General features: G+C 39.6%; 2 protein-coding genes and 1 pseudogene across 2 annotated transcripts; all 3 read right to left on the reverse strand.

Moving 5' to 3' along the window:
- Window positions 1–30766: 30766 nt before the first annotated feature.
- On the reverse strand, window positions 30767–31075 carry LOC147439988 (uncharacterized). Its single transcript, XM_086484537.1, has one exon. It carries the CDS (start codon window positions 31073–31075, stop codon window positions 30767–30769), a length of 309 nt encoding a protein of 102 aa, XP_086340663.1.
- A 4841-nt stretch (window positions 31076–35916) lies between these two features.
- On the reverse strand, window positions 35917–37629 carry LOC147439989 (uncharacterized; annotated as a pseudogene).
- A 2928-nt stretch (window positions 37630–40557) lies between these two features.
- On the reverse strand, window positions 40558–44457 carry LOC147439990 (uncharacterized). The gene is made up of 2 exons (XM_086484094.1): window positions 43853–44457; window positions 40558–40561 (listed from the first exon to the last, which is right to left on the reverse strand). The coding sequence occupies exons 1-2, from the start codon at window positions 44455–44457 to the stop codon at window positions 40558–40560; spliced, it is 609 nt and encodes a 202-aa protein (XP_086340220.1).
- Window positions 44458–72089: the final 27632 nt, after the last annotated feature.

Here is a 72089-nt window from a genome sequence, read left to right on the forward strand (position 1 = left end):
TGTAAATTTGCGACGCTCATAGCGACGCCGGCTGGGGTAAAAAAATAACCGAGCGCGCCCAAAAACTCAAATCTCAGATCTGAGTTTTTCGGCGCCCTCAAGCAAGGAGCAGGTAACGCTCTCCCTCACTCTCTCTCTCTCTCTCTCTCTCTCTCTCTCTCTCTCTCTCTCTCTCTCTCTCTCTCTCTCTCTCTTTTTCTTCTCCACACACACACACGAGGAGAGGAAGGCGAGCCAGGTATGCTCCTTCCCTCTCCTCATTCTCATGTTCCCTTCCCCTCTTTCTCTCTCCCTCTCTCTCTCTCTCACACACACACATACACACACACACATAGTGTTTTTGAGAGAGAGAGAGAGAGAGAGAGAGTACAAACAAAAACAAAAACGCACACACACATACATAAACAAAGAATGCACACACACATTGAGAGAGAAAAAGAGAGAGAGAGCATGCATAAACAAAAAACGCACGCATTGAAAGAGGAAAAGAGAGAGAGAACATGCATAAACAAAAAACGCACACATTGAGAGAGGAAAAGAGAGAGAAAACATGCATACGATCCAAAAAAACGCACACACATTGAGAGAGAAAGAGAGAGAAACTAATTTAACGTCGTAGGAAACTAATTAAAATTAAAAGACCTAAAGATCTAGCCGACGAGGAGTTGAACTCAAGACCTATTATTCAAGAGGGAAATGGCATAATCAATCTATCATACTTGGCATGGGTGATAGAAAGGTTATACCATTTATCTCTTTTTATTGGCACACACATCCACACACGCGCACACACACAAGAAGAAGAGAGTTATAACGTCGTAGGAAACTATCTTAAAAGACGTTAAAGATTAGGTTATATGTAGACTTACATTAAATTAGATTTAGGTTTATTTTTAACTAGATTTACGTTTATTTAAGCTAGATTTAGATTTACGTTATATTAGATTAGATTTAGGTCTCCATAGACTGCGATGCCTGCATGAAGCGGGTGAAGAAAGCCCTCAATGGAATATAGGGTATTGCTGCCTTCACTCATGGTGGGCTCCATCGATCCAAAAGTACTGGTGAAATGTCTTCAGAAGATAGGGAAGAAGGTGGATCTTCAGGGCAGCAAGAGTCACTACATCCCCGACACAATGACCATCTAGACAACCTCTAGTCATTAGACTTACGTTAAATTAGATTTATCTTTATTTTTAGTTAGATTTACGTTTATTTAGATTTACTCTTATTTACGTTAGATCGAGTCCACGCAAGAATTACTTACGGTTTAGGGTTTAGAGTTAGACGAACAGTGAAAAGATCTACTGTGAAAAGATGTTAAGATGAAGTGAAGTGCTACAGCTAGAGAAGAGGCAAAGGGGTTTTGTCCACTACATGCAGTATCATGTAGACGTGGGTGTGTAGATTTCTTGTACCCACAAATATAGGTATTGACCAATAAAGACGAGATTATAACCCGGTGGTTCTGATCTCCGTGCACCTCTAGACCGAGGTGTGCGGGGATTGGACATGACTAGAGAATGTGAGGTAAAGAGAGAGAGAGAGAGAGAGAGAGAGAGAGAGAGAGAGAGAGAGAGAGAGATAAGACGAAGAATGCCAATAGAATATTAAATTTGTTGTCCAGGTTATAAGTTTTTTATCCTCATTATGAGTAGCGACGAGGATGTGGGACCGTCCAACCGAAACACCTATCTCTCAACGAGGGTCTTATGTCCTTGTAATCAATGCAAGCATGCTGTGCGACGGACAAGACGTGTTTCTTTGCAGCACGTTCGCGAATTTGGCGAGTTCGATCCATCTATTATAGATCGAGTTGTTGCCAATTATAACTCGTCGGACTCTGACGCTGGCCAACAAGCAGCAATCTTGCAACCCAATAGACGTGTTCGCAGGCGCTTTGGTCAAGCAGCATATGTGAGGCCACAAGATGTAGCCTCTGACAACTCGGGGGATGATCATGCAGAGCACATTCCCAACGAGGCAATGTTTGAGCCCGAGATTGATGAAATGATCGAGACGATCATGGATTCAGAAAGGCTTATCTATGATGATATGAAAAGTGAAGCCGATACGCCATTGTATAATGGAGCACGTATGTCTAGATTGAAAGCACTCCTGGTTCTTCTCAACATGGAGGCAAAGTTTGGATGGAGTGACACTAGCGTCACAGCGCTTTTCAGGTGATCTATTACAATTAGTTTACTTTAATAGAACTCTAAATGTATAATGATCTGATAGATTTTTACACGACTGTATCATATTTTTATGTTGTGTAGATTGCTGAAAGAGCACATACTACCAGCTGACAATGTGATGCCAGATTCCCGAGATGAAGCAAGAAAGATTTTGCGAAACTTGGGGATGGATTACAATTCTATCCACGCTTGTCCTAATGACTGCATTCTTTTCAGAGGGGAATACATAGACATGGAGAAGTGTCCGAAATGTGATTCCGAAAGATATCGAGTAGATCTCCACGGGACAAAAATTCCACAAAAGGTTTTGCGACATTTCTCTCTGCTTCCTCGCATCAAGCATTTCTTCGAATGTAAGTCCATGGCCGCCCTAGCATCATGGCATGAGGAGAATAAATCTTCGGATGGTGTGCTACGAATTCCTGCAGATTGCGTAGCGTGGAAACATATAGATGGAACATGGTCGGATTTTGCCAGGGAAGCTCGAAATTTGCGCTTTGGCCTGGCTATGGATGGCGTAAATCCATTTGGTCAAAGATCAACATCTTACAGTGTATGGCCCGTTGTCATCGTCAACTACAACATTCCCCCGTGGTTGACTACGAAGAAGGGGCACCTATGGCTAAGCTTGATTGTGCCAGGCGATATAAAGTGGGTAATATGGATGTGTATCTTCGTCCACTATTGGAAGAGCTACAACAATTGTGGATTGGCATAGAGGTGGTGGATATGAGCCGACACACAGGACGACGGAATGCTTTGATCAGAGGCATTCTAATGTGGACCATGCATGACTATCCCGGGCTAACAGAATGCTCAGGTGATCTATTGACACTCCTCACTCAGACACTGTAAATCTTGTTTTTTCCCATAGTTGATCTATTATCATGTGTATACATGCAGGGCTTCAAACAAGCGGATACAGAGCATGTGTCACATGTGGACCTAGACTGAATGCACGTAGGGCACCCTCACTGAAGAAGCAAATCTACGAAGGTCATCAAGCGTATCTTCCAGAGAATCATGTGTTACGCGACGGCTTTTTGGGAAGAGAGCCACCAAGGATGTCTGCACAAGCATGGTTAGAGCAGAAGGAGATGTGCGATGACGGATTGCCTCCAGGGATGAAGAGACTATCTCTATGGTACGAGTTACCATACTGGCCCCGACTCATGATCAATCACTTGCTCTATCCAATGCACATATTCAAGAATGTGGGTAATCTACTATGGGACCATTTGACCGGCAAGAAAGATACTTTGGGAGCCAGAGTTGACCTAAGAAATGTGGATCGTATGGAGCAATATTGGCCGCAAACAGCGTCTGATGGATCGATAAAACTCCCTAAAGCACCATGGATTTTCACAGGAGCCCAAGAACGCAAAGTAAAAGAGACCATTCGATCTTTGCGGACCCCCACTGGCGTAATGCACTCACTCCGAACGTGTTTTACTAAAGAAGGAAAGCTTACCGGTTTGAAGTCACACGATTGGCATAAAATGTGTCAGGTACGTTCATAGTGGACTTTAATATCATTGCATAAAATGTGGACTTTAATATCATTGCTGCACATACTTTACAGTTTATTTTACCGGTTGCCATTGAGGGATGTTTGTCTCTCGACATCCGTAACACAATCTACAAACTTGCAAAGCTGGTGCAATGGATCTCACAAAAGGAGATCAACGTAGACTCCATACCATTCGCCAAACTAAATGCTGCGGAGCTTGTGTGCATGTTTGAGAAACATTTTCCTACTACAATGCTAACCATTCAGGTGCATCTTCTTGTTCACATAGTTGATGAGGTGGAAATAGCTGGCACAGTTCATTCCAGATGGATGTTCTTCTTAGAGCATTTCATGAAAACGCTTAAGGGATATGTGCGTCAAAAGGCACGTCCAGAGGGTAGCATGGCAGAAGGTTGGTTGGTATTAGAGTCCCTAGTGTACATTGGAGAGTGGCTAGACGGATTTGATAAATCCCGGGACACGCTATGGCGAACCATAGATGATGAGCGCATATCTGGGATTGTCATGTGCAATCTCGGTGTTGAGAAGAAGATGACGGAAGATCTAGAGGCTAAAATCAACCGATTTTGCATGCTTCACAATCCAGTGATGCAAAAGTGGATTTCACAATATGAGGATGCAAAGCAAGAGCGACAAAGGGCACAAATCGAGTGGAGACGGGGAAGACGACCACCGATGCACTATCCAGCGGTTCTGGAGAGCCTACCAACCTTCATGAGCTTAAGATGGTTGCACAACCAATTGAAAAGCGCACAACAATGCGGTGACGAAGTGAGTGAAGAAGAGTGGGAGTACTCTCGGGGTTGCGCGACCAAGGTAAGTTTGCAATGTACGACTAGCAAGTGACTTTATTTATAAACGTTTGAACAGCCACTCATAGTCTTTGTTCGTTGTAGTATAAGTCATACACAGCAGCATGGTGTAAAGGTCAACATTTTAGAGTGGAACGAATCGACAAAAAGCGTTTTACTCAAGATTGTGGAATCATGGCAAAATTTGAATAGTCTAGTCGACGACGTTCCTCTAATGCAGATCCTGTGGTGGCGGAACTCACTTACTTCGGCACGCTGCAAGAGATTTTGAGGATCGATTACAGAGGATTTTTTGTCGACTTGTTCGACGTGCAATGGTTCAAGATAATCATGGAGGGTCGCAACGCTACTGTGCGTAGAGGAGAGTCTGGTTTTCTTGAGGTGGATTCTACTAAGAAATGGACTGACCTAAGAGACACTTTCGTACTACCCGAGCATTGTGAACAAGTAAGTATGTAAATAGTTAACATCCCCCTTTTACAAGTTATGTGCTTGAAAGCTCTCATGTAAGTTATGTGGCTCTGGCAGGTAATATTTCACCGCAGTTCCTTTTGCCAATCAATTCTTTATGCCTATGATGTTGTATAATTGTCATTATTACATTTGCCAATCAATTCATTTTGCTTATGATGTGTACAATTGTCAATTTTGCAAACAATGCGTCTTGTGGGTGACTATTTTGGGTCTATTATCTACCTTTGCACTTTTTTAAAAAAGTGAATCAAGTACAATATGGTTGATGGGTGGCAAGGCATTCAATGCCCTGTCACCAAAAAAAAAATCTCTCGGGCGTCGCTATAAGCGTCGCTATTTATGGCTCTGTAGCGTCGCTATAAGCGTCGCTATAGTCTTCTGTGTAAACGTCGCTATAGGCGTCGCTATATGCGTCGCTATATAGCGACGCATATAGCGACGCTTATAGCGACGTCTATAGCGACGCTCGTAGCGACGGTTTTAGCGACGCCGGGGGTTATAAAAACCCAGTGTATTTCCATCGCTAACAGTGTCACAAGAGCACACAACCTCTTGTAGTGCAGTGATACTCGAGTTTGTACCCAAGAAGTAGTACAACTAAACCACTCTCAGTTTCTCAGCCCAGCGTAGTTTCTTTAAATCCGTGGTAAGACATCCCAACTTCCAAGCATTGATGTAATAGGTCCCTCCTTCATTGCTCCATTCGCGCTCCCAGCCTTTCTCTATCCGAGTCGAATGAGGAGTGTGAGCCTTCATTAGTAGCTCCATCACGCTCCGTCGGAAAAAATAGTTTGGAGAACGACAAGCACTCTCATAAATAAGCTCAAAGACTTGGAACTTGCGATATTACACCATAGGATCTTCCTCAATTATCGACGCATAAGCCTTAGATTTGCTTTTTTTTTTAATTTTATATATGTATTTTTCTTTTCTTTTCTTTTTGAATTTTCAGACAGTACGAAATTTTTCAAAACTAACCCAGGCTCTAAAACCTAGGCTTTGATACCACTTGTGAGATCCCCAACCCGCCAATACCAAGATCGAGAAGGGATCCTTGACAGGTCTCTAGGTCTGATAAAAACCAGAGTCTCTAAACAAGAAAAATCCAAGGAATAGACCTTTATCATTGACAATGGCTTGGGTCTATAGCCTTAGAAGCAGACCTAGTCCTGTCTCGCAGTGGAAACGGGACAACGTATTAAAATTCTGAAAAACTATTTCAGCCTTATAACTGTCACAATTGGGCTAAGGTATCCTCAACCAACGATTTTTTCCCCCTAACAAATGTGAGGGCACAGCCGCTGGTGGACTCCTCTTCCAAGTGAAGAAGTTTTCTAAACTTTTTAGTGCGCAGGGATGGATAGTTACTTGACTAATCAGGTCCACCCATCCTTGATTGACAACCTTAATCAATCCCCACTTACCACCCCGCACTCACACTTGATTCAATTATTTTCTAGTTACTATCACATTGTTTTAACACTTAAAATAATGATTGTAAAGGAAAAAGAGCGAGCGATGCTTACCATGATATGGAGCAAGATTAAAAGGGAGAGATTAAAAAGAGCAGGACGGGAAAAACGACACAAAGATGTAAACACTAAACGCATTTCGCTATATTAAGCTCACCCCGCTACAACATGGAATCCTCTTCTACCCCCACTCTCCTCCAAAGTAATCCCACGCCCTCTTCGACGGCCTCTCCCTTCCTCTCGCCATCTAGCTCTACCACTATCCTTGCCACCACAAGCTCTACTTTTCCATCCTCTTCCATTGTTCCTTCCGTCATCGGCTCCCCCTCCCCTACTAGCACCTTTACCTTTCCCTCACCTTTCTCCTCTTCGACAACTCCTATTATCCTCCCGGGTTTTGTTTTGGCTTCCGCCCTCACCAATCCCTTTTTGCTTGTAGCCAAACCTCGCACCACCACCCCCTTTCCCTCTTTGAAGAAAGCACTCTTTAGCCCGGAAGATCTTCAAGGACTCACCGCCAACCTTCCTTTGGAAGAATTCGATTTTTCCCCTCCCTCATCCAAATTTTCCTTTGGCGTTGGAGCGCCTACCGGCCGTAACTCTCAAAAAGGAGTGCTCCCCAACCCTCCCCTCGTTGCCCCTTTCTCTTTTGGTACCCTTGCCTCCTCGTTGTCTACTTCCTCCTCCCCTTTGTTCTCCTCCACCTCTTCCCTTAGCCCTATCCCCTCCACTTTCCCCACTTCCCCCCTTCCCAACCTTCCCGCCATTGCAATGCCTCAAGAGTTCAATAAAATTGTGTCGGGGTCCCTTGAAGAATTTAAAACCATCAATTTTAAACTTTCCAAAGCAAAATCTCACCTTCTCCATCTCCAAAATCTCCGTGCAAGTAATAAAGCCCCTAATAGTCTTTGCATGAAACCACCTCGCCTCACCCTAGAAGATTCTAGTGCTCAAGCTCTTCTTAACGCTAAGTTCGTCAACCTTAATATCCAATAACAACTTGATTTTACGGATGTGTACATTCAAGCTCAAACCCTTCTTGTTGAAAACCTCCAAAAAATCTTTGACTTCTTTCATGATCTTGTAGAAGAACGCTTGGATGATCTTGTAAAAAAGCTCGCACCCATATCTTTCCCTCGAATTCAACCCGTAGCTTGGACCAACCAACTAGTCATGTGGAGAAATTCTTGTCTCTTAGAGCTAGACTCTTTTGTTCAAAACTCCATCCTTCAAACACATTTAGCTTCTTCCCTAGAATCGGTGGCGCATGGTGCTAGAAAAAGGTCCCAAGAAACCCTCTTTGCCGAAGCAATGGCCCTACCCAAAGAAGACACCATGGGTGAGCTCGTGCATCATGAAGTAACCTCTCAAATGATCAAACTCTTCTCCCAAAAAGCACCTTTGTCTATGTATAAAACCCCTCCCTCCAAAAAGCCTTTTGTTTGTAATAATCCTCTTTCCAAACCTACCTCTCATTTTGCTAAAACTAAAGCCTCCTTTTTAAAATACCCCCGTCAACCCTTCAAAAAACCTTTCGCTTCTTCCTCTACCTTCCCCTCCCTTTCTCCCCCTTTGCTTGGTAAACCACAACACCCCCCCTCTTTGGGTCCTCCTCCCTCTATCCCACCCTTGCTCATTTCCCCTCAATACCCCCTTCACGCCTCTCCGTTCCCTTTGCAAAACTCTCCCTCTCTTTTACCTTCCCCTAAACCTCCCCATCCCCTCTCTAACCTTCCCAAAAAACCAAGACTTTCAAAAAACTTGCAATGGAGAAGGAAGTAAGTGTAGAGCACCCTACTCAATGGGTCCATTTGCTCTTCTCAAAACCACCCCTCTTTCCCCTTTTTTGGACCCCTCCTCCCTTTTCCCCACCCCTTTCCCCACCTTTCTTACACACCCCTCCCTTCTCTCCGCCTTACTTACTTGCCCCTCCCTCTTCTTTCCCTTATGATATGACTAAAAGAAGGTTCAAATATTGGCTCCCTCTTACTAACCCCTCTCTTTTTAAGGTGTTAGTTTTAGGTAAACAATCTGTTTATGCCTTGGATAATAAGGTCACAAACCTTGCTTGTAACAATCTTGCTAATCGTCCTCTCTCTCACTCGAAAAAGAAGCTCTTAGGTTTAGGCCTGAAATATATTCCCCCCCCCCCCCCCCCCTTCTCCTCCTTCCCTCTCCTCCCTCTTACACTCCCTTTCTTGCTTAGAAAGAAGCTACCAACTCAAGCTCTTCTTTAAGGTAACTTCTCCTTCTTTACCATTCTCCCTCCCAAACTCTTCTTGGTACCCCCCTTCTCCCTCTCTCAATCTTAATCTTAAAAATGTTTTCCTCCCTCTCTTTTATCACCTTTGCACCCTTTGGCATGCTTCTTCTTCTCATGCGACCTTCACCCCCCCTGCCTTTTTAAAAAGAGCTCTCCTCTCTTTTAAAAATGATCCTTCCATCATCATCAAACCAGCCGACAAGAATCTAGGGCTCGTTATCTTATCCAAGTCTTGGTATTTAGAAGAAGCCTCTAGACATCTCTCAGATTCCTCTACTTACACCCCCGTCTCCTCAGTCCCTTTTTCTTTTATTTTCTCCCTCCTCTCCTCTATTCTCTCCCAATGCTCTCTCCTTCCTACCAAAGAAAGGAATTTCATCTTAGCTTCTCGTTCTTTCGAACCCAAGCCTTGCCCCCTTTTTCTTCTCCCCAAAATCCATAAACCCTCTTTGGTAGGACGCCCCATATGCTCTTACAAAGGTTATACTTTAGAACATGCCTCTCAATGGCTTCACTTTCAGATCCTCCCTATTCTCCTCGCAAAAAAACAACACCTTAAAGACTCTCTTTCCTTAATTAAAGATCTATCCTCTCTAGTCCTTCCCTCTAAGATTCTTCTCTTCACCTTTGATGTTGAATCTTTATACCCAAGCATTCCTATTCAACAAGGACTGCTCGCCCTTTCAAACTCTATCCAATACCATTTTTCTTCCCCCTTAATCAATCTCATCCTCTCTCTAGCCTCTCTTGTCCTTAACCACCACTACATCTCCTTCCAAGGTAAATGTTGGCACCAAATCAAAGGTACCTCTATGGGCTCCAACTTTGCGGTGGTCTATGCCTGCCTTTTTCTATCTAACTTAGAAGATAGTATTAACCTTCCCTCCCATCCCTCACTCCTCTACTTCAAAAGATTCATCGATGATGCCTTTGGCATTTGGCATGGTTCCCTTCCTAGCCTCAATAATATCCTTGAGATTTATGGCTCTCCTCTCCAAGAGCATATCAAAATTTCTTCTCACATCTCTTCCGTGGAAGCTTCTATCCTTGACATTCATTTCTTCAAAGGACCCTCCTTTTCTCATTCGGGAATTCTGGACTCTCATTGTTTCCAAAAAAAACTCAACGCATACAATTACCTTCCATGGAAATCTTGACACCCTACCCACCAAAAAATCTCCTTTATCTTTTCTGAGCTTAAAAGATATGTTGTCAGAGAAACCTCTTTAGAAGGCTTCCTTACCATCCGCTCCCTTTTCTTCCATAGGCTTAGGGCAAGAGGCTATCCCCATTCTCTCCTTCGATCCTGCTTTTATGTTGTCTCTTTCAACGATAGAGCTTCTCTCCTTTCTTACATACCTCAATCTAAAGCTGCCCCCTTGGTGGTAAAAAATCATTTTACACCCTTTACCCGCAATCTGGATCCATCACACACCATAATCAAAACCCTCGCTCATCGCATCCATACCACTCCCAACCTTTCTCACCTACCTAAGCCCTTGGTTTGTTGGCTTAATTCACCCAATGTCGAACAGCTTTTAGCCTTGCCTTAACTTCGGCTTCCCCTTCTCCTTCTCCCCCCTCTCTCCCCCCTCCCCCACCAAGCCCGCATCGTTTGGTGCTACCCCTCCTCCCTACAGTTCCTCCACTTTGGATTTCACCCACCTCCAATTTTGGGTACTAACGTATAGCGCATTTTTGTTTCCTTTTTTGTCTCTTTTTGTACTTGGGCAACCCTTTTTTGGCCTTACTTACACCCACCTTATGGCTAGTACTAGACTTTAGTTTCACCCTCTTTTGAGTGCTAATGATAATTTATTATCTTTGTACCTTGTCCCTTCCCTCACTTTAAACTCTCTTTTGGCACACTCAAGCAGGTTTACTCCCCTCTTCCACTTTTGGTACCAATAAACCCCCCTTATTTTACTTCCCTTTAAACCCTTTAGTTGTGCCAAGCTTCTCTCTTAATCTCCCCATTGTACCTCTCTTAACTTCCCCTTGTACCTCTTTGATAGGGGACTTCCCTCCAAAATCCTATTTATAACCCTCCACTTTTTGAAGAGATGTAACACTACTGATGAGCTTAATATAGCGAAACGCGTTTAGTGTTTGCATCTTTGTGTCGTTTTTCCCGTCCCGCTCTTTTAAATCTCTCCCTTTTAATCTTGCTTCATATCATGGTATGCATCGCTCGCTCTTTTTCCTTTACAATAATTAGGGTAAATTAATTAACTTAGCTTGACATAATTATCACGGGTTCCTTGACATGTATTTAACCTCTGATAAATAACTCAAAGCAATTGAATCAATTTACTAATTTTTTCCTTTTAATTTGTCCTAAAAACAGAGTAATTTTGCTAAAGTAATTAGGTAAATTAATTATCTAAGCTTCACATAATTATCACAGGTTTCCTAACATGTACTTAACCTCTGATAAATAACTCAAAGCAATTGGAATCAATTTACTAATTTCCCCCTTTTAATTTGTCCACAAAATAGAGTAATTCTGTTAAAGTAATTAAGTAAATTAATTATCTGAACTTGACATAATTATCATAGGTTTCTTAACATGTAGTTAACCTCTAATAAATAACTCAACAGATTTTGATTGAATTTATTAATTTCCCTTTTTTAATTTATCATAAAAATAGAGTATTTTGCTAACATAATTAGATAAATTAATTATCTAAGCTTGAGATAATTATCATGGGTTTTCTAACATGTAATTAACCTCTGCTAAATAACTCAAAGCCATTGGAATCAATTTACTATTTTTCCCCTTTTAATTTGTCCTAAGAACATAGTAATTCTGCTAAAGTAATTAGGTATATTAATTTTTTGAGCTTCACATAATTATCACAGGCTTTCTAACATGTAGTTAACCTCTAATCAATAACTCAAACAAATTCTAATCCATTTGTTAATTTTTCCTATTTAATTTGTCATAAACACAGTGTAATTCTGCTAAAGTAATTAGGTAAATTAATTATCTAAGCTTGACATAATTATCACGAGTTTTCTAACATGTAATCAACCTCTGATAAATGACTCAAATCATTTTGAAGCATTTTACTAATTTCCCCCATTTAATTTCTCCTTAAAACAGAGTAATTTTGCTAAAGTAATTAGGTAAATTAGATATCTGAGCTTGACATAATTATCATAGGTTTCTTAACATCTATTAACCTTTGATAAATAACTCAAACCAATTTGAAACCATTTGCTAATTTTCCCTATTTAATTTGTCCTAAAAACATAGTATTGTTGTTAAAGTAATTAAATAAGTTAATTATCCGAGCTTGACATAATTATCACGGCTTTCCTAACATGTAATTAACCTCCGATAAATAACTCAAAGCAATTGGAATCAATCTACTAATTTCTCCCATTTAATTTGTCCTAAAAATAGAGTAAATTTGCTAAAGTAATTAGGTAATTTAAGTATCTAAGCTGGAAATAATTATCACAAATTTCCTAATATGTAATTAATATCCGATAAATAACTCAAAATATTTTGAATCAATTTGATTATTTTTCCCTTTAGTTTTCTCTAAAAAATAGTGTAATTCTGGCTAATTAATTATGAAAATTATTCAAAAAATTATAAGACAATTTTCCTAACTTAATGACTGTGTAATGCAGCTCTGATAATTATCTCAACTTAATCTTAACTTAATTAATATATTTTCCATTAATTTATGGTTAATTTGGATAAATTCAGTCCTAATATGATAGGATAATTAATTAGCTTAATATTCCCAAGCTTAATTGCAACAATCAGGAGAGAGGATTTATGAGTATACATAGACCTAATCTTTAATTTATTAAGAAAATAAATTAATCTACTTTGCTTATTAAGAAGGATTAGGCTAATTACCGTTTAAGTTAATCAACTAGAGCTTAATCTCTAGTGATTTCTGCATAGCGATCTCTCTAGATGAGAGAGAGTGTGCCAAGGCTTCGAGTCTGTCCAAATTGTGAAGCAAGGGTCATATTTATAGGTTTGTGGACACTCACAGGCTAGAAAATGGCAATAACTTGCATCCCAAGCAGCCCTACAGGTCAAAAAACGTCCCCTGCTGCTAAATCTAGTCTAGGAAAGTTCATCATTACCCCACACAGCCCCTCTCAGCTTTCAGAATCGATTTTTACTATTTTGACCGATTTTTAATGATGAAAATGGGAAATATCAGTAATTTCTAGAACCTTATGATAAGAAAGTCTTTGTTGATAATAATTATTGAAACCATCCAATTTTACTTAACTAATTGAATTCCTAGTGTAACCTTTCAGAGCCATAACTTTTCCAGATTTTATCGGAACTCTGTTCTGAAAATTTCTAGCCCGAGATTTGTTGTGCTTGAGATTTCAAAAATACCAATATTTGCCACGGTCGGACAATTCTACATTGCTTTTTCAATAATCCTATCAGTTTGATAAAGCTTTATACAATCTTTAAGGTTTCAGAAACTGGAAACCTTACAATCACCCCAACTTAAGAATTTGAGATGCCCTCATCTCAACCGACATTGGGAAAATCGTTGAGAAGAGAAATTCATCCTCCCAAGTGGCATCTTCGGTGGGATAATCTTTCCACTTTACCAAATGTTACTGATTACTCTAAAAGTTCTTTCTTGTTTCTGGTTGGAGTTACTTGCTAGCCCATTTTTCCTCAAGAAACTTTTAGTGTTGAGCCCACCTTAAAAACCTTTACAACCCAATTATATCATCTCAAAAACCAGGTTAAATCAATTCCATAAAAGATCCATATATCCACCTTGTCAACATGAACGCGCTCGGTCTCACTGACCATTCAAAGCAATCAGCGTTCGACAAGTATCATGTAATTCAGCTTTGCCAATCTGAACGCGCTCGGCGTGTTCTTGCCATTCTGAGCAATCTACGTTCGGCACAAGCTTCCATCATTGCACCAGAGGTACGCCCTCTGTGCTCTAACCTGGTTGACCAACAATATCTAAAGGGTTTTACGAAGTATCATACCAAGAGTTCTTTTTGGCTTCCTATTAGTCTCGTACATTAATACTTTCATATCTAGGTCATTTTTAGAGGAAGGCTATCGTGTGCACAAGGAATGTGAGTTGGTTGCTTAATAATTATCTCAATCTCAAGATTCAATTTCTTTTTATACTATTGAGAACCTCAGTCTCATTTGCTATATCAACCCTTGATTTCTTGATTAAATACCAACTTAACTTAAGAGTCCTTAAATAATTTTGGAAAAGAAACTCGTGTATACCCTTATATAAGTAATTCAAAGTTTTACATTATCGACTTATAGTGGTTTACAAAACTACCTATTGTTGTTGAGTTCTAGGATTACTAACTGTAGCCAAGCAAGTGGCTCTTTCGTCTTCCTCATTCATTAAGGTTGGTTTTCTCATGATCGTATAGGCTCTGGCTCCTTGCTCTTCCTCTACCTCGTCCTCCATTTTTACCTCCTCTTAGATTATCTCCTTGATTTTGAGGAATGGCTCTAGCAGTAATTCGAGGGTTTGTTCTTCTGGACAGTTATTTCTATAGCGCCCCATTTGATTGCATCCATAGCACCTAACGTTTGGGAACGTTTGTTCTAAGTTCACTGGTGCAGCTACTCCACGTTGTTGATATCCTTGGTTGGAATTTTCCCTGGCTCTTTCCCTAAAGATACTAAATCCATTATAGTTCCTTGTAGAGTTTGTTCCTTCAGCTAAAAGAGGCTTAGCCCTGAGAAGGGCATCCTGTATTGATGTATGCCTCATGGCTTTGATCCATACCTCTGCATCTCATTCCATGTTGACCCCTTTACCTTTGATGTTCGGGGTCTGCGCTTGTTTGACAAGCACGGTATAAAGAACAGAACCAGATATCTACATGATTTCGTAAGATCGATGGACTAACAATTTAAAGACTTATGACACGGCTAAGATTTAACTTCAGAATAGGCACAAGATCAAGATATTTAATTCAAAAGACTTGGTTCTTTATTTATAAGGTGAATATTTACAAGGATAGCCTTACAAAAGAGCCTTAGGTATCTCATCCTAACTTGTTGTAATTTTTTGCGGCCTTTAAAGAATCCGCATGGTTGGCTGATTTGGAATATGGTGATACAAACGATGGGTGTTTGTAGTCAGATTTCTACAATCTTCTAACTAATTGGTATAATAGTTCTTATACTCATTGGAAATCAGAAAGTAAATTACAAGGTCCAAATTCTTAGGGGTATTCTGAGAAAAAGTTCTGATTCTTTGATATGGAATTATCTCCACCACTTTATCCCATACCCATTCGTTCAAGGGTTTCCCCGTGCCTCCTGGATAAGTGGAAACAGTGATACTCGAGTTTGTACCCAAGAAGTAGTACAACTGAACCACTCACAGTTTCTCAGCCCAGCGTAGTTTCTTTAAATCCGTGGTAAGACATCCCAACTTCCAAGCATTGATGTAATAGGTCCCTCCTTCATTGCTCCATTCGAGCTCCTAGCCTTTCTCTATCCGAGTCAAATGGGGAGTGTGAGCCTTCATTAGTAGCTCCATCACGCTCTGTCGGAAAAAATAGTTTGGAGAATGACAAGCACTCTCATAAATAAGCTCAAAGACTTGGAACTTGCGATATTACACCACAGGATCTTCCTCAATTATCGACGCATAAGCCTTAGATTAGCTTATTTTTTTAATTTTATATATGTATTTTTTTTTCTTTTCTTTTTAAATTTTCAGACAGTACAAAATTTTTCAAAACTAACCCAGGCTCTGAAACCTAGGCTCTGATACCACTTGTGAGATCCCCAACCCGCCAATACCAAGATCGAGATGGGATCCTTGACAGGTCTCTAGGTCTTATAAAAATCAGAGTCTCTAAACAAGAAAAATCCAAGGAATAGACCTTTACCATTGACAATGGCTTGGGTCTATAGCCTTAGAAGCAGACCTAGTTCTGTCTCGTAGCAGAAACAGGACAACGTATTAAAAGTCCGAAAAACTATTTCGGCCCTATAATTGCCACAATTTGGCTAAGGTATCCTCAACCAACACTTTTTTTCCCCTAACAAATGTGAGGGCACAGCCGCTGGTGGACTCCTCTTCCAAGTGAAGAAGTTTTCTAAACGTTTTAGTGCGCAAGGATGGATAGTTACCTGACTAATCAGGTCCACCCGTCCTTGATTGACAACCATAATCAATCCCCACTTACCACCCCGCACTCACACATGATTCAATTATTTTCTAGTTACTATCACATTGTTTTTAACACTTAAAATAATGATTTCTTTTAACTTTTCGTCACAGTAATTCCTTCAATCAATTATTAAAAACTGCATTGAAAGCATTCTTTTAGAAAACAAACATATTTAAACTTAAGACAGGATACTGTCAATCAAAACATTGTCCATAATAACCATGAACAGTACTCTTCTTGTCTCAAGACCACCTAAGGGTGAAAAAACGGCACCCATTGCTTATTCATAATCCGGAGTGGATAAACCCCCACCCAAGGTTCCGGGTGCCCATACAACCGGGCGGCTCCCCTAGGATAAAAAACGGTATCCTAACTTATGTAGAAACATCAAGACATGACACGGAGTAGAAACTCATCGTTCATGGGGGTAACCGACTTTGCTGTGGCTAGAAAGCCAATCATTATCATCAAAATATACCAAGGAGTCGAAGGTGTCTTGAGACAAGCTATCTTAAGGATGATCAATCATATCTTTTCTAATTCAACCAATTTTAACCCAAACAATTCTTTCCTATATTATAAACAATGCACTTTGGAAGTTACCCTCCGTTTTTTGTCAATTATTTCTTTTCTTATTCGTACTCACTCCTTACGTATGCAATGCTAACTTAAAAATGAACTTTAAAATATTTAATTGAGCAAAATAGAAATCCACCTGGGACTGCTCGGCCATCTGTTGTTGGGCTGGAGCCTGCAAACTTTCCTCCGTCTGCCTATGCTTAGGCCCAGCCTCATGGTCATTAGTGGCTTCATTTCTTTTGTTGTTAATATCCTCTTCCTCGGTAAGAGGATTTCCTCTGGTTCTCTTTGGAGCCATATCGGCAGCCTTATAAAAAGACTTAATCGATTAGAAGTTTAATCGAATAATCTTTTTTTTTTTCCTTTTTACCCAAAAATAAGGATTTTTGAAGTAAGTATCTTTAATAGTCAATTTGATGAGATATTCCTCCTGTAACTTATTTATGCTATAAGTAATTTTTCATAATTACCCTTTAATTTGGGAAGCCCTTTAATTAGGTTTATCCTTAGTCTATATTCCATTTTAGCCTTGGTAAATTATAAATTTCTATCGGCTAATGGATTACTTATCCTAAATTGTAATTGAATATGTTCTATCTTTAGGAATTTTCATAAATTTGATTTATAACCTTTCCCTCCTATATAGGCAAAATTTTACTGATAGTAATTTATTATACCAACCATTTATGCTGAGGTAATTTTTTCACCCTTTAATAGTGATTTTGGACCTCAGGTATTTATTTGGTAATTAAATAAATTCATTTACTAATTTCCTTTCTTTACTTTATTTGCAAAATTGGTTACTTCTATTGAAGATAAATATCTAAACTATATATCTGAGGTTGAGGTATTTACCACGGGTTTTCCAAGGTGTGTTTTGCCTATAATATTTATATCAAAGGTTTTTGGATTCATTTACTATATTCCCTCTTTTATTTTTCCCTAAAAATAATATAATTTTACTGGGATAATTAGGTAAACTAATTATCTGAGGGTAACATAATTATCACGGTGGTGTAATTACCCTTTAGAAAATAACTCAAAGCAATTTGAATCAATTTATTAATTTTTTCTTTTAATTTGTCTTAAAAACAAAGTAATTCTCCTAAAGTAATTAGATTAATTAATTAATTGAGCTTTAAATAACTATCACGGGTTTATTGACATGTAATTAACCTCTAATAAATAACTGAAAGCATTTGGAATCAATTTATTAATTTTTCCCGTTTAATTTGTCCTTAAAACAGAGTAATTCTGCTAAAGTAATTAGGTAAATTAATTATCTGAGCTTGAAATATTTATCACGACTTTCCTAACATGTAATTAACCTTTGATAAATAACTCAAAGTAATTGGAATCAATTTACTAATTTCCCCCTTTTAATTTTTCCACAAAACAAAGTATTTCTTCTAAAGTAATTGGGTAAATTAATTATCTGAGCTTGATATAATTATTACGGGTTTCCTAACATGTAATTAACCTCTAATAAATAATCAAAGCATGTTGAATGAATTTACTAATTTCCCTCTTTTAATTTGTCATAAAAAATAGAGTAATTTTGCTAAAGTAATTAGATAAATTAATTATCTAAGATTGACATAATTATCACGGGTTCCTTACATGTAAAAAACCTCTAATAAATAACTCAAAGCGATTGGAAGCAATTTACTAATTTCCCCCGTTTAATTTGCCTTAAAAAAAGAGTAATTCTGCTAAAGTAATTAGGTAAATTAATTATCTGAGTTTCACATAATTATCGCAGGTTTCCTAACATATAATTAACCTCTAATAAATAACTCAAACCAATTTGAATCCATTTACTAATTTCTCCTATCTAATTTGTCTTAAAAACATTGTAATTCTGCTAGCGTAATTAGGTAAATTAATTATCTGAGCTTCACATAATTATCACGGGTTTCCTAACATGTAATTAACCTTTGATAAATAACACAAATATTTTGAATCAATTTAATTATTTCCCCCATTTAATTTGTCCTAGAAATAGAGTAATTCTCCTAAAGTAATAAGGTAAATTAATTAACTAAGCTTGAAATAATTATCACATGTTTCTTAGCATGTAATTAACCTTTGACAAATAACTCAAACCAATTTGAATCCATTTGCTAATTTTCTCTATTTAATTTGTCCTAAAAACAAAGTATTTTTGCTAAAGTAATTAGGTAAATTAATTATCTGAGCTTGACATAATTATCACCATTTTCCTAACATGTAATTAACCTCTAATAAATAATTCAAAGCAATTGGAATCAATTTACTAATTTCTCCCATTTAATTTGTCTTAAAAATAGAGTAATTCTGCTAAAGTAATTAGGTAAATTAATTATCTAAGCTTGAAATAATTATCATGGGTTCCCTAACATGTAATTAACCTCTAATAAATAATTCAAAACATTTTGAATCAATTTGATTATTTTCTCCTTTGATTTTCTCTAAAAAATTGTGTAATTTTGCCTAATTAATCATGAAAATTACTCAAAAAATTATAAGATAATTTTCCTAGCTTAATGAAGGTCTAATACAGCTCTGATAATTATCTCAACTTAATTAATATATTTTCCATTAATTTATGATTAATTTGGATAATTTCAGCCCTAATATGATAGGATAATTAATTAGCTTAATATTCTCAAGCTTAATTACAACAATCAACAAAGAGTATTTAATTAAGAGAGGATTTATGAGTATACATAGGCCTAATCTTTAATTTATTAAGAAAATAGATTAATCTAGCCTTGCTAATTAAGAAAGATTAGGCTAATTACCGTTTAAGTTAATCAACTAGAGCTTAATCTCTAGTGATTTCTACGTAGTGGTCTCTCTAGATGAGAGAGAGTGTGCCAAGGCTCCGAGTCTGTCCAAATTGTGAAGCAAGGGTCATATTTATAGGTTTTTGGGCACTCACAGGCTGGAAAATGGCAATAACTTGCATCCCAAGCATCCCTACAGGTCGAAAAACGTCCCCTGCTGCTAAATTTAGTCTGGGAAAGTTCATCATTACCCCACACAGCCCCCCTCAGCTTTCAGAATCGATTTTTACTATTTTGACTGATTTTTAATAATGAAAATGGGAAATATCAGTAATTTCTATAACCTTAGGATAAGAAAATCTTTGTTAATCATAATTACTGAAACCATCCAATTTTCCTTAACTAATTGAATTCCTAGTGTAACCTTTCAGAGCCCGTAACTTTTCTAGATTTTATCGGAATTCTGTTCTGAAAATTTCTCGCCTGAGATTTGTTGTGCTTAAGATTTCAAAAATACCAATATTTGCCACGGTCGGACAATTCTACATTGCTTTTTCAATAATCATATCAGTTTGATTAAGCTTTATACAATCTTTAAGGTTTCAGAAACTGGAAACCTTACACTCTGCATGTCCAAGCTCACCATGGCCGGCCCTCAGTGGCATCCTCCCTAGCTCCATGGCCTTACACATATACCTTGACATCCATGTGATCGACCTGTTTTTCATTTCTGCAACACCATTTTTTTGAGGTGTATACAACATTGCACATTGGTGTTTTATCACACGACTAGCCAAAAATGCATTAAACTCACAAGACATATACTCCCCCCCTCGATCTGAACAGAGAGTACACATAGTACATTAAGAGACATTTTTAGCCATAGCCAAAAATTTCTTGAAGCACAAGAACACATCAAACTAAATTTTAAGCGGATATACCCATGCATGCCTGGAGTAATCATCAATGAAAGTCACAAAGTACAAGTAATTGCCTAAGGATGGAGTTTGCATAGGTCCACAACCATCCCTATGCACAAGTTGCAGTCTACATGTAGCCCTTATTGAACCATACTTTGGAAACTTTGAACCCTGCATATTAACAAAAATATATTTTTGATAATGCTTTGAAGGTGCTTCAAGTGGTGGCAAAGAAGCAACCATATCAATTTTTTCTAAACACAGCAAGCTCGCAAAATTTAGATGCCCAAAATGTGCATGCCAAAGTTTTGCATCTGAAATAGCCTTTGCATCCACAGCTGCATTTGCAAAATTTTAGCCACACTTATCATACAAAGTGAGCTTATGCAGCCCATGACACAAAATGTGATGCAACAATTTCATCACCAAAATTGAGATCATGAACCGTACATCTATCACATCCACAAATTTCACAACAAGACCAAGTCTACCAAGTTCAAATACAGAGAAAAGGTTCTTTTTTATCCCAGGTACATAAAGTGCATCAACAAGTGTGAAAGAACTGCCATTCGCAGCAGTTAGCACAATCTTTCCAAGTCCCTGAACTAGATAAGAAGCATTGTTGGCACAAGTGACTGTATTCCCATGAGGGATAGACTCAAGAAAGGTAAACAAGTCATGATGTGAGATAATGTGCTTTATAGTACCAAACATGTGAATCTACATCAATTAACATACATGCATCATGGACAGAAGGATCATAAGTGCATTTTGCACTAAATGCCCACTCTGCATCTGCATCAGCATCACAATCTCCTTTCACAAAAGATTCTACCATAGCTGCACTTGTGGTAGAACCATCCTCTTTCTTCTTGATCTCTTTTGCCTTCAATTTAGGACACTGCTTGATCAAGTGATCATTAGCTTTGCAATAGTGGCAACACATCTTCTTCTTGCCCTTTTCATCATAATTCCTAGTCGAGGTGTTGTGCTAGCAAAAGCATTAGGAACATATGATTTGCCACTCACTAAAGAACCATGAGAAGTGGCTACATTGATGTTACCACCGTTTCTTTGAGCAACAATAAAAGCCTATTCAATTTCATGATGTTTAGCCATGTTCTTTCTTGAAAGTGATCACTCTTGCAATAGCAATGTGCATAATGCATCAAACTTGACAACATCAGGATTTCCTTGGGTCATAAGTCTCCAAGTACTAGCAAAAGTCTGATAAGAATCTAGCAATGCATCAAGAACAATCTGCATAAGTGAAATGTCAAAAATGACTTCACGTGTAGAAATGAGTTTCTCATTAATATCCTTTCCATCAACAAGGAAAGTGTCCATGTCATCTTCCTCATGCATAATCTTCGACTCTATCTCTTTATGCAGCAATGCAATATTAGCCTCATTTTGACTTGCATAAAGACCATCCATAATATCCCAAGCCTGTTTAGCTGATTTAGCCAAGTGAATGTGAGGATTAATAGTGCGCTTCACAGATAATGCATTCAATGCATGAGCATGTGCATCTCTACCATCCCTACGAGATTTATCAATCGTAGGCAAAATAGCTCTAGTAGCAACAATCCTACCACCAAAACCTACAACATCCTAAACAGCTTGTATCCATAGAATCCGGATGTACATCAATGTCCTTCACAACATTCCAAACACCCTTTAACACAACACCTACTCCTTCGGGAGCTTCTCCATTTTGCAGTCTAGAAAGGTGATATGTTCGTAGATGCGTATTCCCTTTTTTAACCACGACAGTAAAATCAAACTCTAGCAATATGATAAACCCATACAATTATTTTGGTATTGCACGGTTTGTTTACGAGGTATAAGAGGGCTTGATGATCGGTGAAGAAGGTGAACTTGTTTGCAAGAAGATAATGATGAAATTTCTTAATAGCATATATCATTTCTAGCCTTCTGTCTCCATGGATGTATAGTTCTTTTCAGCACTATTAAGCTATTTTCTTGCATATCATATTGGAAAATCCATATTTCCTTCTCATGGTTGAGCCAAGATGCATCCTATAGCGAATGCCAAAGCATCGATATGAACATGAAAGATCTTTTCCCAATCTGGTGCTTTCAATACTGGAGCAGATATGAGTGCTTTCTTCAATTTTTCAAAGGATTCTTCACACTCATTCGTCCACACAAAGGCTACTATAAATTTGTATCAAGATTGGGCAATGACTGTATACATGTGTATAAACCTCCTATAGTAACCACAAGTTTCCCATAAAGCATTGTACCTGCTTTGTGTTGTTTGGTCTAGGCAACTCTACAATTACTTTTATCTTGTCCAAATCGGTAGATATGCCATTCTCTGAGACAATATGTCCCAGAATTCTACCTTGTCTAACCATAAATATGCACTTTCCTGGATTAAGACAGACCCTATAAATCATGCACTTCTCGAATAGTTTTTCAAGGTGCCATGTATGTTAATCTCTCAAGAGAGAGTGCACACATAAGTCGTCCATGTATATCTCCAAGAATCTTCTCAAGTATTCCTTAAATGCAGGTGCCATTAATCTCTGAAAGGTAGCTAGGGCATTGTTCAGGCCAAAAGGCATCACCCTATACGCATATATACCCACTCCATGGCAAACGTTGTCTTGTATTGATCTTCAGGAGCAATGGCGAGTTGGTTATATCCTAAGATACCATCTAAAAAGAAGTATGCCCGTTTACCTGCCACTTCTTCCAGGACATGGTTAGTAATAGGCAAGGGATAATCATCCCTTATTATGGCGGCACAATATAACATATGCGCGGTATTATCGCCCACATTACCGCACAAAAACAAAGAAATTTGTAATATGAAATTTTTCGTATGCGGAAAATACTGCGGCAACACTTACGATAATGGACTAGCGGTAACATACGCGGCAATACCTGCGGCTATATTACCGCGTGATTTACTGCAGAAATACCCGCGACAGTTACCGCGTAGACTTTATCGCTAGCATTACCGCATACGGGTTTATTATAAAAAACAGATGACCGTTTGGATTGTCCTTTGCAGGACCATCCAAAAGGTCATCTATTTTTTTATTTATTTAAGATATTTTACAAAATTATTATTAATTACAACAAAATATCACAATTGGACAATACATTGAGCCAAAAAAAGATTGATAATTTCATTTACATAAGTGGAATTACAATTGGGGAAGGTATTGAGCCAAAAAATGATAGGTATTGCATTTACATAAAGGGCAAAAAAAGCCCGCGTATACACGCGTGTACAAAATAGAGTATGGTCATGTGGGATAGGGCAAGCGGGGCCCGCGTATACAAAATAGAGGATGCTCATGGGGGAGATGGCGGCATTTCACGTGGAACTTCTTGACTCTAGATCTGCAAAACCAGAAAAAGAAACAATTAACACTTTGTTATTTAATATTTGATATAAAATCAACAATTTGATAATGTAAATAAGATTAAACTTACATGTTGTAGACTTCTGCACGCATTTTCGAACTCCTCTCGAGAGATCATTTGATTTTCAAACAACCAACACCAAGTTTGATACTCGGTATGGTTCTCTCTATATCTCTTCACATCTCTGGTCGGCCGGGCGACTCATGGTAATGTTATACTGACAAAAAATAGCAACCAATTAATTAAATGAAAAACATTAGATTTTTTACAATAAAACTAATATTTTTACTTACATATTTGTCCTTCCAAGCCGTTTTTCCTCCCGAACCATAATGCGTAGGAGTCTGATGGGATCTGGCCTCAACTTGACACGTATACATCCTCGCACCCGTTGCCCTTTCGTCCTCTTTCTCTTCCATAGCTGTCTCCCACTCCACATCATGGACATTTCCTGGCCGATAGTTATGCTCTGGAGACTCCATTGTCTTCTTTGCAGCTCTCCTCACACTAGATTTTTTGTTCTTGAGAAATTTTTTGACATGCTCTTGCAACCATTGCCTTGAGAATTGTTGCCCCTCAGGGTTGGGGAAACGCATGTGCATGGTTGTCTCTATATATGTGAGGTTGTAGGGATCTTGCTTATCAAATTTGAGAAAACAATTGATATATGTGGAGTGGATTAATTGGTTGACGTGTGTGAGAAATCTCCTGCCCTGCACTGTCCCGAGATCCACCATACCTCCTCTATGAACCTGGTAGTATAACACGCGAGCATCTGGTGAAGGCATGTCATGGTCTTCATCTTCTGCTGGAGCAGGGAGCGATGACTGTGGAGGAGAATCTGTAGTACTTCCCCCCCCCCCCCCCCCCCCCCCCAAAACAACAACTAGCTCCGCTCCCTCGTCAAGATCGACCGGCGTTAGCGCGCGAGCTACCCTGGCGCTCACTGTCAGAAGAGCGCCGACGTGAATCTGAGGCAGAAGGTGGGATAGGTGATGGATAGGTAGACGCCCATGGCGTCGCACCCTGTGGCGTCGGACCCTAGGGCGTTGGACCCTGTGAAGGAAAAGATGAACCTGGAACTGTAGCTGGAAAACTCTGCAAGTACGGAGTGCCACCTGTCAAAGTAGAGGCCTCTGATAATCCAAAAGCTGTTAGTTGCGCCGGTGAATAGCGTTGCATAAGGGTCTGCTGCGAACCTAACCACTCAGCCTGAAGAAGCAATGCCGGCCTCTCCACATCTGGATTGGTCAGAGGCACGGCAGCGGACCCACCAAGAGCGTCCCGAAACCAGCCGAACCCTGATGATGACTACTGAGGCGACGGCTGTGAATGATACGCACAAAGAGCGTCGGGATATGACATCCCGTCCGCCATGAAATCCTCAATGCTGCGAAAGCGTGGTATGGAAGAAGAAGACATGGTCTGCATTTATTACGACAAATATTAAACTAGGGTATAAAAATTCAAATATATGATTAAAAATTTACACATTGGTTTTTTTCAAACATTGGATGTTTTATCATTGGATTCTCTATAGTATCCAATGTTGAAAGAATCCAATGTGGAAAGAATCCAAGGTGTGTCTACAACCTATAAAAGAGTCTTGCAAAGCCTTGAGTGCTAATAAGATATTAGTGTGTGTATTGACTAATAAGAGATTATTGTGTTTATGATCAGTGTGACAGATTACGCGATCACTTGGACAGCCATTGGGGCTAATACGTCACCTACGACTTAATCATGGAGGTATGTTATGTTTTTGTGTTGATTATTGTGTAATTTAACATAATTAGTGTTGGCTTGTGTAATTGGCTTGTGCACACACTAACTAGTGTGTGTGTGTTAGATTGTGCACACACTAATTAGTGTGTGTTAACATACACTAATTAGTGTGTGCATTAGATTGTGCACACACTAATTAGTGTGTGTTAACATACACTAATTAGTGTGTGCATTGGCTTGTGTAACTGGCTTGTGCACACACTAATTAGTGTGTGTTAACATACACTAATTAGTGTGTGCATTGGCTTGTGTAATTGGCTTGTGCACACACTAATTAGTGTGTGCATTGGCTTGTGCACACACTAATTAGTGTGTGTTAACATACACTAATTAGTGTGTGCATTGGCTTGTGTAATTGGCTTGTGCATCAACCCTCTTTAGATTCACACACACTCGTAGTTTACCATTCTTCTTAGGCACTACCACAATGGGAGATACCCAGTCGATGTGTTCTATTTCGTAGATAAACTCAGCCTCCTTTAATTTATCAATCTCCTCCTTGATGCACTTAGAAAACGTATCATTGTATGTGTAAGGTTTCTGTCGGGGCTAGGCTTTGGATTGGGTTTTAATGGGATTGTGTGATGACATATCATAGGATCTACTCCCTTCAGGTCTTTATACGACCATGCGAACACATCCTTGTACTCCTTGAGAAGATTTATGAGCTTCTCCTCCTCTTTTGGATTTAGATTTGTAGCTATGTAGGCTGGTTGTGGCTCTTCTCCGGGTCCTACCAAGTCTATCTTCTTTGCATGCTCATGCCCATCCTAGGACTCCTTGTCCTTTTGCTCTTGTAAAGGTTGTGTTGTAACTACCTTCTGATCTTGGATAGTGAACTTTCTGTAGTGGGATGGCCGCTCATTGTGTCCTCATTTTTATCATCTTTTCCCTCCCTACTTTCTACTTCCATTGTCCATACCTCCCTGAGAGTCTTCTTAAGCTCGTGGTACTTCTTCTTTGTCTCCACCTTAGTCCATTTAGTTTCTCCAGACTCGTTTAATGCTGGTTCTTTTGTTTGTTTGAGTTTTGTTTGAGATTTTGACTTTTTGGTTTGTTTTTGCAGGTCTCTTATGCTCTCTTTTGTTTTCGGATCTTGAGCTTTAGAGAACCTTTTTCAAATATCTTGTCCTTAATAGAATCTTCAGATTTTACAAGCATCAAAAATTGTGCTTTGCCCCTTATTCTAAGCAAAAGGTTCTCTCTTGGTTTGTTTTCAGCTCTCTTGGTTTGTTTTCAGCTCTCTTGGTTTGTTTTCAGCTCTATAGCGTTCTTGACGTCTAGGTTCTTCATTTGAAAAATCATAGAATCTGACATTGCTATCGTTTCTTCCTCCTCACTTGGGTTGTCAAAGCATTCATTATCCATGTCATCCTCTCAGAAAAATGCTTTGGGGAGTCGTAAAACTCTTCTTCCTCTCCTTTGACACTTGCCAATTGATCATCTTCGGGTTCTTCTAGAGCTAATTTCTCATTGTTTGCATTTACTATATTGACCATATAGTATGGAGCCATGTCATAACCTTCCTTGTCACAAGATTTTGTTGTGGGGCCATCTGAGATAGCACAGACACCTAGGGTTGCTAGAATATGAGTCCATTCTAATGGCTCAAGAGCTTCTTCACGAAAATGTTCAAGAACTTATTCCTTATCTTCATGCGCCCTTTCTAGAGTACACTCTTCTCGTTTCAAACTCCCACACTATGATGCACCTCATATCCATAGCACTTTGGGCTTGCTTAACCAAGCTGGAAGCTCCGATCCTGCTATTGTAGCTGAATCAAACTCCTCCATTAGGGTTTGGTTCACGTCTTTGTAGCTATGGTCTTTAAGGTTTATGTGCATCGTGGTTTCCATGTGTCTGAGGTATATATGATCATATTCCCAGTCTTGAACCATCTTAAGTTGTCGTATAAATGGCCGTCCAAGTATGATATCATAATTGTTCTTCTTGTCAAAGTCAACTATAGCAAAGGTATGCTCATACTCAATGCTGCAAGAAGTAACAATCATTTTCTCTAGAAGTCCCAAGGGTTTCTCCATGTACCCATCCGCTAGTTGCAATCTCATTCTGGTAGCCCTCAAGGTAGGTTTTCCCCATTTTTTCCAAATTTCCTTGGGGGCGATAGCAATAGCAGCTCCACGGATTAATTTTATTTGTGAGTTAATCAATTCGTTTTTTTTTTTGGCTAAAGGTGATGCTTTTTTGAGTTCATATAAGCATGGATTTCTCTTATATGTACACTCTCTAAGGTGGCATTGAGGTAGGTGAAATAAATACCGGGAAGGAGAGAGAAGAAGGATTAGACGGAGAGAGAAAAACATACTTGTGAAATAGAGATAGGATAGGGGTGTGAAAGTGCCGACAACGAGAGAGAGAGAGAGAGAGGTCCAAGGCAGGGATTGAGAAAAGATATATAGGTTCGCTTTACCAAAGCCTGTTCAAAATGAAAAATGGTCGGCTCAAGTTTGGGCAAGAACGTTCTCAAGCCGGTTCAAAATATGGAATTTTTAGTTATAATATGAGATTTTTAGTGTGATTATCCCTCTCAAATTTAGAGGTAGCCTGTTCATATGCGTGTGAAAAGGTTCCAAAGCCGGGTCCACAAAAAATGTTTCCCAAGCCCTAAGAGAGGGTGTGTGAGGGATAGAGAGAGAGAAATTGCCAAAGTGGAAACGGCGACCGATAGAGAAAATTATTTGCACAATAGTCGAATTGTTATTTACGCAATGATAGGGGCATAATATTCATAGCGCGCAAATCAAGCATATATTCTTGCACACTCCACTAAAGCAGTTAGTGGTGGTCACTCATGGCACTAGTAGATGCTTTTCAAGATTTGGGACTACTCGTGGCACTAGCATATGTTTTTTGAGAAGTAAGACCCCTCATGGCACTAACACATGCCTGTGAGACCTTGCGCCACTCATCCATCACTATCAGATGCTTTTTGGGACCATGTTGCTTCAACCTATATAAATGATATAGAGGCAAGCAGCATATGCAACACAAGTGACTTGGAGGTGCCAATCAAGAGAGATTTTTTTATTTTCGTTGTTCTTATCACAATGCCTATAGGATATTCAACTACTGGTAATGAGATCGTTGGTAAAATCCACGATGAGCTTCACAAACTCCCCCCCAATGCACCCCTTGAAGAAAAGAAGATGTTCATGCAAAGGGAGTGTGACACAAACAAGGCCATTCAGATGTTCAACCACCTTAACCGCGCTCGCAACACTGGAGACCAGGAACTGAATGAAGGCTATGAGACAATGAAAAGTGCTCTAGCCGAGTGGGAGACATGGGGCTACATTGACAGCACTCAGAGAGCCGCTTTGCAGGCGGAGATTGACCATTTGCTTGTGTGCAAACGTACAATCATCCTGGTGGACATCTCTGGCTCTAATGTGGTGGAAGATTGAGGCGAGATTTAAATAATTATGCACTAATTAATATATTTAAATAATTATGCACTAACACACAATAAATTGTATTAGTTTGATGCAAGTTGTATTGTGTGTGTCTGTGTCTGCAAGTTTGATGCCCTACCTAATATTGTAAACAACTTATTTTAATTATATGACGGTGTTCTTTGAATTGGAGGTTTTACAATCAACGAGAAAAGAAAATAGAGCAAAGCCAATTTTCAAGCCAATATGAGCAACACCTTTGACAAAATGATGCGAGCACAAGGTTTATTGAAGAAAATAATCATGCCATGCTAGATCTCACCCAGAACCTACCACAACAAACATTTTCCTCTACAATAACACCAAAGCATGTCATCTTCCTTGCAAGCTCCGTATGCCTAATTGCCCATGCACACTATTTGGGGCACAAGTATCTCAGGTCACATATGCTACAAAGTCCAAGCTTCATGCTAACCACTCCCAAATACACCAACCTCATGATCAGTGTCCACTAACATTGGTCTAGATCTTCTAACACTTTTCTCCCTCATGGATTATCTCTTCATTTCTAGACTTGGCATGCTCATCTCATGCAAAGAATAGTGATCCACATTTATAAGCTTCTTTCCCAAGCCACCTGCTACCCACTGGCTCATAAACTCCATAGCCAAGTCTTCCACAAGTGGCCAAAGTGCATGTGTGAGTTCCTTTTAAGTACTCATTGTACCTCATACTTTGCAATACAAACAAATCCATATCCACACATGTCGCTTCATACAAACTTATCCTACACTTTTTTTAGGCTAATGGACATGTTCTTTTTTATTTGTAGTCCAAGTGCTTTTGCCGGCACACTGGCAACAATGGTCAATGTCGAGGGAGCCATCTGGACAAGCATCTAGCTTCCTTTAACTCTTTCTCGGCTTGCAAATTGCAACTTTAATGTACCTATTGTACATGCAGGTGCAGCTAGAGAGAGAGAGAGATGAATGTGTGTCTATTTTTTTCTTCTTTGGGAGAGTGAGACATTGTGAGTGTGTGTTAAACTTTGAACGCGAGCATGGCTTGTACGAGCTCTCTTACTTTCTCGCTGAATTTTTCTGAGAATGGTGTTGATAAGCCATCCAATGGTATTATTACCTTTCTGCTTACAAGGTACATGGATATGGACCTTTACATTGTCATGCATGTTGTTTTTGCCCATAACAAAGGAAGGCCTAGACTCTGAAGCCCAACTTGCATGGTTTACCCTGGTATCCAATCTTCCACATCCTTTTCAATATTCTAACTAGCATGAACCTGTGCTTTCTCTGTGTCAAAATTCTCAGCATGAACCAATACATCGTTGGAGGGATGGCTGAGGTAGCTTCGAGGAGGGTTGAGATTCCTCACATGATCCACATTGATCTCCTTGGACACCATGGGAATCATGAGAGATGGGGTTTTCTTTTGGAGCTGAGCCATAGCGTCACAAGAAAAAGATGAGAAAAATTAAACCTCCAATGCCGATGTCAATCACTACTTAAAGCTTGCGCCCAAAACTGATGCCGTTTTTGACAGCTGCGTTTCTAGGAAGCCTCTTTTCACCAGGCAGAGACGAGAATGATAGTGACAAGGGTGGAAGTAGCTGAATGAATTGGGCAGTTGAGGCTTGAACTATGTACGGCAGAATGATGGAGCTCAAGCTTGTGCTATGCACGACAAAATGATGGAGCTCAGGTTGAAGAGAGGGAGCTCAGGTCACCAGCGTCATCAGGTCAAAGACAGGGAGCTGCACGGCAGAATGATGGAGTTCAAGCTTGCGCTATGCACGACAGGATAATGGATCTCAGGTCAAAGAGAGGGAGCTCAGGTCACCAGAGTCATCAGGTCGAAGAGAGGGAGCTGCAATTAGGAGCCGATAGAGTAACAATAGTAGTTGATTGCAGAGTCCTGAGAGATCACGCATAACTATTTTTGCTCCCAAGTTATCATGTTCTAGCGGTTGTCTGCTTCTGCTGGCTTTCATAGGGGGACTCACCAGACATATCAGGGAATGCATAACGGCCCCCACCATAAGCCTCTTGTAGAGCATGGCATCGATCATTGGGGTGGATGCGCTGCAGATTCTGGCAGCATCGTTGGCTAGGTCTCCGGCCTCGTTCTTGCTGGCCTCCGTGCTTCTCCATAAAATCCTCGCATGCCTGGATACGCATGCGCCAGTCGCTTTCCCGGCTAGCAGCGTGAGTGCTTGCTGCAATGTGAACCAGCAGCACGAGCAGCAAGGCCGTTGTTGTCATTTTGCAGGCCATAATATTGCTGGCTTCTAGCTAGCAGCAAGCACCCCGTACGTATGTATGCGTAGAGATCAGTAACTAGGTAAGGGCAGGCTGGGAAAATGGTGGTATGCGTATAAATTTCATACATGCAGTGTAGCGTGGGTTGTTTCCATAGAATTGGCTGATGATAATGGGCCTAGCCCCGCCGCCCTTCACTTTGTCTCTACCCTGTGAAACGTGTTCAAACCAGTCCGTGGACTGGTTCCAGCAAGTTCAGCTTGTTATACAAAGCCCAATACATAATGCGTATAAATTTCATACATGTAGTGTAGCGTGGGTTGTTTCCATATAATTGGCTGATGATAATGGGCCTATCTCCGCCTCCCTCCACTTTGTCTCTACCCTATGAAACGTGTTGAAACCAGTCCGCGTCGGCGCGGACTGGTTCTAGCAAGTTCAGCTTGTTATACAAAGCCCAATACATACTGGGTTGTTTACTACTCACTCCACTTTAAGTTACATACTGGTCCACTTTAAATAAATATCAATAGTTGAAAAGATTCCCATGAATCTCTAACTCCCCCTCCCCTCGATCCCTTATGCAGCGGCCCCTCCTCCCCTGCAGCTACTCCTCCCTCCCCTTGTACTCGCCATGCTGATGTCAATCCTCGCATCCCCCCCCCCCCCCCACACACACACACACACACACACACACACACACACACACACACACACGCCTTCCTCCCCTTCATCTCACCATGCTCCTCTAAACCCTTGCTCTGCATACAACCATGCTGCCTATCAAATCGAAAGCTCAAAAACGTAGGCGGAGAGAGAGAGAGAGAGAGAGAGAGAGAGAGAGAGGAGAGCACGATCTACATTCGGCATGCCAAGTTGAGGCTGCATGTTGTGTGTACTCTGTAGTTCAAGCCATGCGTGTGTGTTTGTGGGTGTGTGTCCGAGTTGAGGCCACCCCTTCCTCGTCGCCTCTCCTCAACTCTCGTGCGCCTTCTCCCTTGCCACCCTCAACCTCGATCCACCCTCTCTCTCTCTCTCTCTCTCTCTCTCTCTCTCTCTCTCTCTCTCTCTCTCTCTCTCTCTCTCTCTCTCTTCGATATTCAGATAGTTTGCATGCCGGCCTCCTCCAACCACTTGTTCTTCCATAATTATCATGAGGACCCTTTTCGTACACCCTTCTCCAGAAAGACCTCGCAAGATTCTTCTCCTGTTTCTTTTCCAAAATGTGTAAGACATACTCGCTCCTTATTTAATTATCTAGAATCTCAGCGGATCCCCTCTTGACCGTCCCCATTGTTGAGCCCAACGAGGACTAAAACTAGCTCTACACAAGCGGGACACAAACTCAAAACTTCACAACCAACTAGAACCATTTCTCTATGCTAACCATTCTAGCACCATGAGAATGCTGCATGCAACAAAACATCTTCAACATATAAATAAAACACCCCCGCCTCATGCTTGTGTGCTCACATTGCTCAGTTGTGCTCCCGACCTCTCATACAATACTCTCACCCTATTTTCCTTTTTAGTCACGAATGTGTATTTTTCCAAATTCACATTAAAAGAAACAAAGAATTTTTTTGTTTTTTTAATTTTAAAATTGGCTTCACGAAGCTATACATAATCACCACATATGTCCTTGGTGACACTAGTCCAAACCATTTCGCGCCAGCGCGGACTAGTTCTAGCACGGGACGACACCACCGCCACTGTCAATATATCCATGCAGTATTGTGGAAGATTTTTTTTAAAAAAAAATTGGCTCCTTGGTGAACAATACTCATATATGTGGATAGGAGGAAAGTTTTGAAAGCTAGGAGGAAGACAGAAAAAAGGGCAGAGTTCTGGCAAGAAGCATTTAATAGGTTCCACAATCATTTATCATATGATGCAGATAATGGGACTACTTATAGCTCGACAAGCTACCATAGCAACAATTACAACTACAATAAACCTATTCCTCATACTTGGGCAACCATATCCTCTAGCATCATCCATTCAAACGCTCCTGCAACTATGATGAAGCTTGGCTCCAACCATTATAATTATAATTACCTAATTGATGAAGCCATGCCCCACTACAGTTATGGTATTGCATCAATAGAAGCCGTATTGATTACAATTATAATTACCTCAATGAAAAAAACACATAAACACTTTGCCACAAATCTGTTTCGTGACAACTGTCCGGCTTCTCCAAATGTGGTCCACTTTAATACATTGGTTGATTATTAATAAATTCAGATAAATGCATTCACATTATTCGCCAATTGAAAGTGTATGTCTCATACACATAAAATTCAAATTATGTAACAATGCGGGCATTTAATTATGTAGTCTATTGTGGTTTCTTGGGGAAGGGCTTCCTTGACTCACGATCCTCTTTACAATGATCAAGACAATTTAGTGTCTATTTCCAAAAGTTTGATGATTTTGATAATCATGTTGATGAAAGTGAGAGTACAAACATTGAGTTGGGTGCAATGGTTGAAGCTCTAGAGACAACCAGTCAAGAAGCTACTTTGGAGCTTCTTCTTGATCACATAGTTCCTGAGGTGGCTCCATGTGTGGATGAGGGGGATGATAGCCACTTACACGTGGACAAAGGTGAGGACGTCCTAAAAGACAACAAGGTGAGTGTCCGGTTGTGCCTTTATGTAGACTTATTCCATATGACCACGAGCACTGCGATAAATCACTTGTCTGTAATTCACAAATAACTTTCTTAAGGGACTCGCTCGTTTTTTTCTTCGCTCGAAAAACTCGCTCACCATCTTGTAAGACTCTTGAATTGTAATGATTGATATGACTAATGTTGAGTACGCTCTTATATATAGGGGGATGTGAGATCATGTGCACAACATTGTGTTATTCATTACTTTGTATTTTGTGAATTCCAAATAATGTGTGAGACACCACACCACATGTGACGATGTACTATTTGAATAACCTTAGAATAATTTACTTATGAGACCATTAAAAAATGTTAGCTTGAACATTCAAAAAATGAGACCTGAGTAGATAAACACGTTATTCTTCCACTCTTCTATGCCTTGGTGAGAATAATTTATATGTCAAGCTTTGGGACCGTCCCCTCTCTTTGTCTGCACAATTGTCAAAATCTTAAAGTGTGCACTCTTCATTCATTAATAGACTTGTTAAGTCAGTTATGCCTATTTGAGATGAGCCACCTCAAAGCTGATTTGGGGACACTACTAGAAATCGCAACCATTTAGCCCGATTTGTGCATGGCATTTTTGTGGCAGACCTTTCGTACAAAGAGCAAGCTTTTTTGGAGTCTAAACATACATATGTCTTTGGTTGAGCTGCTTAATGTAAGGGGTAAAACTACCAATTTTAGAGACACTAGCTACCTTCTTGTGATACCTAGCCATGATAATATTCATTTTTTCACTTTTATCTTATTGTTTATTTCTTCAATTTGAATTGGAACTTAAGAGAAGGGGAATAATTATGGCAAAGACAAAGGCAATTCTGGCCACAAAATTGGACATGTGGACTATTGTTTTTTCTTAGTGAAAAATATAAACGCTTTACATTTTTAGATGGAGGAGATCGCATGAGTTCATTAAGATTGTAACTTTTATGACTAATTATTATTGAAGTCGTGGCTTTTATTTGGCTTGGTCTACTAACACACTTCAAGATCTATCATAGCTTAGAGTATTGTTGATATCTTCTAGCTAAACTGGACCGCCAAATGTAACTACAAGCTTTTTGAAAGCCACGATGTATGTACTATATATTGTGCAAATCTATGTGAATTTTCTATATAGTTCAAGAATTTTATGAGAATGTCTTTAGTATTTACCCTACTTTTAGTAGAATGTTGTTTCATGTCCATGTAGGTGTTGTTGCACAATGTTCATACCAAAAAGTAAGGATGAATGCCTAATAAGCCAATTTGAAAGTAGGAATCTAAAAATCGTTGATGGTTGTACTTGCACTTGTGTTTTCTCGAGTTTGGGAAGGGACCTCAAAGTAATGATACACACATAGACTCTTGCAGATAAACTAGTAATTAAAAACACTTTACTGACTCTTGCAGATAAACTAGTAATTAAAAACACTTTACTGAGTTGAAGAACTACTTACATACATAAAAACACACATATAAATAAATATATATATTATATAAACGAGTACTTAAAAACACTTTACTGAGTTGAAGAACTGCTTACATACATAAACACACACACACACACACACACACACACACACATATATATATATATATATATATATATATATATATATATATATATATATATATATATATATATATATTCTTAGACCGACAGTGTAAAGAAATATTGACAAGCTATCAAAATTTCGGCAGTATAACGGCGTGAAAATGCAAACCAAAAAAATCTCCATTCCATACTTGCTTCCATGAAAGCTTGCCTAACTTTCGTTTAGCTTTGTATACATGAAACCATGATTACTTTCCAAACATGATCAAAAAGCATGATTATATTGACAAGCAATCAAAATTTCGACAGCATAACAGCGTGAAAATTCAAACCAAAAAAATCCCCATTCCATACTTGCTTTCGTGCAGCAATCCAATGCTCACGAGAAGAAGAGATTACATACGCAAAGAAACATGTGTTGGTATATTAATTTGGTAAATCCAAAGCTCTCAACTAGCTTCTATCTAGCATAATAAATATGAAATCATGACTGCACTGATAAGGACGATCAACACCAACAACATGTCTTCAATCATACCAAAAAAGTGGCACCCAAACACCATAGTCACACGTCGTCCCATACAAATCATACACTAGAAAACACCATAGATAATACCAATCTAGATGTCAATCAAGGGCAGTGTGATCCGGGGTCACATTGTTGCCAGTCGGTCTCCTCGTCGCTATCTGCATCAACTGTTGGAATAGCACTTACACATGGATCCTTGAAGCGTGAAAGATGCTATTGAAAGACCCATGGATCACTATCTATGCAGAGGTAGTGTCTAGACAACTCAGCACAAACATGGCCCGAGCCACCACATCCAGAAAAGATATCAACAGTGTAGGTGTGTTCCGCAATAAATGTCCACACGAGCCAGCTGAAAAAAGAAAAAAAATTACGCATTTTTACTTTACATAACATAGTCTAACAAGGCATAGTAGGAATCATATCTTCCTACCAAAAGAAGTCAAGGCTACGTTCAGTGGCACCTCTAAGAGCACGTCCTCCAATGTACTCTTCGTCAGCATGCTCCACCAATATTTCGGACTTGGCATCGAAAGAGTTATTATCCATGCTCTCTCCATCTCGTCGATCGTAGATAGGACATTGACCCTTATGATAAAACAATCCTAGCAATAGTATTTCCACCTACAAATTACAGTTAGAATGTGATATAATTGAAGAAAACTACAAGCATGCTTTTTCAATCAGCAAATAACTTGACTTACTCTCTCAATCTCAATGGTCTTTCGCACATAACCGTCGGGGATCAAAATAAGGATGGTGTGCATCATTTTGAATCCCATCTCAATGGCATGGCCAGACAAAATGCCAAAGTGATCAGTGGAGCTTAAGGTGATGTACCACCCATTGTCTGCCACATACTTAGAAGCTATTATGGCCACTTTCTTACTTAATTTTTTAGAGAATTGATTCCATGGAGGGACTTGCATATTACGCATTGTTAATTTATTTAAAGTTCCAAACCTATCATAGACTGCACATTGAGGTTTTGAAGAATAAATACCTCGTTCTCCAAAAATTTCTCAGCTTTAAAATTTGTGGGAAAATCCGCAAACAAAAGAGAGGCCACTTCATTGCTCTTTTCCCCATCAACATTGGATGAATGTAGAAAATCCAAGATCCTGCATATACAATCAAACACATGTATTTCAAACATTCACAACACACACCACACATAGTCAATCTTTTTTCTCACATGTATTTACCATTTCTCATCATCGAGAGAAATTTTGTAAACATCTAGCGTGTTGCCAATAATGGTCACATCATAATCTATGTAAGGCACTGCATAATCTGAAAATAAATTATTTCATCAAGACTTGTTGAGTAGATAGAAAGTGACAGCTAGATATCTTTACAAGCAAGTTTACATGTGGAACCTTAAGCACCTTTTTTGTTCTTTTGGGGGGACTTCTTGGGCTTCTTGGATTTAACAAATTCCAATCGTTTCTTTATAGAGGAGATTGTACTAGTGTTTATTCTTTTTGAAGAGGTGGCTTTCTTGGAAGCTGAGCCAATCTCCTCAATACCCTCTTTGTTTCTTTCAAGAACGTGCTCTAAAGCAAACAAAATTATGTTTCTCTCACAAACATAGTCTAAATAGTATGAGCACTTTAATAATTTTTTTCTTTTTATAAATGCCAAAAATTAACCTTTATATAAGTTCCCTTCGTCACATGGGTAGGTGCCTTGAGTGGAATCTAGCCACCAAGGGCAATACTCAATTTCCCAAGCAAGCAAACCATGATCTCTCATCCATAGTGGATACATACACTCCTCAGAAGAGAGGTCCCTCCAACTTTCAGCAACATTAACTGGCAACTTCTCCAACAAAGTTTGATCGTAAAGCTAAATTAGCCATCTACATAAAATTCATTTAACTTTCTTTGAGCTCCTTTACCGAGTGACTTATTTATTATACAAACTCTAAGTGCAAAATAGAATTTCAACCGTAAAGATATCAATTGTATTACCTAAATAATACTCTCCTCAAAGATTCCATGAGCTCTGGAATTTTTTCATCCGACTCTTTTGTGTTGAGCTTACTCCAAAAGCTCGACAAAAGCTTTATCAATGTTCTCCCTCAACCAATGATGAAACCATGCTTCAAAGCACTCCGGCATTTCATCAATCATTTTCCCTTTGATCCTTAAGCATTGCTTCAAGATACTTCCCCAATACTATTCTTTATGCAAGTACATTCTAAATTTCATTGCACTAATATAACGCTCAGAAGTAACATCATCTACACGGCAATGCATCAAAGAGTGCAATATTTTCTTTTTCCTATAGAGAAAACAATAAACAAACCATAAATGCATTGATTCATTTGATGATTTTATGTGCATTTTTTAGCCAAGGATTATTACCTCTCCGGTGATATTTTAATAGTTTCCAAAGAGTGGACCTTGTCTCTTGTAAGGCCCACCTGATCCTTTTTCCTTATCCAATTGAAGTTAAATAACAAAGAGAAGAACCCTTGGCCATTGGCGGGGTTGGCAATGGCCAACATCTATGTTGCATTTGCACCAAATAAAATCAAATCAATTTTGCAATCCAATAAATCCAATCTAAATGACATGTCAACTTACAATTTTGTAGAAATACAAACATGAATGGTGAGAAGAGAAAGTGTTTACCTTATAAGCTCTTTCTTTGAATATTTTTTCTACGCTTCCTCGAGCAACCATTTCCTTTCCTGGCACTAAAATCGATGGATCATTGATCTCTTGCATCTCTTTGATAAGACATGTCAAACTCTCCCTTTTGTAGAGCAAGTAGACAAAAAAGTAAGATTTTACAAAATTATGCTTAGCTTTAAAAATTACATAAAAAGTATAATTTAAGATAAAAAAGTATACCTTTCATGTGAGCATTTCCAATAAAAGAGAAGGAACGTTGTACCAACTCCCTTTGGGTGCCTTCTTCTCGCAAGCAAGCTCTACCTCTATCCATCAAATCCAATCTTGGGGAAAGTCTTTCATTAGAGAATCTTTGCGTGCCATGGCTATCCTGGCCAAAATTTGTGCTCACAGTGGTTCTACCAATGCTAAACCACAATATCTTAAATTAAATGGCAAGAGAATGACATCGATAAAGTAATAGCAATATCTTTAAAGAAAACAAATGAGCCTACCCATTTTGTGAACGTAGAGCTAGCATAAGCTCCCCCTCTGCACTTCTATCAACATAGACAAATTGACACTTTACAGAACAATGTCTCCACCTTATCATTGAAAATTCTACAACAACAAAAGGGCAAATTAGAAACCATAGAGTAGTATAAGACAACCTTATATTAGACAAAAAACAAATCACTTACGTGTTTTATCAAGCACATCCAAGTTTTCAAGCGGTGATTTCCATCCCAAACAATAAATTTCTTTCCCCTTAAGTCTTCCCACTCAAGAGGAAGGGAATTATCAAAATCATCACTAATTTCTCGCCAAATAGGCCCCCATTATTCTTTGTCTAAGTCGGAAACATAATGTTGGTCATGGCCAGGCTTCTTAAATGACACAAGAAACGGAGCTCCAAGCACACCGTATCCAGACATCTCAAACCTTTTCACTAAGCCCTCAGTGCCTGGACCCACCGCTCTAATGGCTTCGTTTTCCATCAATCTGCAGAGAGGAATGCGAGGAGGATCTCTTTACAATAAAACCCTCTACAATCTCCTCCAATATGCGACCATGAACATCCTTTCCAAACATTGTAGGAATATGATCGACAGGTTTAGGAACAATTGTCATTGCTTTGGACACGCTTTGGGCCACCATTCCACCTTGTGTAGCATGAATATCTATGAGCTCCTCTTCTTCATGCACATCACCCAATATATCCACCTTCTAACGGACATTGGAAGAAGTAATGGAAGATTGTGCATTGTCCCTATGTCTTGTAGTGCCAAACCTTAATGTGTATCCTACTCCTAAAAGCAAAAAACAACAAGACCGCAACTAGCTTAGTATGTAGAGACAAATTAAAAAAAGACCACAAATAGCTTATTATAGTTGAACTTACTTTGAGAGATACCTGTCATGCCACGTTTAGATGGTGTGTGTACAAACCATAATCTATCAACTATAATCAATAAACAACAAAAGTATTCTTAGCAACGACAATACAAATAGAAACTTCAAAATTTTGGCAGCATAACGGCATAAAATGCAAATTAAAAAAAAAATTCCCATTCTGAACTTGCCGTATAGCACCACAATGCTCACGGGGAGAAACAAATACAAATTTACTTCAATATATGTCAATACAAATCAATTTCGACATTTGTTTAGCTCTTCTCTACAACAAGTGTATTTGTGTTTTTGTGTGTGACTACTACAACAAGTTTATTTGTGCTTGGTTGTGTAGTATGCAAATGCATCATTGTAAGTGTGTTGATGTGTGTGTGTGTGTGTGTGTGTGTGTGTGTGTGTGTGTGTGTGTGTGTGTGTGTGTGTGTGTGTGTGTGTGTGTGTGTGTGTGTGTGCGCGCGCGCATGATTGTTATTGTATGTGTGTGTGTACGTAAGTGTAATGTGTGTGTGTGTGTGTATTTGATTGAAAAATCCCATCATTTAGAATCATATACTGAGAGAACTTAAATACTGTTTGCACTTACCGTGTTGTGTAAAGACCAAAGCAAAGTACAATCTTTTTTATATAAAACTTATTACAAGATACTTCGATACATGAAAAAGTAGGAGCTTTAGCCGGAACTCCTAGTAGATGAAAGCGGGATCTTTACCTGCCAACCAACCACAAGTACAATTAATTAGAATTAATTTGCACTAAATGGGTGACAGGTATATCAAGCAATCCCCACTGCTTGTTATCGCTATCACACCCTTGGACCCCAACCTTACTCTTAGTTATATGTTATGTTCTCCTTGGCTTGTCTATGTAAGTCAGGTCGATTACGGTCTGTGAAAGTTTTTATAGGTTTACAGGATTTGGAGATGGGGTCCCTAATTGCTATTGGCTTGGTTCGCTTTTTTCCTTCATGGGCTGCAATGAGCTTGTCCCAAATCTGTTGTAGCTTAAATACATCTCGAGTGATGCTCATCCTAGTTGTCTGCCTGTATCCCTGTTTGTCACCAATGGTTAAACTTATGAGTTGAGCATTCTTTAGATATTATACTTGATGTTGCGATAAGGGCAGCCCTATCTTTATGGTTTCTAAGTATGATTTCCAAGATATAAGTACATCTAATTTGTGAAAAATTTGGCAGCATTTTGTTTGAAAAACCGTTCATTTTTCCAAAAAAACCGTCTTATACAATGACATCTGTCCACAAGAGGTTGTCATATATCCCCATTCGAATCATTAACTCATTCGTATACTAGATAGTAGTCTTAAAGAAAAGTAACTAAGGAAAAACCTTCCTTGTTTACAAAAACAGTTGTACTCAAAACTCTCACTAACAATTCCAGAATTTAGCAGTCTTATATGACATCTATTCACAAAGGAAGTTGGCATATACCTTCTTTCAGTTGTTGCCTTATGGGCACCCTTATCTCTATGGTTCATATATCTGCATGATACTTTCTAAGTATATTTAATCTCTGAGTATTTTGGCAGCATCCTGTTTGTAAAACCTTTCTTTGTTCAAAAAAAACCTTCTTACACGATGACATCTGCCCTCACAGGAGGTTGTCTTATACCCTCTTTTCAATCATTGATGCTAGATTTGTTCTTTTATTAAAAAAAGCAAATGGTTACACATGTTTAGCATTCTTAGATACTACACTAGATGTTGCCTTAGGGGCACCCTTATCTTTATGGTTTACAAGTCAGCACGATACTTTATACGTATACTTAGTTTGTGAAAATTTTGGCAGCATTTTGTTTGTACGAAAGTTTATTTTTTCAAAAACATCCAGTCTTACACAATGACATTTGTCCTCACAGGAGACTGTCGTATACATCTTTGATATATTTTCATGCTAAATAGTATTCAAAAAACTGATAAGAAAGACTTTTCATTTTTACTATTAGTGCTTACACATAATTGTATTTGAGGCTTTCTGTATCAAATCACCTGGTTGTTGCTTGTAGTAGCCAACTATAGTGCTCCTCTTTCTCACTTAGTGCTCAAGGTAATGCACCACTTGAAACCGGTACCCTCGTTATGGTATTGATACTGCTCCAGACATGGTATCAAAAAAAGAATTTTTCACTTAATACTGTGTACTTTTGTTGCTCTGTTTATAATGCATATGCTTGCATGTGCTTGTCCGGCCATGAGCATGTTGGTGAGTACCATCCTAAGTGTAATGCTGTCTCTTATGCTCCTGCATAAGTGTATGTGTGTGTGTGTGTGTGTGTGTGTGTGTGTGTAGACATCGTACCATGGTTGTTCCACAAACACATGGAGTGTGTATGCATGTGCTTTGTGTATATAGTTCTTTAAACACATGTGTTTTAATATGGAATTCCAACAGTATACAGACACTTTTTTGTGAATCGCACAGTGTGCCTTCTGGCTCAGTTATTTTTCTCACTATTCAAGTGCCTGTTCTCATCGGCAATTAATTTGACACAGTACTAAAAAACTGAGTTTTTACCTTGCTGTGTTGCACAACCGGATAATCCACAGCGTTTTCCCTTGGAGTGAGTTGTCGTTGCTTGCGTTATGCCTTGTAGCGGATGGTTGTCCATATTGCCTGGTATCGGTACCGTGTGTGTGTGCGTGTGTTGTTTGCCTTGTAGCCTTGGCTTGTGTGTGCGTGTGAAAGAGAGAGAGAGAGAGAGAGAGAGAGAGAGAGAGAGAGAGAGAGAGACAACGAGTTGTGAATAGCTCCCTGTAGCCTTGGCTTGTGTGTGTGTTGGGCGGTTACGCCGCTAGCGGTGGCTATGATAGCGAGAACTCAACCGACAAACAAGAATGTCAGACGAGGACGGAGCTTAACCCGCAGGCGCATGGAAACAAATAGGTGGGTGTCAAATCACCTACTCGACCTTCTAATGACAATCACTACCAAGGAAATCAAACCTAAGTTCTCAAATACGCAAATGACTGAAATCCGTACTACAAACAAAGGCTATCCGAAACATGATCTAAAGTCATCGAATCAGCCTCAAACTCAAAGGGGTGTCTCTACACTAGGTAAGGACAATACCCTATGAATCTACAATATAATCTCAACCTGTAACCACTCCGTGCGGTAAACGCGTATGAAGACAGGCCCAAAAATTCAGGTGATTGAATTTTGACTCCGATGTTACTAATGTGTAGCTCTACTCGCTGCGGTTCTATCGATATATGGCACGCTCAATTCCGACACACAGGTAGGGAGAAAACTCACATAGAAGCTCGTGGGAGCTCACCACGTGTAGAAGCCGAATGCGCGTACGCTTGGTATCGGTGCGTAGCTCTCACCGTTGCTAACACAATGGCGGTGTCGCTTCTCCAATGGCGGCTCCGTAGCTCGCATAGCAAGAGGATAAGACTCTCTCTCTCTCACACTCTCTCTCAGACACAGTCACAGCGCTTCAAAACTTATCTTGATTAATTCCCAAAAACTTGTCCTTAGGTTTACAATAATTGGCTCTTATACTTCAGCCTTGGAAGTGTGAACACATCTCTAATCTAATTACATAAGCAGGTGTAACTACTTGGGGAATACAAGCTGGAAACTCAATTGAGTTCCGCTAATTACAATGAATTGGCTCCATCAAAAATGAAATGTCGGAAAGACATTTATTACAATAAGTGTTTACAAAATATGAGTGTGAGTAAAAATGTCTAGGTGTAGTCCTCCGCTCAACACTCCCCCCCTCCGCGTCCATGTCGTCCTTGACATGACATCCTTGCTTCGTCTTTAGTGGAGTCCCGTCGATTTCAGCATCTGAAGATGTGACTCGTATCTCAGGTTTCCAATAGTCAGTGTAGGGCCGAATATCTTACTTTTATGAGTAAAGAAACCAGTATAGAATGCCTCCTCAAAGGCCTGCATGTGGAAACTCGGCATAAACATGATTCTGTTATAAAAGAGGTGTAATACTTTTGGAGATGGCTGCAAGGCTAAATCATACATCATATCTGTGACTGTGTCGGCCGTTGACAACAATGTTGAGCTGGTAGCTTTATCTGGCGCGAACACTTCAATGCAAGCCAATAATGTTCTGCAAATCTTTTTGAGCATTTGACACGAAAGGTCAGGAGAGCCAATTAAGAGCTTAATGGTGCCCGTTAGGGTTTTCACCATGTAGGCTTTACTTATTCTCTCTCCCACCTTCGGTCCTGGCATCCTTGGGTAATTAAGCCAGTTCGGCTTCTTTGTTGTGATTCTGTCATGTTCTTGCCAACTCCTGACTCTTGGCACTGGACAGAATGTTGCATCTTCTCTAACTTCCTTGGGTGCCTCCACCAAATAAATTAGGTAGGTTGGATACTTTGTCAACCATCCTTTCCTCCATCTCGGCTGGGAGTCTACTATCTTCTTTGATTCCTCCTCTTTTGTGATGTCGCCTTCGTATAGCGCGACATACTGCTCTTCTTCTATCCTTTTCTTTGTCTTTAGCACTTCAAACTTTAGTAGAGGAAGGGGTAATGTAGGTTGCATCCATTGTTCTTGCAGCACCTTAGTATCCACCCCTTGAAGTCCAATGGAGAACAGGAGTCTTCTTTCCCACTCCATGGCCGCCTTTGCACTCTCCTCTGTTGCCTTCTCTATCTGCTCGTGCAATCTTTTTTCCTCCTCCTCGGTAAGTCTGGAGGTTGCGGTCTCGTCTTGTGCAGGGGCTAGATCTTCACTTGTTGTGGCTTCCCCAGTCTTTGGAAGCTCCATGGCTACCCCGCATGTCTCTTCTTGCTGATCCTCTGTATCTTTTATCACTTTGTCTTGCAGATCTTGGAGCTGCTTTCGGAGGGCCTCATTCTCCGCTCTCAGTGCTTGGGTCTCTGATGTCAGTCATTCTTCGGCAGCCAATGACCCCTCCGCAATGTGCAATCTTTGCACTTGCTCTAGCCGCAATTCTCTTTGCAAACTCCAAATTTGATCTTCCAGACCGGGGATTATTGCTCCCTCTGGCTCTACTCCTGCTCTGCTAGCTCTTGGTGTGGATCTAAGCCTTAGGATTGTTCAATGAGCTCGTCCTTTGCAGCTTCCAATTCCTCATTAATTCTTTCCTTGGCTTCTTGTGCACTGGCCACCTCTCTTGAAGCATCAGCAAGCTAGAGGATTAGTCCATCTCTTTCATTTTTTGCTTCCAGGAGAGAGGCCTTGAGGTACTCTGATTCTTCTAGTGCACTCTGATATTTTGTTTCCATCTCCTCTTCTCTCTTTTTCGCTTCTTCTTTGCTGTCCTTCATTGTCTTTGATCGGGCTTTGATCTGCTGCAACAGTTGATGCACTTTCTGGATATCTTTTTCATCCTCATCTTCGAGCTCGTCCTCCTCTTCAAGCTCATCCTCTACCTTCTCAGGTACCAACCTTCGCTCTCTGTCGAATCGATTCTTGGTCCTAGACATCATACGCGTATGATGTCTTTTGTGTCAAAATGGCTTGATATTGGTTGTGCTTGTAGCTAATAGTGCATACATCCATTCTATATGCCTGGATTTGAATTTGGGTCCCATTTGGTCAAGTTATGGTCATTTTAGTCCTGGTCACGCTCTTTGCAAGATATTGAGTGGGAATTGGATTTTGTGATCCAAATTGGATGAAACTTGGTGGTTGGCTCTCAAATGGCATGTAGATCACTTCTGTATGGTGGTTGCAACCCTGAAATGCAAAAATCAAGTAGGGAGACATCATACGCGTATGATGTCTTTTTGGGTAAAATATTGAACCATTTTGCATTGTAAGCTTGGATTTGGCTTTATATAGGCTTAGACAATGATTTTATGAAATTTGGGTATAGTTTGGACCAAAATTGGCCCTGGAGACATTATACGCGTATGATGTCTTATGTGTCATTTTTGCATGAGATTGGTTCTGTGGGCTCCTCATATGATAGTAAAGGACTGTGTGTATTCAAATCTAAACTTGAAGTTGAGTATGATGAATTTTGGCAAGATCAGGCTTTAAACAGAGGATTTTCCGCTGATTGGGCTAATAGAGTGATTCCCTTGACCAAATGGTACCAAACTTCATATGTGGCATGTATTTGATATATATAATGGATATATAATGAAAAATGACCAATTTTGGCTCTGCATGTGCAAAGTGACATCATACGCGTATGATGTCTTTTTGGCCAAAATGGTACTTTTTAGTTCCAGATAGCTTGTGCATGTGTTGAACAACATCCCTGCAAAGTTTCATTGAGTTTGGAGCTATTTTGACAAATTTAGGGCCATAAGTCGGTTTTCTGCCCTACTTTGCGTCTTTTTAGTTTCCAATTGGTTTTTCAACTCCAAATCTCATGATACTTTGTACATTTGATTTTGTTAGCATGTAGAAAGAGGCTATGCATTCATGTGTTCAAGATGATGTGAAAATCATGCTGTGAGACATCATACGCGTATGATGTCTATTCTTGATAAAAAGTGTTTTTTTGTGCAAAGCATGGTTTGTGCTAGTGCCCTAAGCCCTGCTGACTAGTTTTCAACCTTAAAAATCATCAATTTAGTTAAAAACCCCCTTTGTAGGCATTTCAGTCTCCGAAGTCGTCTTTTGGTGTTGGAGTTGATTTTCCTCGATCTTTCTCCTCGAGAGTTGCATCAAGAGATCATTTGAGGTGTTGGGAAGTCGTCTATGTGGTTGGACTCGACTTTGGTTCCTTCTTTTCCACCTTTACCCATTTGATTGCCCGAAAGCGTCTTTTTCACCATTGGTAAGTGAAACGGCTTTCTTTTGGGTTTTGCTTGTACACATGTGTCATTGATGACTATTTGAAGTTTCTTGTGAAGTTTCATGGCAGTCGATCGTCAATTTTGGCCGTTATGCCAAAATGACGCTTTGTGTGTCTACCACCGAATCGGTTGTTTTGACCCACTTTTGGTGGTCCAAACCTGGAGATACTCCATGGTTGCATTGTCCTCGATGTCGTCAAGCTTCTTGTGAAGTTTGGTGTCGTTTCGACAACTTTTTCTTGTTTGTCGCTTGCAGGCTCTCTTGACCTAGGGTTTTTCCAATTGGTCTTTCTCGTACTTTGAGAGTTAGGAACTCATCTTCTACACTAGGGTAAGCCACCTATTGGTTCTTGCATGGTTTGGTTAGGCAGTTGTGTCTCTACCTAGCATTCTACCCCTTTCCCGTCTGCTCTTGTTTCTTTGTTTTGGTTAGTTTTCGCGACAAAAGTTAGTGATAAGCATCAAAAGCTTATGGCAACAAGTCTACCTCTCATATGTGGAGTCCTCTGAGCTCTCCTAGCGGCCGTAGAAGGCTGTAGAAGGTCAGATGCTCCTGTGTGCTCTTTGCTCTCTCCAAGTGGGTAATAGTGCAAATGAGCTTGTAAGTGAAGTCAAAAATACTTAACTCTAGACTTCCCGGCTCACTTGTTACCAAATTTGACATGTGCTTCTATCTCGTCGTGAAATGCACTTTAGGATTTGAAATTTCTCAATTTGGACTCCGTTTGACCTGTTTCTGAGAAATTTGTCCACTTTGTCAGAATTTTGCCGTTTCGGGCTTTCCGTAACTTTTTTCGAATTGTGCCCAATTTTTACCATGGGTTTCTCTTGTCATTACGATCATCACCATCTATTCTTTTCTTTTTTTTATCTCGTTTCACCTATTTTTTATTTTTCTTTTACTTTTATTAAGAAAATCCTAAAAAATACACCATAATTAGCTGGTAACCCCGTGTATATGTATATACACTTATTTGTGGTTTCTCGGCTTGGATTACCATTTCTTTTCACTTTTTGGCCCCAAAATCATGCATATTTAGTCATATTTACAAACTTGGAGACTCAAATTCATCATTTGATCTCTTATTATTGCAAACAAAGTATATAAGGGCATAAATATTATCAATATCCGCAATCAAACATAAAAATTTGAAATCATGTAAGACACTACCCTCGTAATATCATTTTCTTTGTCCTTATTGTTTGTAGTTCATGTATACCTGTATACCTCCCCCCCTCCTAGTCTAAGTCCTCCCGGACGACTATGGAGTGTCTGAGGGTGAAGCCTTGTATTTGTTGTGGTCATGCGTGGTGAATTCAATTGTAGAGCGATGAAATAGCAATATTTGCAATAATGCCACTCTTTGTTTGATTGTCAGGCTTTTGGGCAATATTTGGGTTGTTTGTAGCACTGGTGTTGTAGAATTAGTACCTGGGTTCTTGTGGACATTTGTGTCCTTTTTGATAATCCAAATCTGCTTTCGATTGGCCTGTGCTTGCCACAAACTCTTTGCTATCCAAATCTGCTTGACTTTAGGTGGTGATGTCTCTGTCCTTGAATAGTGAGGATTCTCTATTGATTGTACTAAAGGGAGTTCCTGTTTACAAAACTTTGGAATCCAAATTTCTTTGCTATGGCTTTGTGCTGTCATCAACTTCTTTGGAATCCAAATTTCTTTGCTATGGCTTTGTGCTGTCATCAACTTCTTTGGAATCCACATCAGTTTCACTGAATTTGGCTGTCTGAAGTCATTCTGTTGTCTGGTGTTGAAGACTTTGTTTTCCACCTTTGTTCTCTCTGGCACAACCTTCTTTGGCTTCCATACCAACTTTGAGTCTGTCTTTATCGAAGGTTGAGCTATGCGTATTTTCCGTCTTCTCTACCCATATCTGAGATTTCTTCTTTGAGGAGCGTTCCGGTTGTGTAGACGTGGCTTTTGGTTACCATCGCTCCTTCTTCACCTCTTTAGGTCGTTTACCCTTGTCATTGGATTCTTCGGCTTGCACCTGTACGGTTGCTTTGGATAACAGAATGGATTGACTTTCCTCCTCATATTTGATGTTAACTGAATTTGAGCACCAATCAATCATCGCATTGTACTGCTTTTGCCATGGTTACCCTAGTAACAACGGATGTTGCGTAGCTTTGTCTTCAACCACATAAAACATATGTGGATACACATATTGATTTATCTATACATGCAGTATTGTGCATCCGGTTGCCTTAATTGAGTGGGCTGAATAACTCTTCAACTCCTATGTGGCAGTTTGCAGCTTAGTGTCATGTTTCAATTGTTTGTACAAATTGACTGAAAGCAGGTTAGCTTGTGCCCCTGAATCCAATAGTGCTCTGGCATTAATCTGGTTTGGCCCCACTCTGACCTCAATGATGGGCTCTACTTTGTCTTCACCCATCTCTGATACACTGACTGCGTTGATTCATAAGGCTCCTTCATTGCGTTGTCGCTGACGCAATAGTCTTCTTTTCTCCATTCTTTCTTTTGCTTCCGCTTGCGCTTTTTCAACAATCTTTTTCTTTTTCTGAAGGCGGCAGTTTATCTTGTTGTATTTTGAGAAGCATGTCCTGGGTTAGTGGCAAATGATACTTCTTCAATCTGCATCCACTAATCTAGTTTGGCATTTCTTCTCCGTCTAATGTAGCAAGCTTGACGGCCCCGCTTGGTGATAGATCTTTAATCACAAGTGATCCCATTCCTCGCTTTTTAAGTTTTTTTGCATGTTGTTTTAGAGTGTACACTAGGACAAAGTCCCCAATCTTAAACTCTTTAGTTCGTACATGCTTATCAAAGAACTCTTTTTGTCTCCTTTTCTGAGCGTAGATTGAAGCCACTGCCTTTAAGCGAAGCTCATCTAGCTTTTCAAGGTCGTCTATTCTATCTGAAAGCTCATGTCGAGTCCAGTCTAATTCCTTAGCTACTCTCAGTGTTGGAATTAAAAACTCTATTGGTAAAATAGCATTCAAACCAAAAACCATGTTGTACGGGGTCGTTCCTATCGACGTTTTATATGCTACCCTATACGCCCATAATGTTGAATGCAATCTCTGATCCCAATCGGTTCTCGACTCAGATACAATCTTTGTAAGAACCGTGCATATGGTTTTGTTCGTCGCTTCAGCTTGTCCATTGGCTTGTGGATAATATGGAGCTGATTTGCGATGTATTACCATGAATTCGTCTAGAAGGATTTCTATCACTTCATTTATGAAGTGTGTGCCTTGATCACTCACAATTTCTATTGGTAATCCATATCGTACAAAGACATATTCATACAGAAATTGTGCGGTGGTCCTGGCATTTGCTTTTTGAGTTGCTTTTGCCTCAACCCACTTTGTTAGATAGTCCGTCGCCACAATGATGTATTGTGCATGAGTCCTATATGATGGAGGTGAGATAGGTGAGATGATGTATTGTGCATGAGTCCTATATGATGGAGGTGAGATAGGTCCAACATAATCAATCCCCCATTTTGCAAAGGCTCTTGCTCCCATCATTGTTCTAAGCAGCATATCATCTCTTTTCAGTGGTACTTTTGTCCGCTGACAATCATCACATCGTTTTACGTATTCCTCAGAGTCCATGTGTAATGTCAGCCACCATATTTCTGCCGCTAAGACAATTTTTGATGTCTTATCACCTGAGAAATGGCCTCCACCTACTCCTCCATGAGCCTGCTCTAGGATTATCACATACTCTGACTCTGATGCACATATCCTAAGTTGGTTGTCCTTTCCTCTCTTATAGAGTTGATTTCCTATTAAAGCGTAATCTCGCGCTTCTGTCTGTACAGCTCTCTGACGCGCTTTTGAAGTTCCCTCTGGAAAAGTTCTGTTTGTGAGATATTCAACAATATAATGACTCCATTTAGGAGGGATCATTATCTGATACAATGTTGAATACTCAGTTGGCGCCGTGACATATTCATGTACACTCTCTTTCATTCCTGGCCAGTAGACTCCCAGTTGTAACAGATTCCTGTACGTGTTTCTTCTTGGACAATGAAATGCACATTCGTAAACATGTGCTTCTCGCAAATATCTGTTATATTCTTCAGGATTGATGCATAACCTTAAAATGTTATCGGTTCCTAAGTGATACAACCTTCCTGCAATCAACTAAAGATTTTTAGATTGTTGAACAATAACTTGTTTTTGGTTGTATTCTTTTTTATCAAACTCTCCTCCATAGGTTAATAGATTAACAACATCCTGAGACCACTTTGGTATCATCTCTATGTTGAATAAGTACGCATCCGGCATGTCCTCATCTACACCTATAGGGTCTTCTCCATTCGTCAACCTTGAAAGGTGATCAGCTCTGAGATGTGTCTTTCCTTTCTTTACTACTACAGTGAAGTCGAATTCTAATAAGATGATGAACCATCTTACTATCCGTCCTGTATTGCATGGTTTGTTCACTAGGTAGAGCAAGGCTTGATGATCTGTGAAAAACACAAACTTTTTGGCTAGAAGATAATGCCGAAATTTCTTCACAGCATAAATCATTCCTAATCCCTCTCGCTCCGTTGTTGTGTAATTCCTCTCAGCATTGTTGAGCTATCGACTAGCATAACAGATTGTAAAATCCATGTTTCCTTCTTCTGGCTGAGCCAGGATGCATCCTATTGCATATGCCGAAGCATCTATATGCACATGGAATATCTTCTCCCAATCTGGTGATTTCAAGACTGGAGCAGTGATGAGTGCCTCTTTGAGTTTCTTGAAGGATTCCTCACACTCTCTGTCCATTCGTAATCCACTATTAGCCTGTAAAGTGGTTGTCCTATTATAGCGTACATGTAAATGAATCGTCTATAATATCCACAATGTCCCATAAAGCTCTGCACTTGTTTCGCGTTGGCTGGTCTAGGCATATCCACTATTACTTTTATCTTTTCCATATCTGTGGGTATTCCGTTATGTGAGACAATATGTCCCAGAATTCTTCCTTGTCGGACCATAAACACACACTTCTCAGGATTAAGACAAATGCGATATGTCCTACATTTCTTGAATACCTTTCTTAAGCGTTCTAGATGCTCATCTCTCAGAAGAGAGTGTACACACAAATCATCCATGTATATTTCTAGAAACATCCTCAAGTACTCTTTGAAAGCATGAGTCATCAGCCTTTGGAATGTTGCGGGAGCATTAGTTAAACCAAAATGCATAACTCGATACGCATAAATTCCCACTCCGTTGCAAAAGTTGTTTTGTGTTGATCCTCTGGCGCAATGGCAAGCTGATTATATCCTGAAAATCCATCTAGAAAGAAATATGCTCTTTTCCCCGATACACATTCTAGAACATGATCAGTTATCAGCAAGGGATAATTGTCCCTGATTGTCACAGCATTTACTTTCTTTAGATTGACACACACTCGGAGTTTCCCGTTTTTCTTAGGCACTACCACAATCAGAGATACCCAGTCCGTGTGTTCAATCTCATATATGAATTCAGCTTCCATTAGCTTGTCTATTTCCTCTTTGATTCGCTTAGCAAACGTGTCATTATACGTGTATGGTCTCTGTCTGCTAGACTTAGCGTTTTGTTTCAAAGGAATTGTATGTTGGCATATTGATGGATCGACTCCTTTCAAGTCCTTGTACGACCATGCAAACACATCCCTGTATTCTCTGAGAAGGCTCAAAAGTCTCTCTTCTTCTTCCGGAGACAAATCTGTAGCTATGTACATCGATCTAGGTTCCTCTCCTGGAGCTGCTAATCAACCTTTTTAGCGTCCTCTGGTCTATCATAGGATTCGTTCTCTTTTCTTTATATCACCTTCCTATCCTCTATCATAAATTTCCTGTAGTGAGAGGGAACATCCATGTTTCCCTTGACATTGGCATTTACGTCCTCACCACTCTCCATTTCAGTCGTCCAAACTTCTTTCAGAGTTTTCTTTAACTCTCTGTACTTGTTTCGGCGTTCTAATTTGGACTCTTTGTTTTCCTTGTTTCTAATGTTCTTTTTCGCTTTATCTGTTTTGGTTATCGTTCCACTGGGTTGAACTTGATTTCTTGAGCTTCGTTTGTCTTTCTGTGAGCTCATTTCCACATTTCCTCTCATTCTTCCGGAAATTTTGTCCTTGACACAATCGTCCGCCTTTACTAGCATTAGGAATTGGTTTTTCCCTCTTATCCTAGGCATCGGAGTGTTTCTAACTCCTTTTGTTTTTCTCTTTTCTCTCTAACGTTTCTGGCATTTTTCAGTCTGATTTGGGAAGTCGTAGAATCTGACATCCTTTATGGTTTCCTCGTTCTCGCTTGAGTTGTCTATGGACTCGTTGTCAGCTTCATTTCCCCATTCTGGGTGATCGGGAATTTCGTGAAACATCTCCTCTTCGTCTCTGTTGTCTAGTGTATCCTTTTCGAGTACATCTCTCATCATGAAGTACAGAACCACATCATATCCATCTTTATCACAGAACTTCGTTGTGGGACCATCTTGAATTGCACAAACATCTAGGGTTGCTAGAATGTGTGTCCATTCTAATGGTTCAAGTGCATCCTCTGGAAAGGGTTCACCTATATAATTTTTGTCTTCAATTTCCCTTTCTAAAACACATTCTTTGCGCTTCAGACTTCCACAGTTCAAAGCTCCACACATCCATAGCTCTTTAGGTTTGCCTAACCAAGCTGGAAACTCTGATCCTGCCAAAGTAGCTGAATCAAACTCTTCAACTGGTGTTCGGTTCACATCCTTGTAGCTATGGTCTTTTAGGTTCACACGAGTAGTGGTTTCCATATGTCTCAAGTATAAGTGGTCGTAACCCCAATCCTGGACCATTTTCAATTGTCTCATGAACGGTCTTCCAAGTATAATATCATAGTTATTCTCCTTGCCAAAGTCAACAATAGCAAAAGTATGCTCGTATTCAATTCCGCAAGAAGTCACTACAACTTTCTCTAATAGTCCCAAAGGTCTCTCCATATGTCCGTCCGGTAGTTGGAGTTTCAACCTCGTTTTTCTTATCGCTGGTTTTTCCCATTTTTTCCAGATTTCTTTCGTAGTAATGGCTACTCAAGCCCCGCTATCAAGTATTGCCATCGTGTTAACTCCCTAGAATTCAACTGGTAAGGTTGTATTCCCCTCTTCGCCTTTGCAATACTCTCCGACCTTGGTCAAAGGTACAAGCTTAGCGTCTTTTTGTGGCGTACTCAGCTCTCGTATGCCCTCTTGCAGTTTTGCAGTTGGGTCTTTTATCCCAAATTTCTCCAAGCATTGTCCTACAGTTGCCCACATGCTAGGTCGTAGTCTCAAAAGCTCAGGTAGGGTGATAGTGCATGTCACTGGTGTTGACAGAATCTCTATCAATCCTTGCGAGTCTATAACTTTTTCTGAAGAGATTCCTCATGAGGGAAGCGCTCTAATCTCAGATTTTGCTTCGTATTCTCCTAAGTATGAAGGTAAGGTTTTCACCGAATGAGGTTTACTCTCTACTGTTCTAACAGAGCCTCCATCTCCCCAGTAAGAATGCAGATCTAAGTCCACTTGAGATCCTTCCTCAAATTCCTCTATGGGAGGATTCCTTACGTCCTTTTTCCCATTAGTCTGATTAGCTTGACAACTCAGCTCGTTTGCAAAGTTTGCCTCTCTCACTTGTTTCCAAAACTCATTGTAATCCTCATCTCTTCCGTAAGACCTCTGTATCACAGAATGAAAACTCTCTATTTCTTGATCTGTGGTGTTCATCACTATACGTTCATCCCCGTGCATTTTTTCAGGCTTTTGTGCACTGTTAGGCTTTTCAACTACCTGGGAGAGGATAGTCTCCTGATGAATTTGGTTTTCCGCTCCACAATTCATTGGTTCTCTAGGTGGTTCTAACAAGGCTTGTGCAGTCTCAATCATTTTCTAACACATTTCGAGTCTCTGCTTTTCCAATTCCGCGTTTGGATAAGTCAACCACCGTTGTTCTTGTGTTTGGGTGTTCTTTAATCTCACTTCGTAAGCTCTCATCAGTGCATCCAATGGTTCGTGTGATTTGTCGATTAACACTGATCCCCCTGAGCTTACACTCGTTGTCTTTTTGACGCTCCTCAGTTTCGACTTTTCAGAGTCCATTTCCCGTATTCCATTTTGACTCTCAAGTTTCTCTAATCTGTCTTTTGTTTGTTTTAATTCCTCAGCTAGAATCGCATCTTGCTGTTCTTTTTTCAGCTTCATGCATGCTTTCCTAGCTTTCCATGTGTTTATATGGCATCGTCGTCCTTGACTTGCCAATTCCGTCTCTGACTTTCCATTCTCTGGTGCTCTAGTGGTTTTCTTTGCTTGAGCTCTAGTCACAACTTGTGTTAGTATCTTGGTTTCATTTTCAGACCCGCTGCTAGTAGGAATCGACTCTAGCATGTTCAATGTCATCTTTTGCACTTTGTTGGGATTCTTTGAACAATCCTCAATGAAGTGAGTGACTCCACACTCTGTGAAATATGCATTTATTCTAATGATCTCTGTGTGTGGACAGACATTCATCAAATGGTCACCTCCACACTTATAACAGGGTCCCAATGCAGGTCTTGGTGTCCCTTGATTTGCTCTTTGTGGGTAGGCTGGTCTTTGGCCTGACAACCCCCCATGAGCTATGAACATAAGTGTTCTTGTGTCCAAGTTATACCTCTCTTCTTCTAAGGCATGTGCGGTTGTTGGTGGTCCAACATTTCCTATCATGCTCCAAGGTTCTGGTTGTTTTGGTTCTTCATGTGGGTAATGCACAGTAGGAGCCATGGGTGCACCGGAATCTTCGTAATAAGTCTGAACAGGTACTAAAGCTCATTCTTTCTGATTCTCTAGGTGGGTGCATATCTAATACCCACTGGTCTCACTCCTGGTAAGGGTGGTTGTTGCCCCAATACCGGCTGTGGCCTTTCTATCCCCATAGGTCCTGGTACATTTCCCGTTGGGTATCTAGGTACTGGATGTACCTGAGGTGGTGCTATTTGAGCTGGAGGTGCATACTGACGCTCCTTCACATAACCCTTGTTGTAATAGCACTCTTCTATTGAATGATTCGTCCATTTTTGTTCGATTGCACACTATTTCGTTGGTTTTGGCATTGGTTTAGGGTATGGTGCTAATCTCCTTATAGCATCTTCTATCATTTGTTCCATGTTCGGCATTGTTGTTGTTTGGACATTCTTCTTAGTGGTGGTCTCGCTAGCTATGGATGATGAGCTACTGGATGTGACATCCGTATCCGTTGCCACCTCTCCATAAACAGCACAGGTATCCACTAAGTACAATGCTTCTCTGGTCACTTGCTCAAAACTTGTACAAGCTTTCAGGTGCAAGTCTTTCTTGAGAGTGTCATTTCTCAGCCCTTCTATAAAGAGGACAGATAGTCTATCATCTTGTGGTCGTTCCCGTACTGGACATCTCTCTATGTATTGTTTGAAATGAAGCGAAGCTTCCTTCACCTTTTCTTGCTCCTTCTGTTTGAAAGCATATATTTGGGATACCGTGTTGTGTTTGATCCCTCTTTTCGAAAATTCCTCGGCAAACTCTCGCAGCAAGTGGTCAATGTCATGGAAACCTTCACCATTCAGTGGTTGGAACCATGTCAATGATGTCCCTTCTAAAGTAAGACCAAATCCTTCGTATTGTGTGTGGAAATCTGTTATCTGCTCAGCTCTTAAGACTTGCTTAAAGAGTGAGACATGTGCATATGGATCTCCTGAGCCACTATACTTCTTCGGCATACACTTGGCCACTTGAGATGGTCTCATGCGTCTATTGTCTGCCACCAATCTCATTGCTCCTGTATACCGACTAAAACTGTCTCTTGTGTCATGGACTTCATGGGCTGCTCTAGTTGGCTCCCTTGCCACGAATCTACTACTAGGAGGCAAGTGTGATGGTGTTGCTGCAAACATTGGACCTACCGTAGTATGTGTAGAGAATGGAACTGCACTACCTCGATTCATAGCCATTGACTCTCTAGAATGTAATGTTCCCATTGGGCTTGGCATAGAATAATGAGGTCGACTGAAAGATTCAGTTACATGAGTCCTCTCGCTACCTGTTGCCATCGGTTCTGGCATGACAGTTGTAGGTGTTGGTCTCAGTGGGCTTGGAGTGACATAATAATGGTGGAGTGGTCCCCCAAAGTATGTGTATTCTTCCAACTCCTTTTTATAGATTGTTGCATATCGTCTTCCATACTTATCGTGTGCGACAATCTTCGTTTCCGATCCCTCTGTGTAGGTAAAGACATAAAGTCTTTTCCGCTCTGTCAACTCATCAACGTAGGGTTCCTCGCATCTATAATAGAGATCTTCCTCTCCATTATTATACTTGTATAACCCCACATAGACATTGTCTGTGTTGATTCTCAAAGTTTCGTTTTCTCGTCTTAATCTAGCATTAGGGAAGCTCATTGTTGGTGCTTTCTCTTCGGGTTCTTCATCTATTTTGGCTTTCGTGCCCATCAATCCCCACTTGTCCACAATGTTAGAAGTCAGGACTACCAAGTACATGATACCTTCATCATCTAGGTACCTATCTCTGCTATAGCTCACAGGCACTAAGTCCTTGAACTCACTTGGTCTATCTTCTATTTTCACACAATAGCGGTCCATACCATCTTTGTAGATCTTGGCACCTTGCTTGTTGTCATATTGATACTTGATGAACAATAGCTTCATTGCGTTCAAAGGGTTTGATGGTCCTGCTGCCATGTTTTCTCTTTCGTTTAAGTTCAAGTATCCTAAGTGTTCAGTGAAAATCTCGTAAGATCTCTCAGAAGAAGTATCGGAAATACTTCCTTCAAGGATCGACTCTAACGATCGCACTACACTTTGGTTTACACTCTCCTCGATTGATATAACACTCACTTGTTCTCTTTGTCTCGGTTGGTTATTCTGGAGATATCTACCGGCTCTCAAATTCATCAATCCCCCTAGAGGAATCTAACTTTTCAGTCTTAGCAGTTTGTTTTATCCCCGTTTCAGTGATCAAAAGTGATCCAAACTGAATGATACTTGGTCAAATGGTTGGTTTTGTCAATTAGAAGACTTCTATGATCTCAAGTGAAAATTTTGTATCAGCTTTGCTCAAAAAGACATTATACGCGTATAATGTCTTTTTTCCCAGATTTTGGATATTTTTGCTTTGTTCACTCCCGGTAGCACCCTTATGCTCTGTCCACTCACAAAATTCAATTTGAACTTTGGTTGTGCAAGTTATGGCCAGATTAGGCTTTTCTAGACAATTTCTCGAATTTTGACTTACCTGGGGTCAAATGTGATCCAATTGATATGAAACTTGAAATACAAGCTCTAAACAACTAGTACAAAGGATCTGTAATAGCAAAATGTCAAAATTTGCCCAGAATTAGGTTGGAGACATCATACACGTATGATGTGTTTTGTCCAATTTTGGTCCAAACTTGATATTTCAGCTATTCACTATGTTTGCAACAATGTTGTCAAGTAAAATTCCAAAATCACATCAGCAAGTGCAAAAAGACATTATGCGCGTATAATGTCTTTTTTCACAGATTTGCCCAATTTTCAATTTTAAGCTTCTCCAAGTGTTTATCTTTGAGTTTCAAGTGTTTTTATCAAGTTTGAATGCAAAAATGAGCTCTGAATCAATTTTCCCTATTCTTTGCGGTTTTTTTTTCTGCACTCTGACTTGGTATTTTTTCTAGAAGTGTTAAAGCCCTTGTTTTATGTTGGTCATAGGGTAAAGCCCCCCTTCTGAACACTCTGGTAATGTCAGATTTTCAGTTTGGTCTCTGTTTAGCCCATAAGACATCATACGCGTATGATGTCTAATGTTACAAAATTCCAATTTTTTGGCACAAAACTCTTCCAAGAGCTCTCTTAAGTGCTCAGCAACACTCAGATTCACAGAAAATCTCTCTGCACTTTGTTTATGCAAGTTTCACTACCAAATCAACGGTTTAGTGATCTAACATGCAAACAAACACATCAAGCAAATAAATCACTGATTAATAGCTCTAGATCAGGATCAAATCAAGTCCTACCTAAGCTACTTCTAATCATAAAATGGGTTTTTGCAATGGTGAGTATAAAGAGATTCACTGCCACACACGGACTAGCAAATACCTCAATCTCACTACCACTCAACACCAACAAAAATCAATCTAATCTAAACCAAAAAACTGTCAAACATGAAAGACCCAGGAATCTTGAAGTTTCCTAGTACCTCTCAAAGATCCTCGGAATCCACCACTCCTAGACCTCTCTAACTAAAATATACAAAGTAAATGAACAATTCACCTCGTAGGATTAGTCTAAGGTCACCTACTTAGGGCTCTCGTCCCCAGCAGCAGCACCAAATGTTGGGCGGTTACGCCGCTAGCAGTGGCTATGATAGCGAGAACTCACCGACAAACAAGAATGTCAGACGAGGACGGATCTTGACCCGCAGGCACATGGAAACAAATAGGTGGGTGTCAAATCACCTACTCGACCTTCGAATGACAATCACTACCAAGGAAATCAAACCTAAGTTCTCAAATACGCAAATGATTGAAATCCGTACTACAAACAAATGCTATCCGAAACATGATCTAAAGTCATCGAATCAGCCTCAAACTCAAAGGGGTGTCTCTACACTAGGTAAGGACAATACCCTATGAATCTACAATATAATCTCAACCTGTAACCACTCCGTGCGATAAATGCGTATGAAAACAGGCCAAAAAAAAAAAAAATCAGGTGACCAAATTTCAACTCCGATGTTACTAATGCGTAGCTCTACTCGCTGCGGTTCTATCGATATATGGCACGCTCAATTCCGACACACAGGTAGGGAGAAAACTCACATAGAAGCTCGTGGGAGCTCACCACGCTTAGAAGCCGAATGCGCGCACGCTTGGTATTGGTGCGTAGCTCTCGCCGTTGCTAACACAATGGCAGTGTCGCTTCTCCAATGGCGGCTCCGTAGCTGCGTAGCAAGAGGATAAGACTCTCTCTCTCTCACTCTCTCTCAGACACAGTCACCTTGCTTCAAAACTTATCTTGATTAATTCGCAAAAACTTGTCCTTAGGTTTACAATAATTGGCTCTTATACTTCAGCCTTGGAAGTGTGAACACATCTCTAATCTAATTACATAAGCAGGTGTAACTACTTGGGGAATACAAGCTGGAAACTCAATTGAGTTCCGCTTAATTACAATGGATTGGCTCCATCAAAAATGAAATGTCGGAAAGACATTTATTACAATAAGTGTTTACAAAAATATGAGTGTGAGTAAAAATGTCTAGGTGTAGTCCTCCGCTCAACAGTGTGTGTGTGTGTGTGTGTGTGTGTGTGTGTGTGTGTGTGTGTGTGTGTGTGTGTGTGTGTGTGTGTGTGTGTGTGTGTGTGTGTGTGTGTGTGTGTGTGTGTGAGAGAGAGAGAGAGAGAGAGAGAAAGCGAGTTGTGACTAGCGCTATGGTTTGCTAATAATAGTGCAACTCTTTCAAGCTTGTTGCCTTAGCGAAAAAGCCTGCAAAAGGGTGCATCTGAGAACTGATGCACTGGTCCTGTTTTATACTAAGCTTGTTGAACAGTGCCTTAAAAGCCAGTCTCTCCTACTTTGCCAGTTTTGGCATTCGGCTCATCTAATACTGCAAGCTGTTATGCAAGTTGGTATTTTTCAACCTTTGTATATAAAAAAACCTTTTTCTATGTATATACTGGTCAGTTAGCCAACATTTGCCATAGGAAAATGTAGTATTTTAAACCTTACTCAGTTTACGTGTAGGTATCCCCTTTTTTTCTGTACTCTTTCTTTTAACACCCGATTATTTGGGGTTTGGACGACTCAAGGTATACCAGCTTCGAACCAGGTTACATAACAACGTTAAAATTCTCATGGCTCGTCCATGCCGATATTTACAAATGAAAAATAAACAGCGAAAGGGGTTCTCTGGCCTTATAATTATGACTTTCGTGAGTGGCATCAAGTCTTATTATCAATTCACTAATTGATATAGCAGAAGTTACATCTCTTTCATGGGTGAGCCAATTACTATAGAGTGAACATTTTTAGCCATTACATTGTAGTTGTGCCGATGATTACCGTTGGGTCCGTGTACTCAGTGAATAAAAACCAGTTTATTTGAGTTTTTGTAGTGTTTTTATATTCCATGTCAATGAAAACCTGATACAGTCAAAGATGCTTACATGCATATGGAGGCCAAGTTGCCAAATAAATTACAAATTAAGAGGCTTGTCTATGCCAGAAGCAAAAAAAGGGGGGTTTCTGGCTTTGAAATCCATCATAAACAAAAAAAAAGGGGGGTTTCTGGCTTTAAAATCCATCATCTCCTCCTGCTTTTGAGATATCCGTTCTTCTATCAATCATCCGTCAATGATGTTGTTGCCTGTGTCATGTTTAGAAAAAAACTTGTTAACAAAACCTTTGGTAACATGTAAGCACGTGTGTGTTGTGTGGTTGTGTGTTCATAATATCTCCCCGTGTTTGTCGTCTTATTGCGTGTGCGTGTGCGTGTGCGTGTGCGTGTGCGTGTGTGTGTGTCACAAGATGTGTTTATACTTCACATAAGCAGGCATTAAGTCGAGTATGGTAAGCAAGGAGCAGATCTTAAAAAATACAGTATAGAGTGTTTAGCCTAGAGCGAGGGATTGACCCTATAAGCATGGGTGTGTGGGTTGGGAATTGAGTGGGGGTGGATGTGTGTACTATCCCAGTGTGTTGGTTATCATGCATCCTATGTTCCACACATTGTGTGTGTGTGTGTGTGTGTGTGTGTGTGTGTGTGTGTGTGTGTGTGTGTGTGTGTGTGTGTGTGTGTGTGTGTGTGTGTGTGTGTGGCCCTCCCCCATCCTTGAGGAAAGGTGCACTTGGTGGAGGATAGGCCACCAAGTGGACCTATCCTCTACCAATTCTCTGTTTTAAGGTATTGATGGTAAATCTAATGCCTGAGAATTGATTTCCCTCGATGAAATTAGTAATACATGTAATTATCTTCTCTTTTTTGAACCCATTTTCTACAAACATAGAGATTAGTTCATTTAAATCTGTTACCGCATACGATTCTTGGGATGCATTATATAATATGGGAAGAACTTGTGATATGCATACATTGTATGCCATCTTTTTTGGCCGATTACTGGCTGCATGAATAAACGACACATTAGGGCATGGTAACTTATCTTTTTTCCATGCGGTGTATGTTACATACTCTCCTTCAATTGAATCGCACAATTGGATATGTGTATTTAAATATGTGGTTTGGTTTTTCTTGTGTGTGGATTTAATCCCAATAATGTCCAAAGGGTAAATTGTAAAGGGGTCGTCTTAGGACAAGGGTTTTTGGTGATTTAAACATTGTGAAATAAATGGATTATTAAAAAATAGCAAATCATCCATATACCTCATGAATATAAGAATGCCTTCATCATATCAAATTGTGTAAGTTGAGATAGCTTTTTTATGTACTCAATTTCATACCATGCTATATATAGATTACACCATAATGGTGAACAATTATATCCCATTGGTATACCCTTCTCCTGGCGATAAATATATGTGCCTAATTTTGTAAAGCAATTATCAAGAACAAACTCATTGATGTTATGTAAATACTCAACTGTCCAGACCACTTCTCTTTTCTTTCTGGTAAGCACAATTTGTTTGCGGCATTTCTTAAATCCAAGATATTTTCATAGTTTTTATGAGTTTAACAATGTTGTCTAGAACCTCGAGCAGACCATGCTTGCCTTTATGAGGGATAGCCTCATAACAAGATGTTATATCAAAGGAATGAATGTTTGTAATACGCTTTGGTAGATTAATCAAAAAATCATATTGATTATTAATCATCCAATATCCATTAGTTTGTGTCCTAGAAAACAATTGTATCTTTTTATGTATAGTTTCGGTGTACTCTGTAAACCCTTGTATTAGTCCTTTGAGTAATTTAGTGATTATGGTTGTAGCAGGAGTAAATACACAATTATGCGCATTAGTGATCCATCTGAAATTCATTTTATGGATTTTAAAATTTCCCATAAGATATGGGAGAGAGGACATAGATGGTGTATCTAACCCAATCTCTTGGGTATAAGATCCTATGGCCTGGCAGATTTCCTCCTCTTGTAAGAAAGAAGACGGAATTCAGGGCTTTCTAGCCTTTTCTTTGTTGCTAATTGAATGAGTTTCTTACATATGAATACTGGAGTTTGTGCAGATTTATCAAGTTTTCATACAAATAAAAATTGTAAAATATATTTTATTTCATCCATCAAATCTGTGTTCTTGTACCAAGGAGTTTGGTTTTTCCTATAAAAGGGAAATCTTTGGGAAAACATTTCATTAACTGAACCTTGGATATAATTGTAATGTGTTTTACTATCCTCACGTCCTAAAAGGTTACATAATGTCTTTCACACATTGCTAAGTTCTTTTATTATTGACTTAGGATTTACCGGTATTAATGGTATGTGATTTAACCCTTTCTTGATAAACTCTTGGAAAGTTTTGTGTCTAGCTATGCTAGGGTTAGTGGTGATAACATGTCTTCCAAAGGTTCTAAGTCAACCAAAAAGTTGGAAAACCTTTTATGAGTTAAACACCCACATGTTTGTGTTTCATCAATTTCTTGGGCGAACACAGAAGATGGTTTGTATAGAGTATGGTTCAAGTTTTTTGTATATTTCCAACCAAAGAAAATCCTCATCTCAGACAGGTCTTTATTAATGTGAAAATCATTTATCAACGTTTGAAAAAACTTATGAGGAGAGGATTAATAAAGTCCATAAATTTGTTACAAAACAATATGTGAACAAATCTTCCATGCATCTTAACATTGCGTTCAAAATGTAATAATCCATTATTTCTTGTGATAAGTAGACGTACCTGGTCTTCGTAATTTGGGTATTCAAGTGCTTTGGGAGTATCCCCATAATTTTCAGATCCTCTGAATTGCCTTGGCTTCTTGCTTGTTGATGCCATGCTGCTTGGTGTGTGTGTGATCTTCTTTAGTTTTTCTCCTTGCCTTTGGGAGGTTTGAGTAGGGTTTCGATTGTATTGGAAACGGGTGTGTTGTGTAGCTTTTGAAGAAGTGGCGTCCCAGGTGTGTATAGGACCAATCCTTTAGCTGCTTCTAACATGTGTTCATGAAACTGATAATAGATGATTACCGCATGCCTTAATTCAGTTGGAAACGAAGCAACCCATGCAATAAAGGCATAAACCTCGGCAGGTCCGGATGAAAATTGAAAAAACCTTGGTAAATTCTGGAATACGTTCCACAAAAATTGATCAAACCAAATGATTGAAGAGGAACAACTGGAGTTTGGATCCACCCTTTTGCACTGGCATTTAAGGAAGGGTCTATATGAATTCCAACAGTTTCTCAGAAACTGTTTTTTATCCTTAGCCCTGTCCATAAGAGAGAGTCCCTTGGTGCGAGCAATGATTGAAGAGCTTGGGCATTTTTTACCATCGACACTGGATAATTTGACTTGTTTAAGCTCAAAGAGAACATCTTGTGCCAAAAGGTGCTTGGAGTGTAAGGCTAAAGTTTTACACTACTCAACAATGTCCATGGGAATACTACACAATAACCCTAGAGAGGAAATTGTAAAAGGTGCCCGATGGTTTAAAATTTCATAATCCCATAGCTTATGTTCAAGTTGAATAGCATCCAACTCAACCTGCCTGGGTGGTAGTAAAGGGATTACCTCTAAAAAGAGTTTAGAAACTGCTCGTTCGGGGGATACACTATTTGAATATGCTAAGAAGTTGAGAGCTTCCTTCTCTTCTTCCTCCAGTAGGTCTAGATCAAGAAGGGGATTAATCACCTTTTCTAAGTGCTTGATTTCTATAGGCACTGCTAGAAGGTTATTGATAAGATATAACTTGTTTACAATTAGTGGGTAGAGAAGTAAAATGAAAATCAAGATTTGAACTATCTTGTGTGTCAATAACGGGTAGCTTAGCTAAGAAGGTATTAAAGGCCTCTAGAAGCTTATCCTTCTCTTTTCTGGAAAGAATCAATAAGGAGAGCCAGTCATTTATAGAAGCAGTGTTTAATACCGATATAGAGTGGGTGCTTAAAGCTTGTCTTTCAAAGTCCAGCAATTTTTTGTGAAATTCCACACCTTTGAAACAAGAAATTATACATTGGGTACCAACGGGTGGAATAGGAATGCCTTCTTCTATTCCATATCCCAGACGAGTGAGAAATGGAATCTGAAAAGCCCCCGGGACAGTCACTTATCAAAAGACCCCTATATCACGTGCATTCAAGAGATAATTAATAATACCCCAATATACATACTATACTTACACTGTGAGCCTATTTAAAAAACCCCCACCCCCCTCTGTATGTATACATTTTGGTCTTTTAATAATCCTCTCCGGTTAACTCATGTGATATCATACACATTCTAAAAAGTGACCGCCCCGGGGAAATGCCTAAATAAATCACAATACAATTAATAAGCCAACAATTATTTTTCACGAAACAAACCGTACTAAGTTTCCTCAGTATATGATGGATACCCGACCAAAGGTATCCTGGGAAAATTGTGTGTGTGTGTGTTTGATTGAAAAATCCCATCATTTAGAATCGTATACTGAGAGAACTTAAATACTGTTTTGACTTACCATGTTGTGTAAAGACCAAAGCAAAGTACAATCTTTTTGATATAAAACTTATTACAAGATACTTCGATACATGAAAAAGTAGGAGCTTTTAGCCGAAACTCCTAGTAGATGAAAGCGCGGATCTTTACCTGCCAACCAACCACAAGTACAATTAATTAGAATTAATTTGCACTAAATGGGTGACAGGTATATTCAAGCAATCCCCACTGCTTGTTATCGTTGTCACATCCTTGGACCCCAACTTTACTCCTAGTTATATGTTATGTTCTCCTTGGCTTGTCTATGTAAGTAGGGTCGATTACGGTCTGTGAAAGTTTTTATAGGTTTACAGGGTTTGGAGATGGGGTCCCTAATTGCTATTGGCTTGGTTCGCTTTTTTCCTTCATGGGTTGCCATGAGCTTGTCCGAATCTGTTGTAGCTTAGAGTGATGCTCATCCTAGTTGTCTGCCTGTATCCCTGTTTGTCACCAATGGTTAAACTTATGAGTTGAGCATTCTTTAGATATTATACTAGATGTTTCCATAAGAGCAACCCTATCTTTATGGTTTCTAAGTATGATTTCCAAGATATAAGTACATCTAATTTGTGAAAAATTTGGCAGCATTTTGTTTGAAAAACCGTCTTATACAATGACATCTGTCGTCACAAGAGGTTGTCATATATCGCCATTCGAATCATTAACTCATTCTTATACTAGATAGTAGTCTTAAAGAAAAGTAACTAAGGAAAAACCTTCCTTGTTTACAAAAACAATTGTACTCAAAACTCTCACTAACAATTCCAGAATTTAGCAGTCTTATATGACATCTATTCACAAAGGAAGTTGGCATATACCTTCTTTCATACCTCTTAATGCTAGGTAGTAATCAAAAAAAAACAAATGGTTACAACTTGAGTTTAGCATTCTTAAATCTTACACCAGTTGTTGCCTTGTGGGCACCCTTATCTCTATGGTTCATATATCCGCATGATACTTTCTAAGTATATTTAATCTGTGAGTATTTTGGCAGCATCCTGTTTGTAAAACCTTTCTTTGTTCAAAAAAAACCTTCTTACACGATGACATCTGCCCTCATAGGAGGTTGTCGTATACCCTCTTTTCAATCATTGATGCTATATTTGTTTTTTTATTTAAAAATGCAAATGGTTACACATGTTTAGCATTCTTAGATACTACACTAGATGTTGCCTTAGGGGCACCCTTATCTTTATGGTTTACAAGTTAGCACGATAGTTTATACGTATACTTAGTTTGTGAAAATTTTGGCAGCATTCTGTTTGTATGACCTTTATTTTTTCAAAAACATCCAGTCTTACACAATGACATTTGTCCTCACAGGAGGCTGTCGTATACATCTTTGATATATTTTCATGCTAAATAGTATTCAAAAAACTGATAAGAAAGACTTTTCATTTTTACTATTAGTGCTTACACATAATTGTATTTGAGGCTTTCTGTATCAAATCACCTGGTTGTTGCTTGTAGTAACCATCTATAGTGCTCCTCTTTCTCACTTAGTGCTCAAGGTAATGCACCACTTGAAACCGGTACCCTCGTTATGGTATTGATATTGCTCCATACATGGAATCAAAAAATATATTTTTCGCTTAATATTGTGTACTTTTGTTATTCTGTTTATAATATGCATATGCTTGCATGTGCTTGTCCGGCCATGAGCATGTTGGTGAGTACCATCCTAAGTGTAATGCTGTCTCTTATGCTCCTGCATAAGTGTGTGTGTGTGTGTGTGTGTGTGTGTGTGTGTGTGTGTGTGTGTGTGAGTGTGGACATCATACCATGGTTGTCCCACAACACATGGAGTGTATAGGCATGCGCTTTGTGTATATAGTGCTTTAAAACATGTGTTTTAATATGGAATTCTAATAGTATACAGACGCTTTTTCGTGAATCGCACAGTGTACCTTCTAGCTCAATTATTTTTCTCACTATTCCAGTGTCTGTTCTCATCGGCAATTAATTTGACACAGTACCAAAAAACTCAGTTTTTACCTTGCTGTGTCGCACAACCGGATAATCCGTAGCGTTTTTTCCTTGGAGTGAGTTGTCGTTGCTTGCGTTATGCCTTGTAGCGGATGGTTGTCCGTATTGCTTGGTATCAGTATCGTGTGTGTGTGTGTGTGTGTGTGTGTGTGTGTGTGTGTGTGTGTGTGTGTGTGTGTGTGTGTGCGTGTGCGTGTGCGTGTGCGTGTGCGTGTGCGTGTGCGTGTGCGTGTGCGTGTGCGTGTGCGTGTGCGTGTGCGTGTGCGTGTGCGTGTGCGTGTGCGTGTGCGTGTGCGTGTGCGTGTGCGTGTGCGTGTGCGTGTGCGTGTGCGTGTGCGTGTGCGTGTGCGTGTGCGTGTGCGTGTGCGTGTGCGTGTGCGTGTGCGTGTGCGTGTGCGTGTGTGTGTGTGTGTGTGTGTGTGTGTGTGTGTTGTTTGCCTTATAGCCTTGGCTTGTGTGTGCGTGTGTGTGTGAGAGAGAGAGAGAGAGACAACGAGTTGTGAATAGCTCCCTTTAGCCTTGGCTTTTGTGTGTGTGTGTGTGTGTGTGTGTGTGTGTGTGTGTGTGTGTGTGTGTGTGTGTGTGTGTGTGTGTGTGTGTGTGTGTGTGTGTGTGTGTGTGTGTGTGTGTGTGTATGTGTGTGTGTGTGTGTGTGTGAGAGAGAGAGAGAGAGAGAGAGAGAGAGAGAGAGAGAGCGAGTTGTGAATAGCTATGGTTTGTTGATAATAGTCCAACTCTTTCAAGCTTGCTGCCTTAGCGAAAAAGCCAGCAAAAGGGTGCATCTGAGAACTAATGCGCTGGTCATGTTTTATACTAAGCTTGTTGAACGGTGCCTTAAAAGCGAGTCTCTCCTACTTTGCCAGTTTTGGCATTCGGCTCATCTAATACTACAAGCTATTATGCAAGTTGGTATTTTTCAGCCTTTATATATAAAAAAACCTTTTTCTATGTATATACTGGCCAGTTAGCCAACATTTTCCATAGGAAAATGTAGTGTTTTAAACCTTACTCAGTTTACGTGTAGGTATCCCCTTTTTTTTCTGTACTCTTTCTTTTAACACCGGATTATTTGGGGTTTGGACGACTCAAGGTATACCAGCTTCGAACCAGGTTACATAACAACGTTAAAATTCTCATGGCTTGTCCATGCCAGTATTTACAAATGAAAAATAAACACCGAAAAGGGGTTCTCTGGCCTTATAATTACGACCTGCATGAGTGGCATCAAGTTTTATTATCAATTTACTAATTGATATAGAACAAGTTAACATCTCTTTCATGAGTGAGCCAATTACTGTAGAGTGAACGTTTTTAGCCATTACATTGTAGTTGTGCCGCTGATTACCTTTGGTTCTGTGTACTCAATGAATAAAAACCAGTTTATTTGAGTTTTTATATTCCATGTCAATGAAAACCTGATACATTCAAAGATGCTTACATGCATATGGAGGCCAAGTTCCCAAATAGATTACAAATTAAGGGTCTTGTCTATGCCAGAAGCAAAAAAAAGGGGGGGTTTCTGGCTTTGAAATCCATCATAAACAAAAAAAAAAGGGGGGGGTTCTGGCTTTGAAATCCATCATCTCCTCCTGCTTTTCAGATATCCGTTCTTCTATCAATCATTCGTCAATGATGTTGTTGCATGTGTCATGTTTAGAAAAAAACCTGTTAACAAAACCTTTGGTAACATGTAAGCACGTGTGTGTTGTGTGGTTGTGTGTTCATAATATCTCCCCGTGTTTGTCGTCTTATTGTGTGTGTGTGTGTGTGTGTGTGTGTGTGTGTGTGTGTGTGTGTGTGTGTGTGTGTGTGTGTGTGTGTGTGTGTGTGTGTGTGTGTGTGTGTGTGTGTGTGTGTGTTTAAGTATGAAAAATCCCTTCATAATCGAAACATACTTAGACAATTGTATTACTTAATATATTAAATAACAATATTTAAAACAAAATGTCATAAAACTCAATTAACATTTCATATATAGCAATACATCATTCTGTATCTAATGGATAATACAGTTATTTAGATCAAAAATTTGATCTCTAATCATTACAAAGTGATATCTAAATGTTGTATCACTGTGTGTCCACCCTTTGGGATGAGCTTCCACTACATCTACATGGAGAAGGATCCAGCTGTTACCTGCATCCATACAAAAACATTCAGTTAGAACTGGCTATGTTTGTGTGTATTGTAGGTGTCAACACTGGATCTAGTTGTCATCCATGTCACACCTGTAGACCTAGTTTACAGCCTACCCTTAGGATTGATCATTAAGTTGAGCCTTTAAGTAAGAAAACCTTTGAATTTCCAATCATGTGTATTCCAATATTCATTGAGTTTCCCCAAAGAAATGATGCTAATGACTACTACCATATATGATGCAGATACCTATGTATTTTCAATAATTTTGGTTCAAAGATCATTGTAGACTTCCTGACGAAAATCGGGTAGCATCTCCCTTGTAATCTGATTCCTATTTCAAATCCTCAGTTTATGCTATCTGTCAATGAGACCCTCACAGGAGGTTTACAGCATCATTAATGAAAAACCATGTATGTCATGTGTCAAAATCTAGCAATACATCACATGTCACTAGTACATAAAACCGTCCTTGCAAGAGAACAGATCTTATAAACATGTACTTCTATAGATTTTGTCTATAAGTGTGTTCGTTATCCAAGAGAAGACAATCAGATAGACGTTATGCATCCCATAGCAACAAGTGATATTTTATGCTCATGGTTATGAAAACAATTCGCGCTTTATGAAACTTTATGAATTACGTGAACTTCGAATCTATTGCCAGTCCCTGTCAATCTTAGAGTTTCAAGAAGCTTATTTTCAGCATTTGTCTTACAATTTATTAACAATATAAGCAATTTTATCAAAAATCGGACAGCATCTTGTTTGTATTCTTAGCAATTTTTCAAAAATTTCAGCAACGGCCATCTCCTCGGAGACCCTCTATGAGAGGTTTAAGGCATTCAAAAACATAGATGTTATTCCTTTGTCTCATAACATGCCAAAAAAAACCATAATTCACAAGCTTTGAGCTAATACTTGGAGCTAAGTGTAACTTCCACTTAAAATATCAAACATTTTACAGTATGATTACAAACGAGAAATCCTCTTTAGAGACTGCATACTCAATGAGATCCAAATGTTCGTATTTAACCAATTTCAGCAGACTATAGCATGTTCGTTATGGTACTTGGTGTTTGACCAAATTTCGACAAAGTCTTGTTCGTATTTTGGGGAAATTTTCAAAATAAACAGTATATGACATCTCACAAAGAGACCCTACACAGTAGGTTTGAGACTATGATAAGACAACCATCAATTATCCTGCGTATCAACATGCATCATACTTCAAGAAGACTCTTCCCAAGTATCATCCATCAAGTCTAGATCGGAAGGTAAAACCTGTAATGTTCTCTACCTCCCTTATCCTTCTTATTCATCATTTTATGTTAGATAACTTTATCCCAACCATGTCAACTTTCAACTAAAGAACAAAAAGTGTGTTACATATTGCTGATTTCAATTATCCCTGACTTTGTTAATCTATGTCTTCGCTATTTCAGGGCAATATGTATTTTAAACCATCCTCGGTTTGCAATCAAAGCTCTTTTTTTATAAAAAAACCAGTAGGACATATGCACCATCGTGATCTGCGATAAAACCATCCCACACCTAGTATTACAATCTCTAAATCCACAATGCTGCATTCAGCAATCCCAAAATGCTCTTTATGCAAAAAAGATTTCATGCAGATTCATGTTTTTAATTTGTTAGGTCAAGCCTGTTTTTGCGAAAATAAATTAAAGAAAGACCAGAAAACCAAAAGAATTACTGATACAATTATGTTCAGATTCTAAGTAGGTGCATGGGCACCTACCTGTTCATTGAGCTGACCACGTGTTCTGTAAAAAATGATTCCCAGATTTGAGTTTCCACTGAAGCCTCTATCGACAAAGTTCCCATCATAGAGTGTGCCATCATTCAAAGTCCTAGTGTGTGTGTTCCTGCTCCCATACGGTCTGTCTTGAGAATCAACTATGCATTAGTACACACAAAATGCCAAAATTCATGGTGCTAATCCAATCTGTGTAATTGTGTGTGTGTGTGTGTGTGTGTGTGTGTGTGTGTGTGTGTGTGTGTGTGTGTGTGTGTGTGCGCGCACGCGCGCGCGCATGCGCGTGTGTAAAAGAGAGAGAGGGAAAGAGAAAAATAAGATGAGTAACAGTACCTGCTTTAGTAAGGGACATAGTAAAAAGCCTGTCAAAAGCCGAATTCCTAGGCCAGTATACCAATACCGTATCTTGAGGGAGCGCCACGGTATGGATTCCCAATAAGGGGAAGGTGTACAACATGCAAAGGGCACTATTGTGCATGAGGCATTGCATCTTCAAGTGTTTCATGCTCCTTCACCAACAACCCAACTGAAACCATGCCAGCAGTGGTGATTCAAAAACGTCCTCATATTGAAGGCCGACTACTAGCCGAGGGGTATCTCTTGTGATCAAGCCCAGAATAATTCAAAACCTGTGCGGCATGCCAAGAAGCACCCAAGCAAGAATGTGAAGCCTAAAAAAATGGTTGTGTGTGTGTGTGTGTGTGTGTGTGTGTGTGTGTGTGTGTGTGTGTGTGTGGTGTGTGTGTGTGTGTGTGTGTGTGTGTGTGTGTGTGTCGAATTATTTGCAAGGGCAAGAGGTATACTCAATTGGTACGGTGAGGATGAAGCCAGTACGGCTGAAGCACCGTGTGCATCCCAGAGGGGCTATCGAACAAGCTAAACTCGGAGAGCCGCATGGTGATGGTTGTATGAGGGGGGCTCCAGAGTGCAAGTCACTCCATA

The sequence above is a fragment of the Adiantum capillus-veneris genome, chromosome 16 (genome assembly GCF_014529385.1).
Source record: "Adiantum capillus-veneris isolate H3 chromosome 16, ASM1452938v2, whole genome shotgun sequence".
Taxonomy (NCBI): Eukaryota; Viridiplantae; Streptophyta; class Polypodiopsida; order Polypodiales; family Pteridaceae; genus Adiantum; species Adiantum capillus-veneris.

Bases quoted from the DNA above. Each gene is read 5' to 3' on its own strand.
- LOC147439988 (XM_086484537.1), bottom strand. From the start codon at position 31,075: ATGACAACAACGGCCTTGCTGCTCGTGCTGCTGGTTCACATTGCAGCA.
- LOC147439990 (XM_086484094.1), bottom strand. From the start codon at position 44,457: ATGGAGTGGGAAAGAAGACTCCTGTTCTCCATTGGACTTCAAGGGGTG.